General features: G+C 31.8%; 7 protein-coding genes across 17 annotated transcripts in view; 3 read left to right on the plus strand and 4 right to left on the minus strand.

Annotated features, from left to right (window-relative positions):
- Positions 1–16467: 16467 nt before the first annotated feature.
- Positions 16468–22950, plus strand: LOC129291084 (F-box protein At4g00755). 4 transcript variants are annotated; one of them, XR_008588635.1, is made up of 7 exons: positions 16482–16638; positions 17207–17397; positions 18846–19262; positions 19354–19493; positions 20911–21029; positions 22160–22542; positions 22697–22950. XR_008588635.1 is itself a non-coding variant. In XM_054928210.1 (6 exons), exons 2-6 carry the CDS (start codon positions 17271–17273, stop codon positions 22455–22457), a joined length of 1101 nt encoding a protein of 366 aa, XP_054784185.1. In that variant the 5' UTR covers positions 16468–16622; positions 17207–17270; the 3' UTR covers positions 22458–22687. The 4 variants fall into 4 exon arrangements, 3 of the variants coding, with proteins under 3 accessions (XP_054784185.1, XP_054784184.1, XP_054784186.1); XM_054928210.1 differs by lacking the exon at positions 22697–22950 and having other exon boundaries at positions 16468–16622; positions 22160–22687; XM_054928209.1 differs by lacking the exon at positions 22697–22950 and having other exon boundaries at positions 22160–22687.
- A 2427-nt stretch (positions 22951–25377) lies between these two features.
- Positions 25378–29355, minus strand: LOC129290272 (peroxisomal membrane protein 11C). 2 transcript variants are annotated; one of them, XM_054926996.1, is made up of 8 exons: positions 29136–29353; positions 27695–27904; positions 27241–27315; positions 27081–27155; positions 26895–26975; positions 26733–26807; positions 26441–26614; positions 25378–25614 (listed from the first exon to the last, which is right to left on the minus strand). In XM_054926996.1, exons 2-8 carry the CDS (start codon positions 27884–27886, stop codon positions 25579–25581), a joined length of 708 nt encoding a protein of 235 aa, XP_054782971.1. In that variant the 5' UTR covers positions 27887–27904; positions 29136–29353; the 3' UTR covers positions 25378–25578. The 2 variants fall into 2 exon arrangements, with proteins under 2 accessions (XP_054782971.1, XP_054782972.1); XM_054926997.1 differs by lacking the exon at positions 27081–27155 and having other exon boundaries at positions 29136–29355.
- A 5087-nt stretch (positions 29356–34442) lies between these two features.
- Positions 34443–37905, minus strand: LOC129291822 (U-box domain-containing protein 15). 6 transcript variants are annotated; one of them, XM_054929357.1, is made up of 4 exons: positions 37826–37905; positions 37390–37695; positions 37181–37251; positions 34443–36310 (listed from the first exon to the last, which is right to left on the minus strand). In XM_054929357.1, the coding sequence occupies exon 4, from the start codon at positions 36285–36287 to the stop codon at positions 34626–34628; it is 1662 nt and encodes a 553-aa protein (XP_054785332.1). In that variant the 5' UTR covers positions 36288–36310; positions 37181–37251; positions 37390–37695; positions 37826–37905; the 3' UTR covers positions 34443–34625. The 6 variants fall into 6 exon arrangements, with proteins under 6 accessions (XP_054785332.1, XP_054785333.1, XP_054785334.1 ...); XM_054929358.1 differs by adding an exon at positions 36875–36991 and having other exon boundaries at positions 37390–37887; XM_054929359.1 differs by having other exon boundaries at positions 37451–37886.
- Positions 37906–42453: 4548 nt separating this feature from the next.
- On the minus strand, positions 42454–47087 carry LOC129290825 (serine/arginine-rich splicing factor RS41-like). 2 transcript variants are annotated; one of them, XM_054927835.1, is made up of 6 exons: positions 46956–47087; positions 46694–46840; positions 45147–45259; positions 43452–43687; positions 42992–43252; positions 42454–42876 (listed from the first exon to the last, which is right to left on the minus strand). In XM_054927835.1, the coding sequence occupies exons 2-6, from the start codon at positions 46797–46799 to the stop codon at positions 42825–42827; spliced, it is 768 nt and encodes a 255-aa protein (XP_054783810.1). In that variant the 5' UTR covers positions 46800–46840; positions 46956–47087; the 3' UTR covers positions 42454–42824. The 2 variants fall into 2 exon arrangements, with proteins under 2 accessions (XP_054783810.1, XP_054783811.1); XM_054927836.1 differs by lacking the exon at positions 46956–47087 and adding an exon at positions 45435–45674 and having other exon boundaries at positions 46694–46834.
- A 4048-nt stretch (positions 47088–51135) lies between these two features.
- LOC129290888 (dehydration-responsive element-binding protein 2A-like) lies at positions 51136–52016 on the minus strand. Its single transcript, XM_054927955.1, has 2 exons — positions 51633–52016; positions 51136–51543 (listed from the first exon to the last, which is right to left on the minus strand). The coding sequence occupies exons 1-2, from the start codon at positions 52014–52016 to the stop codon at positions 51136–51138; spliced, it is 792 nt and encodes a 263-aa protein (XP_054783930.1).
- Positions 52017–68764: 16748 nt separating this feature from the next.
- On the plus strand, positions 68765–70932 carry LOC129290156 (RING-H2 finger protein ATL39-like). The gene is made up of 3 exons (XM_054926864.1): positions 68765–69236; positions 70188–70285; positions 70418–70932. Exons 1-3 carry the CDS (start codon positions 69075–69077, stop codon positions 70719–70721), a joined length of 564 nt encoding a protein of 187 aa, XP_054782839.1. The 5' UTR covers positions 68765–69074; the 3' UTR covers positions 70722–70932.
- Positions 70933–71578: 646 nt separating this feature from the next.
- LOC129290154 (pentatricopeptide repeat-containing protein At1g80550, mitochondrial-like) overlaps positions 71579–71603 on the plus strand; it is a 2664-nt gene continuing 2639 nt past the window's right edge. Inside the window, exon 1 of the mRNA XM_054926861.1 lies at positions 71579–71603. This exon is cut by the window's right edge and continues 1915 nt beyond it. The gene's annotated coding sequence lies outside the window, so the exon portion shown is untranslated.

Genomic DNA, 71603 nt, shown 5'->3' on the forward strand with positions numbered 1-71603 from the left:
TGGTTGCCTTCCGTTGCATGAAGGCTTAGCCTTGTCCCATCATATGTATTTATCCAACATGTCGCATGGTCGTTAAATTTATGGCAAGTTATGATAGTGAATGTGCCATTGTCACATGGTTGATTATATAATGGCAATGTGCATTGAATTGATATGTTGGGTAATTGTCACATGTTTGTGTGTATTGCAGTGATGCACTCTGTGATTTGAAATGAGAAATATGAAAATGAGATAAACTGTGAAATTATAACTTATGTCACATGTAATTAGATATTTTTAAGTAATTAACTCACTCTTATGTGTTTAATCTAATTGATATACAACTGTATAGGATAGGTGTATCTTAATTATTGAGTGGCTAGACTCACCCCTTTCTTTTAATAGTTTACAAGCTCTAACAGTGTGAAAAGAGAAAAAGCTATAGAGGATTAGGAATATGGGATTCTTACTATAAAGCTTCTTACATGGGTTTATTTTGTGTAATAGATAATATATTGCCAATTAGGGTACATTTTATTTACACTTGTACTATATTGTTGTTAAAGAATTTGAAATGTGTTTTAGGCCTTTGAATGTTATATGTAAGTTATTAAAGAGCTAATAGAGCCAAAATACTGGTACAAGTGTAGTAACTATTATCACATTATTGAATTTGATAATGATATGATTATGCAATGCTAAAACCTCCCTCATCTGTTATTGGTATTAAAGGAGTTGAGGAGTAAAAATTTGATACTGTAGTGTGGTGTGTTGTATAGGTAATCCTAAGTCCATTGAATATGATTTGGGTGTTATGAATGGCTTTTAGCACATGTTTAGGGTTTGGACACCCTTAAGTTGTTAAAATTATGAAAACAGTTTGAATATGTGTTTGGATATATAACTTCCTTTTGTGACTTAACTTGAAAGTAAAATCCATGTCATTAGCTCATTTATAAAAAGAGTTTTTCATATATACCTAAATTACCTTATTTGGACGTTAAATGGAGAAATAAGGCATGTCGAAAGTTACCCAAGGTTATTGTCAAATGACAACAGAGTTGTTGTCTGATGCATGCCATGGCGCATGGCACTTGAGCCACAACATGTGGCATAGAAAAGGGGGCAGCCGTGACACATTGCCTTATTTTTCATGACTTGTTATTTGTCAACCGTTTTTGAGTTTTTTCACTCTCATGCTTTCGAAACATTTTTTTACTTTGATTTAAGGTGTATTAAGTGATGTTTTAGTAAAATTAATTTATGAAAACTTGGAATTTCATTTTTATAAAATTCAAACTTGGTAATCTAAAAAGGAGCTTAACCTACGATTACCTTAGATTGCGTGATTAATTGTGTTAAGTAAGGAAAATATTTCACATGCATCACGGATATAAAGGTGATGATGGTGAAGAGCCATGCAAATATGAAAATAAAGTCAAGAAAAAGGCTGAAGCAGCCGCTAAGGATGATACCGGTGCTATATAGCATGCATCTCATAATCTTGCATCTTAACATGACCACTATCACCAATATCATGCTCTACTGCATCAGCATTAATGTATGCACATAGATATATCTCCCTCTCTCCGGAATGCTTGTTTTAATGTGGTAAATTTAGTTTTAATATGGTCAATAAGATAATATAGGAGGAAGGAGGTGGTGATAGGGATGATGGAGTGTAAGGAAAGGGAAAGGAGGTGCCGATAGGGCTGGGGATGCTCTAAACGCAATGGTTATGCAAGATCCAGTTAGATGATGGAGAGAGGACGAAGAGATAGGATGGAAGGAGGGAGAAGGTGGAAGAGAGAGGAATGCATGTGCATGGAAGATGCCTATGCTTCCGTGCAAAAGAATCCAATGGCCACCGCCTCTACCTTTGGCATTAGTGGTGGCAAAGTGAGACAATGATGAAGGTATGTATGAAGGAGAGAGAGGGAGAGAGAGATGAAAGGGGTATTTTTTTTAAATTATAAAAATTATGGGGACCCGCTATAAAAAATTAAAATATTTAAATGTGGGACCTATATAGTGATGAATTTTGGAGAGTTAACGTTAAGGGTACAGAGACAATGAATCTTTAAGGTTAAAAGACAAAATTGACTCTAAGTTAAGTTTAAGGTTATTTGTGCACTTTTGTGACCAATTCAAGGAAAAAATTGACCTTTAACCCTTCTATTTTACTTAAATTATAGGAATTTCTTTACTATTTTCAAAACATATAGTTTGGTACTTTATATTCTATCAATAATTTCAAAATATTTATTTTTTTACTTGTAATCATGTTGGAAAATTTACCATTCCTAATTTGCCCATATAATCAAATTGTATACTCTCTTTCCTCCAAATTTAATCAACTTTAAACAATTAACTATCATATGGCCCATGTAATGGATGGAGTGTGACCATATAATTAATAGTTTAAATAAATAATAAGATTTAAGTCATAACCAAAACTTATATTTGTCAAATTAAAATAATTGCAAAATTAAAGTTAATTTTATTCTTACATATTAATTTGATCAGTATTATTTGAATGAATTAAAAAATTAATTAAAATTATTACGTCAGTTATGTCAAAGGGTTTGATTAGTTAAATTAATTCTATTTACACATATTCATATATATATATATATATATATAGATATACACAAACACATAATTGAGAGATTTCATTTGTTTTATTAAAGTAATTATATTCTCATCTAAATATTTACATATAAAATGTTTATATTAAAGTTAAATATAATATTATATTTTTTATATATACTTGTGATGCATTGTATGGGATGTTATAATTTTATTATCTTTTCAAAAATATTTTTTAGGCATAAATAGTATATCACTACTGCCATGTGCGCATAGGAAATATAAAAGTAATTTTCAATAAAGTTAAAAAATTGATTTAAAAATATTGTATAAGTTAAAATTGATTATTAATGTAGTTAAAACTAATAAGCCACATTCACCAAAAAAATAAAAACCAGCAAGTCACAATAAAATAGTTTCAAATAATAGAACAAAATAAGAGCACAACATAAACGAAGTGAAAAGTAGAATTAAAATTATTATAATAACGTTTTTCTATTAACTTTAAAATAAAATAATTTGGGATGCCCATTATATTTTTATGTAGATTTTTTGAAATTATAATTATGATATGGTTAAGATGACTTAAATTTAAAGTAATCTTCAAAATAAATTTGAAATTGATGAGAAAATTTAATCTACCAAAAAAAGCCACGAAGAAAATCTAATCTCTGTAGTATGAGAAAATAATATGTACTTCACAAATACACGATCTGATCTCACTTGACCATTCTTGAAGTTCTTTGTCTATAGCAAGACTTAGACAACTATTGAATTGATTTGTTACCCATTTGCTACCACTTAATCATACCTCAAATGGACACCTATTTATTAATGAATTTGCTAAGAATATGAATATAGGCTTGATAAATCAAATATTATATTATTCACAATGCCTGTTAATAAGAACAAAGATGGATGCTTGTACTTAAAATAAGATGAACATGAATTAGGGACGATATACCTAGGTCATACCTTGAAAAAACTTTTCACTTCTAGTCTTATTCTTGCGAAGGTTAAGTGCCTTGATAATATGTAGAAAGAGAATAGCACATCACTTACACTTTAAAGAATACGAAAAAGCAATAAAAGAGGAATGATTTTGAAAACAAAGCATTAGTTTTTATTGTCTTACCAAATTACTATCATCAATGGGCACCCCAAACACAGTGATAAGGCTAGGTGAAGTGATAGGGAATTGGTGATACAGCCAGTGGTGTTGCTATTCTATGTTAAAATCTTATTATTGTTCATCATTATGGTTATCAATCTCTAGCTAGTTTGATATGAATGTGAAAGAAACTAAGGAGGGAGATTTGAATTTAAAAAGAAACAATTATCCCACATTTAGAGAGTATCAAGAAAAGGCTCTGCATAGCAAGAGAGTGTTCCATGACAATTAGTCAAAGAAATTACATGGAACATATTTGTTATAAAAAATTTTAATATAAATAAAAAGTTAGAAAGTTAAGATAATCTTTTCTATATAGATTTGTACTCATTTTGAACATTATATCTAGTTTTGTTAATAAGTATGAATTATTTATAATTATCCGTCTTCTTTTTATAAACTTGTTATTACCTATATTTAGTCTCAAGCTAATCTTTGAAGTTGGAATAATCTTGGGTAAGAGATTCGAGACTTTCTAACATTCATGTGCATTAAATTTTGATATATTTTGTAGCGGCCTTATGATAGTTTCTATAGACTAATCTTAAAGGACTAAACTTTTTAAGATTTTAGCCACCTCGGCCTTAGTCTTGTGTAAGCCTCTTCTAATTCTAAGTCCATATTTAAAAGCATTTGAAATTCAAATTAAGTATTTGAGTATTCTCTATCCAACCAACTAAATCAAAAAGTAATTTGGGCTACAAGAAGGAGTTGTTAAGATCTTTTGCAATAGTTCTAAAGTATATAGTAGAGTTTAGTATCTGTACATGATTTCCAGGTCATGGTTTTTCTCAGTGATAACATGCTATGTCCTAAAATGATAATAAATTTGCTTATGCATGCATGCTTCTCTTTCTCTATGATCCCCTCGAGGTTTTCAAGAATAACCTAGAACCTGCTATCCTATGCTTTTTATTGCTTGTATAGATTCCAAACAATTGCTTATCTTTAACAAATATGGTGGCTTGAAGTGGAGGGAGACAATGATTTCCAGTTTCCACTCAGGACATACAATGTGTTTTTTAAACTCTAACTTGAAAGGTTAGCGAAAAGGCTAAGTCACCAGGCCTATAACATAGAGTATGTCCATGGCTAGGACATAGAGCTGGTGAGGTAGAGGCTTATAACTTGTGATGGCCAACACACTATATCCCGTGCCATTGGATAATCTAAGAAATGGATTGACATAAACTGGGCACTTGAAGGAAAAGGTGGGCATAATAGACTCAGATTAAGTACAGGTGGTGGGGTTTAAGTAAAATAGTGTTATTAGAATTCCATAATGGAGCGATTTAACGATGCATGAAAACAAAGTGGAAGTGGTATATGTTTGTCTTTCCTATATCTTTGGTAAATCACTCACACTTTCTCATGTTAATTTTTTTTGTGAGTTGGTCCATCTGGATGCTCAAATACAAGTAGAGAAAATAGGTTTTTTGCAAGATTTTCATCTACCAAAATTCAACTCCAATGGATGGATTAACTATCAAAAAGGTTTCTTATGACACAAATACTTTCTCTGGCTTGTGCTTAAGATCAATAATTTGGTGGGTTGTTAATTTTTGTCAATAGCATGATATTCTTATGAATGACATCCATGTAAATTATGCTTGCAAAGACTTCACTTTATCAAAAGCTGTCAACAAACAGTTGATAAATTCTATTCTTTAAGATGTCTTTGATTTTCTCTCAATTTTTAACTTTCATAGGTTTAATGTGATTAAAAAAGATATGTTCTATTATATATGTTTGTAGTTTCTCTCTTTGGATATTCACCTCTATCTTCAGGCTATGATGTTTTCTTGTAAATATTACTTTTCTTAATACATATGCTTGACTTATTATAAAAAAAGATTAAATTTTAATCAACTAAAATTTAATTTTACTTTTCTACTTTGAGAATATTCTTGCTCAAGCCTTTCGTTTGTTATCTGCGACCAGAAGAACTCCCATGTAACTCAATCAGCCTCTAAAGATGATCAAGGAGTTTAAGTAAAGTTGGTAATTTAGGCAAGTTAGGCTTATTCAGGTCGTGTTCAATTCAAGCTAGGCTTAAAGTATCCTACCATATATAAAAGGCCCATATAGCTAAGCGCCTAAGCCTGGCCTTAACATCTTCAAGTTTCGTACTTAGGTTTTATTCAGATCGGCCCAAATACCTTGAAGCTTTTTAAAAATATTTTTTATTTTTTGAATCAATTTTAATTCTTAAATAATTCTGTTAAGCATGGCATATTAATTTGACTTTAAAAGAATAAAATAAAAAATAATAACTTATCAACTTTGTACTTAAGTAACTTTATTACTATTTTATTATATTATGTGTAATTTATTCATGAATATTTCATTTACTTGTGAATTAATATTTTAGTTATTTAAATATTGTTCTTATCATGGTCCTATATAAATATTTTAATTAAATTATATCATTTTAATTATAATCAAATTTATCTCAATTCAATCATAATTAAATCACTAATTTAAAATTATTTCCCCGATTAATTCAAAATTTTTAATAACTTTTGCATAAACTGTACTTTTTATTTTTAAGAACATGAAAAAAATAGTCATCATTATATTATATAAAATAAAATCATTTACTTATGATTAAAATATATTTTTTAGAATTATTTTTTTAACATTTTATATTGTGTAACCCCTACATACAAGGGATATTTACTAAATTTGGTGTGAATGATAATCAAATAATTATTCAAAAATATTATTTTATTTATTATATTTATTTAGTAGTAGAGTCAAGAAATCTTACATGCCTGAGTTTTTTAATAAAATATTTTTAATTTAATTTTTAATTTAAAATTAATTATCTTGTTTTATAAAAAAAATATAATATATATTATTTGATATTCAAATGATATATAGGACTCAAAATTTTTTTTAAAAATAATTAGGTCTTAAAATATAAAAAAATATTAAAATATATTTGAAATATTATTTTGAGATATTTTATTAATTAAAAATAATAAAAATATGAAAATGTAATTTTTTTAAAAAATAACCATAGTAATACTCTCAAATATATGATATTTTAGTATAAAATGATATAAAACTTAAATAATTAATTAATATTTATTATATTATATATATTTTTTACAAATATTTTTTTATTGGGTATTTAGGCCAGCCCCAAATCCAATCGGGCTTGGCCTGATTTTTTGGGCCTATTCGAACTGGGCTAAACATTAAAAATATTTTTTTTCATGTCTTAAATTTGTCGAGCAAGTTCAGGTTGGCTTATTAGGTTTGGCCCAAAGTACCTACTCTAATTTCAAGGTTATCTCCTATTTTTTTAATTTCTCCTGTATAAATTGCATGCCCTTGAATTCCTTGAATTTCGTCTGGATTTGAATTTCTTGTTATGATTCGCCCTAATAGAACCTCCTTTGTCAAATCATTTTTTCTCAAAACCTGTTGACAGATTTGCTTTATTTGAGTGCTCTTCCACACCTTACTTAGCCTGTAGAGTCTAATAATTCTAGTAGATGGATCTTGGTTTTTTTTTATTATAAGTTTATCGTATAGGTACTTTCAATTGTTTTTTTAACACTTGAGGGTCTTAAACTAGGGTTTTTCCTTGGCTAACTTCAACTTGCATAGGTGTTATGAAAAACTTTGAATTATGAAATGAAGCTTTGATTTAAAGGCATTGAAAGATGCAATTATTGGACATATTAGAGTCTATAGGCTGGTGAGGTGGATAAAACCATAATGCTAAAATAAATTGTTAATAGAACTGGATAAGATAAGTTGTTTAAGTTGGTTGTATGATAGTGGAGGTAACGAAAAATCTAATTCATATAAATTTCAAAGATAAATGCTAAATGTTAAGGTTGTGACTTGAGGAGGATATATAGTAAAATTTGAATGACAAGCTCTTTATGCTAGGGGGACCGAAGAAAGAGGATGAAAACACCATTGTAGCCTTTGATCATCTTTGAATTAAATTGGATTTAAATAAGTTGAAACTTTCATCTTGCTAATATCTAGAATCAAACCATGTTTTAGAGGAATACTATGTTTTCTATGTGGGAATTTTAGATGAAAAGGAAGCAGAGGCATTGTTTAAAAATATACTAGTTTTTATTTATGTGATTTGTGAGTATAGATTGTGGCTATGGAAGGATGCAGAAATATTGACAGTGTTAGGAAGCATGCTAATCTTTTAGGGGATTTACTAGTTTCAATAAAAATGGCAAGATTCTTCCCTTCCTTTAATTGGAAGAAAACGTTGAAAAAAATGATGCGTGTAAAATATTTTACTCTTTCTGCACATTTATGTTGCCAAATTCTTACTGACATGTCTAGACTTTATTTTTAAATTCTATATTTGATATCACTTTCTCTCATGTAAGCCAATTTGTGAAATTTGAAATGAGTTGCTTTAAAGACAATAGTTGTGAGCTTGATGGCACTTTTGTTGACCAATTTATAGATAGATTGGAGCTTGCCATTCACAAAATATAGAGTGACCAACCTATGTTAAGTGGTAGCTGTGACATAATGGAGTATGAATAAAGTAGAAAAAAGTCAGTGAATGAGATTAGAGCACAATATTAGTTTTTAATTCATCAATTTCATTAGAACTATATTAAAATCACCTACATGGAGAAATTGCAAGTCGTGTGTCACCTCCAAGTTGTCATGTTTTATCTATCTGGCCCAGGAAGTTAACATTGTGCTTCTTTTCTCCTTTTTGATGGGGGATTGTTTTAGTCTTTGTGTCACTAAATCCCTTGTTGTAAAATATTCTTTTTTGAATGAATATGATAAAAAAAGGATGGAAATGGCATTTGACCTTAGATTTTCTCCGCAAAGAGGCGCAAGCAAGCATGAGATATACTTTGAGATTTGAGATGTAAATTTAAAGATGCAAAGGTAGAGGTGCAAGATTTTGTTGGAATATTTTCAAAATGAAGAGAGGTCTTTTAAAAAAGTCATATCCTTATAAATTAAGAAATTTCTTTGAAAGTTTGTATAGTGAGTTAATATTCACTGAGATCATGACTCTTTAAATTTTAAAGATATTTTTGGAGGGTTATAAGACTAAAATGTGTGATTTGGTGAAAAGAAATGTATCTCAAGAAAAACCTACATATTAAAAGGAGTTTTCTTTTCATGAAAAGTTATTATAAATGACTCTTGCTTAATATTAATTATTAAACTATGTTGACCAATATAAGGTTATGGTTCATTAAACCAACATAAGGTGATGAACCAACATAGCCATATAAGGTTGTTTATGAACCAATATAGGGTTATGACTTTTAAGTAAATAGTTTTATTGCTAAAAACTTAAAAGGTATCATTTTAAGACAACACTTCATTACCTATATATATACATCACTCATCACCACTCATTTCTCAGATTAAAGATCCAAATTGTCACTTTATAAAAATCATTGTTTTCTGGGTTTGGGTTTTGGTCTTTTGGCAATGCAATTCACATATTCAAGTGTTTTTATTGTATCTTAAAGGAAATTAATCATCAACCTAATTTGCACTTATAGGTTGGAACAGGTGGGGGCAAAATAAGCCCAAAAGAAAGTGTTACATGCTTTAAAGACATAGTTCCTGCTAATAGATTATATGGTCGAGTTTGTATTTTACTATCCATAGCGTAATTTCATTGAACCTTGTAAAGTAGACAGGGCTACCATTTTAGTGATGCAGTTTTGTTTAGATATCCATGTGGTATGTGATAAATTATAGATATTCACTTGAGAATCTCTTTGGCTACCTTATAAATTTGAAATGCATCCTTGCTATATGTAAAATATCATATAGGTAATAAATAGTGATTCCCACACCACTTTAGTTAGCCGAGTGGAAAGAGAAACTGCATATATCTTATCAAACACTGATTCTGAAGATCATTAGAAAAACCCCTTTGCAATGTATTGTCGATTATTGTATGTACCCGTGGAAATTATCACTATATATAATAATGGTGATATGATGAGTGGAGGGATAGAATTACAACCGGAAATCTAGTTGGATTCATAGACAACAACAATGTTGCCGTTACTGATATACTAATAGCAATACCATGTAAATACATTTTCATCCACCAAACCTTTTCTTTCAATTGATAAAGACCCTATAGGCTTTGTGTGTTGATTAAAGAATTAGATGACACTAACATTTTAATTTAATTCAATTACAACTCAAACTTTAAGATATAACTTAGTATTACTTAATTTCTATTGTTAATTTTTCTGGTAGACCTTTCTGGTAATAACACTGATTCTAAAAAAAAAGGTATTGGTTGAAGGGTTGAATGCAGTTATTGGCTCTATTGTTGTTAGTTTTATTTCTTTTTTGGTTTTGTTTAAGTTGTAGGATAAATTTTTATGCTTTTTGTTTAATTTTTTTTTGCTTTACACGTTGTATCCAAGTTTATTCACTTTTAGATATTAGTCTGTAATTATTTTTTTAATATTAATAAAAGGCCTACTTTTTACTCAAAAAGGAAAAATGAAAATTAAGGATCGTATAAGACTATTAATTATGATTATGAATTTTGAATTATTAAAATTTCAATAATGAACCATGGTCTCTACTTGGAATTAAAAACATGAGTTTAAAATTTAAAAAAGATACTACTGAAGTTACTATTATGGGTTGAGACAATTATTAATATCAGTTAGGAAAATCATGATCTACTCTTAGGAATGTGATTAGCAATAATCTTACTTAAAAAAAAATATTAGAATGAGAGATGAGATACGAATATCTCAGTAACTAAAGAAAAATTTTAATCTACATAAGCATACTATAATACAATATATTTTGATAAGAAGGTGCATACTCAAAGTATCATATACCAAAACTAATTTCAAAAGTAGAATTTTCAACACTCAAAGTAATTCAAATACTTAAAAGGATTTTCATAAATATATTCACATTTCAATAATAATCATAAGTACAATAATCAATCCTAGCCAAACACTTCCTTTCCATAACTCAAAGGTTATGGTTTAGAGGTCATTACAGTTTATTGAGGAATCATAAAGTTGTATCCACTTTCGTGGTGTAGCCAATAATCATAGTTCTTCCCAACTATAGGAACAAGGATTTTAGGATCTAGCAATTACTACATGATAATAAAAATTTGTAGATATTTGTCAATTGGCAACTCATATCCAAATCCAACATAGTTGTTCAAAATACAATACAATATATACCATTTGTAGTCAAAATCAATTATTTATCAAAAGGGTAAAGACTCATTAATAATCATGCGGTAAGGGATGAGATATTTTTCAAACATACATTCTATTTTTTTAGTAGGATGTAATAACCAACTCATCATTATAAACATGTCGATGTATCTAAACATACTTGTTCAAATATATTTTCTAAAACGCTTTCTAAATCCATATAATTTCATCCAAATTTACACTTTTCAAATATTAAACTGTAATTGAAGGAACAATATAATTTCATTTTTTTTTCAAAGTACCAACATCAATATATGTTTTAAAATATCAGTTTTCAAATGTGTATAATGCATACATATTGTAAAATCATACTTAATTAATGTTTGTGTGGTTTAACACCATAAATATGGTTTGTATAATGGATAATTATTTATAAAAATTTTCACAAACATTTAAAAACTACATATGTATGCATATGTCACTATAAGAATTAAATTCTAGTTAGTTCAACCCTTCAAGTTAGAAGGATAAAAAAGCTAGCTAGAATTGTTTAAACAACCTAAGCAAACACCACACCACACCATTATCCAAAAGCAAAAGCTCATATACTCATAATTCTAATCCAAAGCCTGCAAAGCTCACATAATAATATTCATATCATAATCACATTTCGGCCTCAAATAAGAACTAGAGAATGTATGAACATGACATCTACAATTGTCACTCCTCATTCTTCCAAGGTAGCAAAAATATCAAAATTACCAATCATAGTTAAATAGTCAACAATTCCATCAAGTTCAAGCATTCAAACCAATTTCTCAATTTATCGTCAAATAAGCCTTTTTTTGAGTAAGAATATCGAGCTCAAAACAATAAACCAACCCAATTTCAAATCTAATGAAATTTTAGCCATAATATCATTTTTATCTAGAGTTTCTAACTAAATCAATTTCTTAGTTATATGACATCATATTTGTTCCAACCAAAAATCCCTTGAAACTTCAAATATAAATTATAGAAGAATAAAAAATTCACAAAACTTTCAATCCAATGAAAAATTCTTGTTTCAAGATGCTTAGCTAAGTTACCCATAACTAAAATATAAAGTTCCAACCTAGAATTTGTTTTCAAAATTGAAACCCTTTTTTATATAGCTTGAGGTTTGAGCAAAAGGGACACATTCTAATTTTCTACCATTTAAATTGACATTAGAAGCAATAGAAACCTCCATTCAACTTCCCAAAGCATAAATTAATAACCAAACAATTCAATTATATTGTATTTCCAATCTTAAGTTTGTTTTCAAGAGGAAAGAGAAAAGCCAATTGATGAATCTTCAAGAAAATATGACTAGATTAAATAAAAAGTCTTACCTCAATGGTTGGGAGTGATCAGATGCTTCAAAACAAGCCTAAAGTGCCAAAAATTTGAGCCCTAGCAAAGCTCTAACACTTCTCATCCAAAACTTTAGTGTTTGAAATGTCATGGTGTGGATCTTTAAAATGTAACATTTCTCACGAAATTTTTTCACTGCTTATTTCCATGAGAAATACCCTCACTTTTTTTTAAAAAATTTTAAAAATTCATAATTTATTTCACATACTTTCAAAAATTATGAATTATAATTGTTTGAAAAGGTTATGATGTCTACTTTCCAATACAAAAAGAAACAATAAAAAAATGTTATCATTTGTCCTTGGAAAATTAATAATTTCCAAGACTGCCTATAAAAGGCCAAATATGATAACGAAAATTATCGTTAATCCATCCACATTAGAATTTTTCTTAGTTAATCATATTTACAGAATCATCAATATTCTAAAACAAGTTTTAATTATTTGGGGTGTTACATGAGCAACACCATGTTTCATGTTGCTTATTTTCGTTCTGGTTTGGCACATAATTGGTGCCATTTTACTCTTCATGGTTAGCCATTCAACGAGCAGCAAATTGAATGATTCATTGGAGGGAATCATAGTTGACTGATTCCAGTAACTATTCTTCGCGGATTAGCAATAGAAATGTTTTGTTAAGTGCTTTATTAATACGCGTCTGCTGCTTCTACCATACTGTAAAGCCTCATTGAGACGATGTTTAGTAAGAAAACACACCAGCCGCCACCGTAGAAACATTCGAAAGAATTGGGTTTGAGGCAATTTGTTTAATTCGTGAACTGCTAAAACTGATCCCAACGTTCACATGAATATTTTTTGTTTTTTTTTAATACAAAGCCATAGTGAAATTGTGTGGGGAAAATAAATTGATGTCAGAACAAATAATGCTTTTACACCATGAAAATTGTGAAGTCTAAATTATGTTCAAAATATGATAAGTCAACTGATGTGCACGTCTATGACCGAATTAAACATGAATTTCCAGCTTATATAAAAGCTGGTGCTAGCAACGAGTTCAAATGGCACCAAGAGCTCGAGTATTCAAAGGGGAGAATATTGTTTGTTGGTCCTGAAAAAAAAAAGGTAGAATATTGTGTAAAAGCCACTCAATGAACATAATTTCTCTACAACCCTGATAAATTTTGATATTTTTTTGTAAGCTCAAAAGCTTCGAATACAATTTTTTTCATGAGTAAAAAGATCAAATTCTCCTTAATGAATGAGAATATATATGCTCAAAAAAATCAATAACAAATAGTTCATAAATAACAAGAAAAGTTCATTTATTTACAATAAAAACTCTATTTATTTACACGAGTCTTCACATTTGAAAAAATTTATAAGTTAATCAAATAAAATTAATAACAAAAAATTTGAAAACAACAAGTCTAATTGTTTATAACAAAAAATGTATTTATTCACAAGAGTCCACATGACTTTACACTTGAAAAAATTTACCAGTTAATTCAATAAAATTAACCACAAAGGTCCGTAAATAATAAAAAAAAATCCAATTACTAGCAATAAAAAGTTTATTTATTTACAAGAATCCATGTTGGTCTGCACTTATACTTTAAAAAATTTACAAGTTAATCAAAAATAATTAACAAGAGAAGGTTTATAAAATAACAAGAAAAGTATAATTATTTACAATAAAAAGTTTGTTTAATCACAAGAGTTCTCATGAGTTTACACTTGTATTTCAAGTGGAAAAAAAATTTACATATTAATTGAAGAAAATTAATAATAGAAGGTTCAAAAATAACAAGAAAAATTCAACTATTTACAACAAGAGTATTTGTTTAATGAGACCATGTTGGTTGGATCATTTTAGCAAGGAAAATAATTACACTTCAAGCTTTTGGGTCTGCAAAGGAATATCAAAATCTATTTGACCAGTACAAAAATTATGTTACTTGGATGGCCTTTAGATGAAATTCTCTCGCTGGTTAAAAAAAAAAAAAAAAACAAAGAGAGATTCTCCCTTTTCAAACTCTCCTCTCCTTCTCTCCGAAGTTATCCCTCTTTGTTTATTTACTTTTGCCGTTCTGCTATCATGATTTCCATGAAAAGTTTGTTTAGTCCCTAGAAATTCCTGCATTTTTTTATCATGGTCGCGGAATATTTCTTTACAATAGGCAATAGCATCTTCATACAACTTGAACTAAACTTTTTGCTGCTGCTATCTGCATAAAATGTGGATGACACAAAAGTAAATTTTAAAGGTCTGTTTATTTTCTGTCTTTAAAAATTATTTTTATTTTTAAAAATAAAAATAGGAACAACTTCAAGTTGTTTTCATTTTATTTTTTTATTTTTAAAATATACTATATTTGATTATTTAAAATTACAGTTACCTTAATTAATTTTTATCATCAATCACCATCATTAACTACCTATAATCATTATTATCAGTCTATTTTTTAATTCTAAGACTGTTTTTTAATTGATGTAACTAAACAAATTTTCATTTCATTTTGTTTTAAGAATAATTTTGAAACCTGTATTATCAAATAGTTTTTTTTTTTAAATGAGAATAGGAACTAAAGATGCCATAACTCTGTTAATCATCATTTGTGCCGCATCATATTAGTTATAAATGATGGTTTCTCATTAAGGGTAGAAAGTAATATTTTAAAATTGAAATTTGAATGGAGTTACAATTCTAGATATTAATTTTTCGTTTATTCCCTGAAGACTTATTAATTGATGATACTCTATATGCCAAGATCCTAGTATTTTTTAATATAATATGACAGTTAAATAATTTATTTTTTAAAAAATAAATATTATAAAATTACTTCATTATACTAAAAATAAAGAACTGTTAAACATGATCTTTTGATAAAATGAATTAAAACTCCATCATATAGATTAAATTTATTAAATAAAATATTAAAAATATATCATCTTTAAAGTATGTTTGGTTGGATGAGACAGGGGAGGTCTCTTATTTGATTTGTAAAATTTGAAAGGAAGGGAAGGGAAGCCAAAATGTCTATCCCCTCCTCTTTCCTCATTTTGAGCTCCTTTAAATTGAGGTTTTTTTGGATGGGTGTTAAATTTTTATAATTATTTTGCCCTCCTCCAATTTTTTATATTTTATATATGTCCTTAGCAAACTAATAAAAAAAAATCTCCTGCCACCTCCTTCACATTCACAATCCTGATGATTTTTTTATTTCTTTTCATTTTTTGATATCTCTCTTATACTTTTTTTAATTTTTCTATTACTATTAATTTTCATAATGTTCCTTATCGAATTCTTGTCTAATTTATTTGTTCATGGTTTCTACACATATAAACTAAATCGCACGCACATTCTATCATCACTTTTATATTGTATATATCTTTTTATTTTTACTTAATTTTTATTAAAACCAATAATAATTGCTGCGAAATATAAAATAAACATTACAATTGATGGGATTGACATGCTTTTTATGACGTGTGATTCTTTGACATGGAAAATAATTGTATTGTCAATGACCAACATATATAATAGGAAGACTCTCACTTATGGCCCTTAAAATATGAAAATTTGCACCGTCGATTTAATAGACTTTGAAAGCGCACTGTAGGCTTGAGAACTTTTTTTGTTAATTTTGTTGTGAATTTTCCTTTATCTTAATAAAATATTCATGCATGCACAATTCGACGTCTATAAATTTTAATGTTTATGAATACATAATATATCTAATTAACATTAACTTAAAGTAAATTGTTTCAATAAAAGTATGTTATTTATTACGGACACTGTGACACAAATGTTGCATGTCTATATATGTTCATTTGGAATTGATGGACATTATATTGTGTATTCATAGACATTGTATTATTTATTATTTACTTATTTGTACATTTTTTTTGAGTTAAATCATGTTTATCAGATGTGTCGTGCATTCATGAATATAATATTAAAAATTTTAAATATTGTATTGTACATATATAGATATATTCTTTTAGATAAGGGCAATTACATATTTTTATTTGTAATAAAATTTATAAGAAAGACTCTCGAGCAGTCGAGCCTACCGTGCGCTTTTAGATTCTATCGGACCAGTAATGCAAACTTTTTATGTTTTAGACGCTTTAAGTGAGATTCTCCCAAGATCATATTCACTATTTTTTAATTTTATAATAATAGTTTGCAAATATTAAAAACAAGCCTGGCTTACCAGGGCTGTCTTCTTTTTCTTCCACTCATACGCCATCTCTCTCTCCCTCCTCCTTCCTCCCGTCACCAGCAATCCTCTCTGTCCCTCAATTTCATGTCTTCCTTTTAGGGTTTCTTTTTCGGACGTGCAGGTATACACCGACGACGGTGAGCATTGCCGTACTTCACTCTCTTTTTCACTCTCGAATTTCAATTGAAGGCCCCTTTTGATCTGCGTTCCATTTTTTGTTCTTGTTTCGAATTTTCATTTTTTCTGGTTATCGAATGAATTCGGATTATCACTAAGGTCTAGGATTTGCCTTCAAAGTACGTGAAATTTATGACCAATTGCTTAATTTTTTTTCAAGTGTAAATGATTGAATTTCTCTGTTCATTTAATATTTCGCTTCGTTTCTTTTCTCTAAGCGAATTGATTCTTCGTATTCTGGGGAGCCATTTTTCTGATATTTCTCATACCTCGATTGTTAGCCTGGGTTGTTGTAGACTTGAAATTAAATTACCCACTGCTGTCTTATACGTGTCAACAAATAAAAGGACTAAAATTATGCTGTTTGGGAGAGGATAAGTATTTTATGTGCGTTAATTTTGATATCTTTCATGGCTGAAATCCAATATAACAACTAGTAAACACAAACTGTCTAATTGTAAAAATTTTAAAAATCATTTTCTGTTCCACTTCGGAGTGAACTGTGCTAATTGTGGAAATTTTGTTCAGGTGCCAGTCCAGGTTCTCAGGTTTGTATAAGAACTTGTTATTTCTTATACACTACCGCCATAATATGGGTTCTTCTGTGGATTTCATCTATTGGCTTGATCCTGACATGTCGCACAAGATTCTCATGTGTCTGGATGATCCGTCTGACCTTGTCCGAGTTAGTTGTGTCTCGCGGTCTTGGCGACACTATGGTGAGCTATGCCAGTTGCTTTTACATTTAATTTTGGCTGAAATCTCATTTTTATGAGTACATCAGCTTTAGTCTATGCATTTTACATTATGTTTGTCATCTGATAAATCAACCCTACTAAGATTATGCTTCGCATTCTTTTTCTGTTTCATGTATTTTAGGAAATTTTAACCTCAGTATGCTAATGATTTTCACATGCAACTTTGTAAGAAGATTAAAGCATTCATGATCACACCCGTACCACATTTGTATGCCTTCTGATAGAATTATTACAATGGAAGTTGTTCTGTTTCCTAACTTATTAGTATATGTGCTTTCTATTTGTATGCGTACCTTGCAATGAAGTTTATGGCATACATGACCAAACTTCAATTTTTCCCCATTAATTTATTTGCTCATTGATGTAAATTGTGTGTTGAATATTGTCTTAGACAAGAGTGTGTGCTTGTCAAACATTCTTGATGGTGTATTGTTTATATTGGTGATCTGAACAATCATTTATAGAATAAGATAAGACAGATAACACAATCTCATTAGGGACTCGGTGATAAGAGAGGGTTTTTATATTGTCAAAATCATTTTAACTACAAAAAATTGTATAAATTTGAAAAGTTATTAATAATATCAGCTTTCTATTAAAATATTAGTCTTTCTTTAGTGTTTATGCATTTGAAATGGAAATGGTGAACAGCCTAACTTGCAATGCTTATCAAGTATAAGTACACATTTTAGTGAGAGCTTAGTAGAACCTACTCTCTGTGCCAGCTAACACTGTTCGAATTATTTATGACATGGAGAGCATGTATCAGAATTATGAGTTTATATTATGTGCATGCATTATTAAGGACAAAGGGTAGGCCCCATCTTATGTTGAGACTACAAAATAAGAATTGCATGTATTTACGTCTAATACACAGTAAAATTAATTAGATGGATAGATTAGACATTCCGCTAAATGAACTAATAAGACATAATATCTTGTGGACCAAGTTAAGACATTCAACTTTGGAGAAAAATCATATAAAGTACCAAATGGAACCTAAAGGTTGTGTGTTTCCATGGCTTTAATATGTATTTTCTTTTTGTTAATTTTCATTGGTTGGGCATAATGATAGCATTTGAGGACAAATCTGTGTCTCTTCCTTACCATGGGATATCATAATTTATTGCCTTTTATGTGGTGCAATTTTCAATGGGCTCCGTGTCAGTTATTCTGGTACGTGCATCAGGATTCTGAATGCTGGTGTTGTTTGTTTATACTTTCTTGATTTTGTATTTGGTCTGTCTTGGAGGACATCTTGTTGCCCTTGTCCATTCGTATGCTACTGTCACCCAGATAAAATTCCTTTTTCTCTAAAATGAAAAGTCAGTCATTTCATAAAAATTCTGTGGAAACTAAAATTCACTAACATGTTATTTCTACTGATTTTCTAGTACACTGATTTGCAGTGATTAGAAATGGTCTTTGCAAACAGCTATGCTTGAGAATGTTTCCTCAATTATCTAGAGCCTCATATGTCGTTGAACTGAATAAAAATGGAGCAAAGGAACCTGAAGTTGGATCTAGCTATTCTATGGAATGGCAAGCTCTGGAAAAGGACCATAGAGTCTATGCTTATTTAGCTAGAGCCTGCACATCATTTGCTATTGTGGATTGCATTGGAGAGACAATTGGTGCTTCCAGCACTGATAATTTTCCAGAGGAAAGCATTGATAATACATTAGAGGCAAGGGACAATATCGGTGGGAGAGCTTCGTACTGGTCCAGTAAAGGGCAAAAAAATCCTGATGTACCTGAGACACTAACATACAAGCTGGACTGCTCAATTTGTGTTGTTACGGAAATTAGTGTTCATCCTTTCCAAGGTACTGTTTTGAAGCTTCACAAACTTCGTGCTAGCTTCATTTGATTTTCTTTTTTAAGCTTTTTACTAATGATATTGTTTTTCATGTTCAGCTTTTTTTCAGCCAGGGCTTCCTATATACTCAGCAAAATCTGTTCGAATCAAAATGGGTCATCCTAATCCTTCTTTAGATGTTTCTGCTGATGAAAAGTATGTATGGACTTACATTTCTCCGGAGTTTCCAATGGCTCAGGTATGGAATTTTCTTCTCAAACATTATCTATTTCCCATGCTTTTCTTCTTCTTCCTCTGAATGCTTCATTTGTTTCATAGGATATGATACTTGATTTTAAATACAATTTATACTTTGCTTGCGAAGCTTTCCTTTTTCTGGTCACTTTTTGTGTTTCATGATTGTGTAATGGAGGCTGTCCTGAATAATAAAATTTTCTCATTTTAATAGCCTGTTAACTCCCAGCTTTTAACTCTCCTTTTTCCATTAGGCGATGCTTTTGACTGAAGAGGCCGGGGGAATGATAAATGAGTCAGTAAATATGATACATGTTGCATATAATTCAGCTAAGTCAGTGCATACCATGTAAGATATGACTACAGCAATAGCTGTAATGAACTGAGAGCTATCCTTATGGCAGATGCTTTAAGGAAGGCCAGATGAGCCTTACTTATGTGGCTGGAAATCTGTTGGATTATAGCTATAGTATGCTATTTTGGCGATTCATTTATATGAATGCATTATTACTCTTGATTTGGGCTTTCTGTGGTTTAGCAAGGATATATTATACAAAAATGAGGATGTTGGATAAAGCTTTCATTTTCGAATTTTTCTTGAAGATGATTGGTGACTGAATCAAACAGAAGGCATTTAATACCAAGTGGAGAATCTTTGAATCAAGATTATTGTAGTTGTGTATATTACAACCAGTGCGAATAAATTGATAAGATAAACATCTATTTTGTGGACACTGGACAGTATCTCAGGTTGTGAAGGAGAAAGCATATAACACTACGCTCATCTTTCTTATTCCTTTTTCTTTTTGGTAAATGAGAAAATTGAATACTTTTAAGTGCATCTGTCTCTGACAATCACATAGGTAGTCCTATGCCCATCCTTGTAGGATTTAAGATAATTGGTAGGTTGTTTGGAAATTTACTGTTTCAGGTCTTGGCAAACCACCCACCCCAGGGGTACTAATGTCATATTTGAGTCCTTTAAATTTTTGGCCCATGTGATAGGTCTATGTCAGAGAGAATTAGTGACTGTGTTTTGACTTTTGAGCACAAAATACAAAGGCCATTGGCACGCCTCTTGTCAAACTTGATTCAGGTTTATGAGCAATCCTACATAGGAAGCACAGACACTGACATGGACACTACTAGGTAACACGACAAAATCTAAAGTGTCTACATGTAATGTAAAGCGCTGCATGATAATGTGTTGTGTATGATACAAGTGTTTGTGAAGTGCCTGTACTTTATAATGCTGGAGTATGGTAGAATAAACTTGTGCCTGAATTGGAAATTTCTCTATCTTGATTTAGTTGAGAGAAATCTTATGTGGTAGAATAATTAACTTCATTTTCTTACAAATCTTTGCTTGAACTTCCCTTTGTAACATCATTCATTTCTGAGAAGAATTTCTTTGAGTGCAGGAAAACCAGTTACAGAAGTTCAAGCTTCCAGAACCAGTGCTTTGTATTGGTGGTATCTTGCAGATTGAGCTTTTGGGAAGGATTCAGAGACAAGAAATGGACAACTTATTCTACATTTGGTGTGTTCCATCCGTATTCATTTTTTCATTGATAGAGTTGCAGTAATAGTTTTTCATTCGATTTTATTTCTCCTTCTTGTAAAAGTAATGTGGCACATCATGAACTCTAATCTCTAAAATACTAGCTGGAGTTAGTTAGAAGTGTGGTACAAATACAATACCTCATCCCTTTGAGGCTCTTTGTTTTCCTTGTTGGGGGGCAGGTTTTTTCTGTGTATGTTGTTATATACTCTTCTTAAAGTAAATGAAAGCACTTTCAGCTGGTAGCTTTTGTTCTTTCCTCATTGGGTTGGTGCCATATATGTAACGATCATCTTGGTCAACGTCCATCAACATATGCCTTATGTTCCCTTATGTTCTGTGGGGTCTGCATGGTGCCATTTTATTTATATGCATATCAAAGGAAGCTTGAATTTTTCTCTTGCTACTTTTGCTGACACTTTTGTTTTGGTTTCATTTCATGCCTGTTTTCCTAGGCTTGTCGTTGTGTCATGTTGAGAAATGGTAAACTTTGTAGAAAAATCACAAACTACTTTGGAAATTTATGTTCATCAATTTTTTGGGGATGTAAAATTGTAAATGGGTCAGGTTTAGTCTAAGGATTGCCTTGCCTTCCTGTTCCACACTCACGTAGATTGAAAACTTTATTATGAAGACTGGGATCTGAATAATTTTTGAATTTCCATTTAATCTGAATTTTATTTTATTTTATTTTATGTGAGTCAGTTTATGTTAAGGATTGCTTTGTTGCCAGACCTAATTCTGTATTGAGTGAAAACAATTCACCCAGACCTGGACCACATAACATTTATACCTAATCTAATCTGAATCCAAAAAAAGTATGATTTTGCTCTTATTAGAGGATCATGTGTTTCATTTTAGTATTAGAATAAGCTTATTGGCAGAATGGTGATACTCTAGCAGCATAACTGGAATTCATGAGCTTTCTTGTAGTTTTTGTCCTTTCCCAGTTCCATTTTGCATAGGTTTGTGCATAAATTGTGATAGTTGTCCTTAGTTAGCCTGAGATTCAACCTTTAAATTATTGAAGCGTCCATTAGTGTACCATTATGATTGTATTGCAGATGGCATTTCAGAATCCCCTAATTTGAAGAAAATTGTGATTGCAGTGTCTCTCATGTTAAAGTTGTGGGCCGCCCATTGTCACCTGCATTTACTGTTGAAATTCGCGAACCATCTTCTGGGGCATTTGTGCTCAAGTGTGATCAGCTTGCTAAGTGTCCCGCTCAACCAGCTTTTTCTATTGAGTCTCGTGCAATATCCCCTGACGACTATATTCAGAGGCGACTTAGAGATGTTCGACAGATTGTGACAATGTTGCGGGAAAATGTAGTAGAGGTTGTCGAAGAAGATGATTGGGATGAGGATGATGAAGTTGAAGACTTTGAAGAAGCATATGCCCTTTGATCTTTTGTTATGCCTACTAAGTGCTTTTGTAATTCCCTCCCAAAACAATAAAGAAAAGGAGAACATGGTGATGGTATCTCTCCAGGTATGGTTTGGTTGCACACTGAAATCGTTAGCCGTTTTGTCTTTTGTGTAGCCTTTAATTAAATGCTTCCCGTTGAAATTGAAGTTTAGTTTATTTTTCGTGGTTTAATTTCTGAATTAATTTAGGCATATACTTTTCTGGTTGATATTTGCAGAACAATCTGTCTAATTATCAATGGGGGTCAAAAACGTATTTTGCATTTCGCAGATGGAGACCAAAATTACTTGGGACTTTCTCAGTTAGGTAAAAATGAATTTAAAGAAAACGTCCAAATTAGCTGTGACCCATACTATAACACAATGCACTGATTATATAATATATCCATATTTCTTTCATAAGCTTAATGCCCGTTTGGTGTCAAGGAGGATACGGATATTTTTAACTCCAAAATTGCTGTTTTAGCTTTTATTTTTCATATTCTGTATGCCAAATGGCTGTGAAGATTTGTTTAACTAGTCGCCTATGAATATTTTTCCTTCCATTCTCAACATTTAGTAGTCAATATAGGGTTTTCTGGAAATAGATACAAAATAACAGAATAAGGTTTCAAATGACTTTGACAATGATGTTTTGGCCGTGGTTTAAATATTTTAGGGCTTTCTAAAGGCCGTCAAAGAATTTTCTGCATTGTTTCTTGGCATGCATTGGTTTGTTTCTAGATGACAAGGGCATTTTGTCGCTTATTTCGAATTGTCTAACAATTGTGTTGCACTTCTGACATTGCTAAATGTAATTTTTATCTTAAGAAGCAGCTGGTTATGGTAATGCAATTTTTTTTTCAGTTGTAGTTTGGATTCTACCAAGGAAAAAAAAAAAGCATTTGTGGGCCAACTTGGTTCATTGAATTAGTTCGGCCCAGTATGATTTCAAAAATTAGATAGTATTTTACCATAGTAATGTGCATTTTTTATTTGAATGAATTAAACATTTTATACAAAAAGGAAAGTGCAAGGGAGTTGTAACTGTTTATTGGAGGTCTTGAGTTTGAATTTTGAAAGTTGTAATAACTTTTTGGTGGGAGGTTTTTTGCCTGTAAAGTTCTTTACCTGACTCGATTTAAATTAGGGCTTCGGTTTTGAACATCAGATAGTTTAATAGAAAACAAAAACGGAAAGCGTATTCAAGAACAAATTGACTAATCCTTACACGACGAAGAATCGGAGTTGCTTTTGTTTATAATCATTGACATGTAATGCATGTTAAAATCAATCATGGATTGAAAAACATGATTTGTAAAATAATTTATGATTTTTGAATAAATTTTTTGAAATGTATAATTAAAAAGTTGAATTGAAAAATGGGTAATAGTAACATATGAGATAATTGTTTTTGAATTTACAACAGATTCTAGTAAGGGTATTTGGATTTTTTAAGAAAATTTTAATTTTGAGTTTATAATTAATTTTGATAAATAATATTGATGTTTAGATATATTTTTATATGATCATACTTTTATTGATCTTTATCTTTTTTATTATATTTAAATCCAAACATATTCTAAATATTTATGTACATGTCAAATTTCATAAATTATTATTATGTTTTAGTACTTGTCTGTATTTTATCCATGATCAATTATGAAGTCAAAATTATGATTTTATAAAAATATATTTAAATATTCTTGTTACATGTGAAAATCAAGTAGGAGTTTAAAAATCTTGTTTTCCTAAATTTATCTGAACATTTATTATACGTGTTAAAATTAATTATGAAACATTAATTATGAACTCCTCAAATGATATTCAAATTTCTTGAAGGATTGGTCTTATGAATTTCAATTATGGGAGAACTTTTGGTTAATTAAAAGAAATAATCATGAATCCAAAAACGTATTTGTAATGTAGTTTATAGTATGTTTTGGATAAAATAAAAAAGTATAATTTAAAAGAGGGTAATAATGGTTTACTTTGAGATGCGCTGTCATTTTGAACTAATAACTGATTTTAGCATGTCTAAAAATATTTGGATATTTTTTTAAAAAAAATAAAGTTTTGGGTTCTTGATTAATGTGAATAATGGATGTTTGGGTATTTTTCAAAAAAAAATATAATTTTAAATTTATAATTGATTTTGATATGCAACATCATGTTTAAATATAATTTCAAAAATCATAATTTTACCTGATTTTTAATTTAATTTTCATTTCTCCTTGAAACCAATCTTATAAATTAATTGTACACTACACTACATAACATATTCAAGATCAATCAAATTAATCAATTTTTTCTATAGCCCCTACAGTTATGCAAAAAAGTATTCAAAAACCATATAGACCTTATTTTATAAATTATAATTTTGGCTTCATAATTAATTTTAACATTTATAGATATATTTGAATATTTTAAAAAAAACTCATAACTTTGGATTTCAAAACATGTAATAGGAATTTTTTAATACATTTTCAATAAACAATGATTTTGTCTTTTTAAAATTGATTATGAAGAGCATCCAAATAGGGACTAAAATTCCTGTCAATGCGCACAAGTTCTCGTGTCCGCCATGCCCTATCTCAACACCCCCAATCCAACAACCCAAACAAATCCACACTATCTTCCCATATCAAAATATTTCTACTCAACTTGAACCTCATCCTGCCACCTTCAGCCTGGCGACCAGATGGCCATGCTTTCTCTTATCAGTAAGGCTCTGACCTCACAAGCAAAAATAAGGGTTCTTCCATTAGACTATCCATGCTCATCAATTACGACATAGTCCTATTGGTCATTCTATCACACACCATATTTCTAATATCAACAGTATCCAATAGGCGTTCACTCATGTTTGATCAAATCCTTCGTTGCTAATTTGTTTGTCGCTAAGCTTCCACCAAACAAATTAAGAGCCAAGCAGACATCATTTCTATTTATAAGGAAATGCAAACCATGGCAATATAGGCATTCTCTGTGATGGCATTTTAAAGACTCCTTACTAGTCAGCATATTGCTCAAAGTTCGCATGAACAAACATTTAGTGACAAATGTGAATAATTATTTAATCATATCGAAGCACGATAAGAGGGAGTCTGCTCTTCCATCTTCACGAGGTTTTGGACTTGACAGGGGAAGGAAGCAACTGCATTTGGGCAAAACATGAATGAATCCTTGTCAGTAAGGAGTGAAAAAATCTCAGCATAAATTGCAATAAAAGACAAATACGGTGTGATCCCTCAAACAGTCTAAAGGGCATACAAATTTCTCTAGAAGTTTCAAGTGAACTAGAATGTCCTAAACGCAAGTGTTCATTGCAACTCAAAAAAGACCAACAATGTGATTTGATGGCTATATCTGAAATAGCTCTAAATTGTCAGATCTGCAATTCAAATATTATGCTTCATAACAACTTACGCAACCAGCGGTATGAATCAATGACTGTATGGGCTATGAATTGCTCAATTCAAGCCAATATGATAGAATAGAATGAGTTTGCAATTCAGAAATATATGTAAATGACAATTTGGCGTGACAGACTGACAGTGCTACATTCTTGTTAAGTATTGCCTACGCCTCTCATAAAGAAAGAGAGATATTATCTGAGATTATTTCAAGAATTAAGTACTTCCAATTTAGATAGCCAATGAACTAATAAATATGACTTATGTTTAAGCATTTTTTCTGAGTATTTTACACATATAAAGATATACTTGTCATGTTTCATAATTCAAGCTATTTTTCACTTGTTATCGAACCTTCCAATTTGATGTTTCACGGAAATATGATATCCAAATTCATGATTTGATGACCGTGATTTTACCCTTGTTTTCTCACTTGTGCTGCTGTGCGTGTCTACGCATAGATAGCGTGGTTGACATGCATTTTAAAGGACCTCAGATTTCTCAAATGAAAACAGAAGCACAAAGGGAAGCAAAAAAAAAAAAAAAAAAAATCATACTGGTATGCACCTGGTAGCAAGATATCAGCGATGAAACAAATCCGAATCCCCCAGTCACACGAGGAGTGACTTTCTTAGGCGCCAATTGAAGCAGCCCAACTGCTACCACTATATCCATTCCAGCTTTGATAAGTGCTAGAGTTCTCTCATTTGACTTTTTTAATTTAGCCCGGTAATCCTCATTCTGCATCAACAGAGTTCTAATTTAATACGACAAAGGACAGAAAAGGAAGACATTGATAAATATGGTAAACATAAAACAGAAACTTTGGAGAGCCCATAAACAGAGTGCCAAAACATACTTTATATTTGTTACTGTCCTTGAGTTCTTTCTCTAACTTCTTCGTTGATGCTGAGAGTCTTCCAAGCTCGCCAAGCTGATACATTGAGCAGTAATTATGTCATGTAAAGGACTAAGAGGGAATTATTGATGTGAACAATTAAGCCACACAAAAGTCACGTACCTCAACTAAGGTGGTACACACTGAGGAGCCCAGCCAACAGAAAAGAGATATCCGTCCAATTAGTTCAGTATGTTCTTTTTTCTGTAGTTGGAAAACAAAAATCATATATGCTGCTGGATGATATTCTCATGTTGATAATACAGAGAAAAAAACAATTCAATGCCTGGAAAAAGTTGAGCTTCCCACCTTGTAAATGCCAGATCTACCAAGCCACACAAATTGATCGAGGAACAAGAAAGTTGACAATAATGCATTTTTGGACTAAAAAGTGCCATCAAACAAGTTATCAGGAACAATAAAGCAAAAAAAGAATTAAAAAGGTGGAATATTCTTAGAAAATTGATACCTTTCCCAACAAAACTAGAGATAGCGGAGTTCCCTGTGGGGCAGGACTTATCAGAGCATGCAGGTCATTGACAAACTGCACATTGCAGGGTGAAACATATGAAATAATTAGGTAATAATTAACTGATTTTCTCCATCTTTAACCATGCAAAAATTCCCTTTAAACGTTACAAAGGGATAAAATAATAAAATATTGTGAGATTCTTTTCGATAGCCTTTTCCAGTTTTGTCCTAGAGCAACTAAACAATATAGTTAATGAAATATGGATAAATCAATTAATCAATGAGGATGTGTGGGGAAAAAGATGATTCAAGGGGAAGAAGTTCGCTAAAATAAATAGCAGGTAGCATATTACCCAAGCAGGAGGAAAAAGAAATAAATATATGATTAAAAAAAGCAACAAATCATCAGATGAATTCCAAACTTCCGCAAATTTAAAATCACAAAACAAAACCTTGAATAGACGGAAAACTTTCCGTGCCAAGCTCGTTTGTTTGTCCACATTCTGGGCAGTACCGGGTTCCCCATTACTCAAAAATTTGGAACCATATTGTATAGCTCTGCATATCTTGTCCCTAGCTTCAGCCTTGTTCAAATATAAAACAATAAGAGCAAGCTCTGCCCTGGTGGCATCCAGTGTACTCATCTTTTACAATTTTAGGAGCTGTAGAGCAAAATCAAAATAACAGTTCATTTCCGCTAAATCAGGAAAAGGAGGGGGATGGAAATCTAAGGGTGCTATCCTCCGCATCAATTAAGCAGGAGGGCTAAGAAGTTTACATATGCAGAAATCCATTTTACTTGACAAAGAATGAAAACATAGTTTCTTTCAATGAAAAGGTACCACGAATCAATTTGGGAACTCAACTACTAGACAAGAATATGAATATACACATATTTTGAAAAGGAAAATAACAAACTATCTTTCAACGATGTAAATTCTGTACCCTGACAGACATTCTGGGATTGACAATTAAGAAATCCTATAAAACCTCCACCTACATCAAGAAACCATAATAAGCATGGGGAAAAAAATCAGCATACATTATATCCTTTCAAGTTCCGCCATATCATGTCTGCCTCTTGCAATTTTGTATTTTTGGCATCTGACAACTTACATCCCTCCAAAACATAGGAACCATGACGAATAGCCTTAGAATTCAAATTAATACCAAAAAATTTTTTCTTTCATTTAGTTTCTCCATCCATCTTCATTCAAAGACTCAAATATTAGACAAATAAACAAGAACAAGAACGGCAAAAATAGGCTCGTTGCGTATCACTGCTGAACCAGCCCTCAATTCAACTGTTGAATTTGTCGAAAGATGATTCTTGTTCAGGATCAACTAAGATATCTCTGTGGTGAGACAAAAATATTCATCCAGTTAAACCCAACGTTGATGGAAAATCACTTAATCATGAACAAATGCTTTTAGAGTCCATTTATCCCAGCTTTGTGTTAGTGAAGTTGTCATCAATTAAACCAATCATTCAATGAGAGGACTCCTTTACTCTCACTAACCCTATGAATCATGAGCTTAGAAATTTCAATTTCCCACTTCCTTTCCATTAATTTCCTGAAAACTAAGTATCCTATGAATGATATACACGAAGACACAAACCTCGGGAAAATGAACACCTAACACCACAAATCCAATAAAGCAACCTAAGAAAATTTCAAGAACCTACTTCCACACCCTCAATTCAGAGTTCGATTAACACACGAAATCAGAAATTGGGAAACAGAGTACCATAGGTTGCCATTTTTAGACCTCAAACTGCAAACGTAAAGAATCAAACAACTAGGGATGGCGAATTCCCGATCCTACTTACTGAATCAAACAACGCACGTAGGGAAGATGTGTGTGCGTGTGAGAGAGAGAAAGAGAGAGTACCGATAGAAGTGCCCGCTAAAACAGCCTCGACAATCACAATCGCACTGTGGATGTTTCAGCGAGAGCCTTAGCCTTTGGGTTTCTCCCTCCCAACTCTCAAGTCTCAAACGTCAGCTTTTCGTGTCTTGTTTGTTGCTTCTCTCTGTAATCAATCAGGCTGTGATAACTGATAAGGGCTTGTTTGCCCCTCTCCTTTTCTTGCAGACAAGCAAAATATATTTTCAAATGTTCGACAATGGCATGGAATTTGATTTTATCTGTTCAGTCAAACATTTAGATTAAGACTTTGCTGCAACGCCGTCTAACGTTCACATATTCTTGAGGCTATTGCATATATAATTCGTGTTATAGAATCAAATAAAAAAATAACATTTTTTAAAATTTTAAAAATAATTTTTTTAATATTTAATTGATATATAATTTATAAAATTGTGCTTTTAAAATTATAACACCTTACTTTTTGCAAATATTAGATTTAAAATGCTAGAAATTAGATGAACGAGAAAGACAAATGCAAGCTATAATTACGATAAAAGAAATAAATAGACCAAACTTGAAGATGGGAGAAAGCAAAGCAATGTGAATGAGTCATAGTCATGATAGTGAGAGACAAGTGTGAGGCAAAAGACATCCACAATACTCGATGAAATAAAGCATGTTAGCAAAGAAACAAAGCTATAAAAATTTTTGTAGATTGTGTTTGATCCATTTTAAATAAATGATTATGTGTTTTTGTGTTACTGATATGTGATATTACATCATTGATATTCGTTTGTATATCAATGATAAACAGGTTTATGTTTGATTATCCAGTTATGTTGATCTGTAAAAGTATATCAATGATATATCATTTATATATTATTGATATACTATCATAAATCAAAAACACAAAAACAACATAATCATTTGTCCAAAATATCTCAAACTAGGTTTGTAAAATTTTAGGCACCTTAACTTATCATAGAAAATTAAATACTTAAGATAATGAAAGAAAAAATCATAAACAATAACAGAATAATATATATTTTCTGTTAGTAATTCAAACAAATTTCATGATCAATAATAACAAATAATAGATTATGAATAAATGATTGATTGATTCAATGAGAATAGTACCTAGATAAATGAAGATCATGAAAATTTGATGATAGACAATGCTATTCAACTTCCATAAAATAGAATATAAGATAACTTCAATTTAAATCTTGAAATATGCAATGTATAATGCCAAATTTGATGATAGACTTTATTCTTTAATGTCAAATCTTACCTTCATAATATATCTGGGAAAAAATAGAGAGGGGGGAGGAGAAAAGTATTAGCATGTGAGACTTTCTTCCTCTATGATGAAAGAACAATTATGAACACACAATTCAATTAGTTAAAGATTAATTAAAGGAGATATATTGTGTTTTAATAATATATTTATTTTGAGAATATAAAAAATTACATCTAATTAATGTTTATAAACAAATCATATTTTACAATATTTAAAAATTTCATATATAATTCACGGGAACTGTATTTTTTAAAGCACTTGAGCTAATTGACTTCAAATTTTCTAATATAAAAAATAAAGAATGATGATGAGGCATCATTGCATGTGAAAATCAAGTATTGATTTGAATATTCTCAATTTCTTATATATGAAAGTATTTTTAAAATTTATTGAACTTTTATAATTTCAAATTAAATATATATAAGGAAAATAATCTTGCTACTGACGATATATATATATAAATAGTATATTTTGTTAAAATTTGAATAATAATATCATGTGAATTATTAATATTAGGCATATAAAATGTAGAATAACATTCCCAAATAAAATAGTTTTATCAGAAAAGGATAAATTGGTGCATAGCGTCAGTGTGTTGTGACTTGGGAGAATGGTGACCCAATTGGTCACTAAAAAGCAGAACACGAAGATCATTCCAGCACAAAATGGAGGGCTCGGATACCACATGTTAGGGTCACATTTTGGCGCGCCCAATAAATAAAAATGTTTGGTTGCAAACGCGACATGAAAAACCTTTTCTCATAAATCAAGCACATCCACACATTACGAAGCATGATTAGCTGTAATCCACATTAATTAATGCAAAAAAAAGTATATATTTAGTCTTATTCAATGCACGAGTTTTCTCTCACTTTTTTCGATTTTTTTTTATAAATCGCTTTAAACTCACTCATCAAAATAATAAAATTATTTTAAAAATAAATTATTTTTTAATTTTATTCCTACATTTAAAAAAAGTGATTTGATGTGTGGGAAGCAAAGTTGCCCAACTTGTGAATTTAAATAAATTTATTATGAAAATATAAACTCAGATTATAAACTCATAAGAATTTTATTTATTAATGAATAATTAATTAAAAGTATATAATTAAATAATTAAAATATAAAATATGATTATAATTTAATTTAAATACATTGTAAATATAGATGATTGAAAGTAAATTAATTTACATTGATAGATTATAATACTCAACAGCCAACATAAATTTTAAAATAGGACAACTTAAGATTTACTTAAAATTTTTTTTATTTCATTATTTTAAAAGTTGATATTTTGTTGAACATATTATGAGAATAAAAAGAATTGATGAAGAAAAAAGTGTTTTTTGCATTTTTCTATGTTCTTCAAAACAATAATATTAAAATACCTAAAATATATTTTTATTTTTCTGTTCTCCATAATAATATTTAATTTTTTATTCTTTAAAATACCTTCTAAAAACAAGTTATCATATATATATATATATATATATATTAAGAACATAAAACTGTTTCAGAACATGTTGCTAAATAAACCCTTATTATTTTGTATTTCTTGTTTTCTTTTGTTATTAATACTAGTAATTGATTTTTAAATTTTATTTTTTTTTAAATTAGCTCCTACTGCTTTTATAAAGTGAGTTCTATATATTATATTCCTAACTCACTAAAGTCAATTCAAAATTGATGAGTTTATTAAATTTAATTAAATTTGTATTTAGTTCAAATTTTTAAATGAATTAACATATTTTTATAAGTTAAAAATATAAAAATAAAGGTTAAGATATAAAAATATTCCCTAAGTTTTCAGTTAAACACGCCTCATATCTCATATTTTAAGTATTCTTTAGAACAATTTCGCTCCAACATTTTTCATTTAAGTACGATGTCGCCCTGCTGTTACACTCTAATTGATTTGACTGTTATCATTGAAATCTTGACCATTTTTTGCCATCTGGACTGCCACCTCATGTTTTTTTTTTTTTGTTTTTTCCTTGGCCCAAATCGTCCCCTTCTCCATTACTCTTTCCCTCTCTCTCTTCCCTCTCCGCCATTACTGGCCATCGAACCTGATCAGATCCCGCCACAAACATGCATCAATTTCTCTTGCATATATTAGATTTGGGACACTATATTGCTCTTTAATCAAACTTGAAAATCACAAAATAAGCATATTGTTGGCATCGATTCCGTATAGCCCTAAAGAAGCAGAAGATGCATTTGAAACAAAGAGACTTTCTCCCTCTTTGGCCTTCCACTTATCGGTGATTCAGCTCAAGCTCAATGGGATTGTTCATATTTCAAAGAAGACTAGATTCTCGTTTCTTCTTCTTCATCATCATTGATGAAGACCATTCTTCCTAGTTGATTACAAGTTAGGAGCAAGAGATCTAAAATGAGATCATCAGCATCGATCATCAAGCGTGAACAAGAACCGGAGTGATGCTTACCGAATCAAATTAAAACAAACATATTCATCCAAAAACATCAGATTACAAAAACACATACAGCCTTACAACAATTTCTCAATATGGAAATCCACGCTCAAGAATTTCTTTTCCAGAAAATGGAAAAATATTTCCTCTTGCCTGTACATAACTCTAATGACTAGTTCATTCACTTTCCTACAATAACAAGGATATCATAATTGAAGCAAGAAGAAAAAGTGCGTGAGCTCAAAAGCCACCTAACTAGGAAATAGATGGAGATGAGAAGCTCAAGCTAATGGCGACGTGGTACAAGCGAGCTAGACGACGCACTTGGGCAACTGGACTTTGGAGTGGAGGTAAGATTTGAAACAAGCAAGCTGGACGCACCTTAACCCAGAAGATGCAATTGATCGAAGCTTCGAAGACCTAGAAGACCCAGACAAAATCCCTCTCTTTCTTCCCTCCTGCAAACCCATCACCATTAAAACCTCGGCTCGACCATCGCAGAGACGAAATCCCTCGTGTTGAGTTTCTTTCACAGATTGTTTCTTTCACAGATTCTCTTTCAGTCAAGCGTTCTTTCATATTGATCTCGACCTTGGCTCAGCACATCATCTCTGCCATACTGACTATTCATTGGTGAAGCTCGCATCGACCTCAGCTGCCACGGCTACCACACCTTCCTCATCGCCATCGCCGTCACTGAAGATTGAAAGCGATGAAGACTGAAGAGGAAGAAGATAATCAACCCACGTATTAGTTTTCCATTTTTTCTAATTTCTAAAACATTTGCTAAGTGGTTGCCAACACAATAAATCACTGTCAACTAACGGTCAAAGTCTAGATCTGTTGATCCAGTGACACATTGTACCTAAATAAAAAACATTGGGGCGAAATTGTTCTAAAGAATATTTTAGAATATAAGGTGAGCCTGATTAAAATTTTGGAAGGTAGTTTCATACTTTAATTTCAAAAACAATAAATTCAAAGGTCAACTCTTGAATTTTTGAATTTTTGAAATGTAAGCGAATAAACATGATTTTATAAATTAAAAACATAAAAATAATAAACTTAAAAAGTTAATTTAAGAGTTTGATAATAATGATAAAAAAATTTACTTGAAAATTAAAATATTACACTGCTATTCAAAATTTACTAAAAAATACTTTTTAAGAGAAAGTAACTAATATAAAATACCAAAACAACATTTTAGAATGTGATTTATATGGAGGAAGTATATGAGAATGTTGTGGATATAATGATATATCATATGAGTGGGTTTATAATAATTCCTTGTTATAAAAAAAAAAGCCCCAAAAACTTGTGGGGAGAAATTTGAGTTTTGTTCCATCTAATTTGGCACGCCCGCCCCTCTATCTTTAACCTTGAAAAAACGTACGCATAATCTGATAATTGAAATCTTTATTTATTATTTATATAGGAGTACTACTGTACTGGTTGACTAGCCAACATTCAATGAACTTTGCCATTTCTACTGTATTTGTATTCTCGGATCGCAAATTTTGTATTCATATTTATTATTTGTACTGCATGTTTTAGTTGTATATCCCACTCAGCGCACTATGTTCCCAAAGTCGGTAATAGTTAAAGATATTTTTCCATACTTAATGCTTTTTAGATATAGCCATTAGTCCAACATATTACATATTTAAGCAAACTTGACCATTCCAGACCAGTTTGTTTCATATAGACAATGAAACAAACATGAATTGGATAAGACAAAAGAACAAGAGCAAGAGCAGATAAGAACAAACATGATCTCTATCTCCTGCTAAACAAGCTTCTCAATTTCCCTCTTTCCAATCTCTCAAGTAGCTTCTTGGCTCCCGGAATCTCCATCTCGGCGAGCTTCTTCAGATACCCGATTGCTCCGTAGGAGATCATCAGTTTCCTACACTTCTGACTCGAAGAAAGCGATCCCAGGCATGCCACAGCATATTTCTTTGCAGAATTTTGAGGATTTGGATCGAGCAGCTGAACAAGATTAGGCACACTCTTGTCATTCCTCTTCACCTCTCTTTGATTCTGAGACAGCATCATCAAGCTCGAAATTGCTTGCGCTGCGACGTCCCTAGCACTATTAGACTTGGACTCCAGCATTTTCACCAGCAGGGGCACGCACCCAGCCTCCCCAATCATCTTCTTCATCTCTCCTGAGCTGCAAATTTTACAGACCGTAGAAGCAGCCGCCTGTTGTGCCCCCACGGACCCGCATTTCAAGACGTGAGCCAAGCGGGGAAGCAGGCCCATAGAAACTAGAGACTGCTCGGACACGGATCCTACTAAGTTCCTCAGGGCTCCCATTGAAGATTCTTGCGGAAGAGGAACATCCAGATACGCTAGAAGGCTTCCTATTCCATTTTCTGATATCACCAGCCTCCTTAGATTCTCGTTGCTGCAAGTGAGATTCTGTAGGCACTCAGCCGCGTACTCTTTGGAATTCAACAACATTCCACAGTTCAGGAGACTGATCATTACCTTGACAATCCCTTCCTCAGCCAGAACCTGTCGAACCTCCGGGACGGAGGATATGTTCTTCAAAGCACAAGCACAAGCAGCCTGTGACACAGAATCCCCAGTCTGGCAGAGATCAATGAGCGGACGAACCCCGCCATGTCCAACAATGGCACGAGCAGTTTCTGATGACATGGAGAGCCTCTGGAAGGTTACGGTAGCCTTCTCTTTCCCGACGGCACTTCCTGATTCGATGAGCCTTATCAGAGGTGGAATGACTCCTTCAGAGGCCAGCCAATTCTCGCAGCTTCCCGATTCCGCAAGGCTGCATATAATGGTAACAGTTTTCTCTCTTGTCCTCGGAGAAGTAGCGGTGAGCAATTGAACCAAGGCAGCTATGTTGCTGCGAGTTAAAACAGCCAAAACACTCTTCTCGTCTTCCTTCATCACGTCATGCAGTTTCTCTATAGCCCTGTGCTTCGACTCCAAGTGACCGATCTGCAGGCGAGCCAGTAGCTCCCTGATATTATTGCTCGAAACATCAGCTTCTGATATGGCTAATGGCAGGGTGGCCTCCCCGAGAACTCCAGTTTTGATCAGCAGGCTGCAATCTTTCAAGTGTAGATCGAGTTTTCCCGACAAGGCGTCGAGATCGCTCTGCATCTTGAGCTTGCCTTCGTACTTGTCCTTCATGCAAAGCTCGGCCAAATGAACGGCATCTCTAAGTATTGATGATACGGCCTGCAATTGCTCCTTGCAGAGAGCGTTCTTGGAGAAGCATGGGTGGCTGGATAAGTCTGATAAACGACATGGGATCTGTTCGAGTTTTGATACGATCATCTTCCACCTTCCCGGGAAATTCCTCACCTCCTTGGCCTTGGCAAGAGCTAGAGGGACCAGCTCTTGTGCTTCAAACAACCATTCTTCGGTTGAACGACCCTCATCATGATTAGTATCTTCAACCACCATGGTTGTTGTTAGAGAAGAAGGAACTGCCAGAGGAACACAAGACAGATGAAGTTATCAAAATTAGTTCTGGCATGGAAAAAGTTAGATGGAATGGAAGTAGGGGAGCCGTTACAATCAGAAAATTCGTGAATTATAGATAAAAGATACCAAAAAAAAAAAAAAACAAGAAAGACTACATCAAACAGCTTCGAGAATCTTAAAGTGTGTGAGATCATCACACGAAGCTTGTTTACTCAAAACAAAGACTCGACCAACCAACCCGTTGTACCTGAGATGTCCCACGAGACTTTTCTATTGCTTTAACAAGTGATCATTCAATGCCCCCCTCAAAATCACAACCATAATAATAATAATAATAATAATAAATAAAAGGCTAACTTAATTGAAGGATTTGGTAATGAAAATGAAAAACCAAAAAAAAAAAAAAGGAAAAACGAAGGAAATCGCTTTTAGCAGCAAAAATGCCGTCCAACGCAGAAGCCGTCGGTGGATATTTCAACTCAAATTCCAAAAAAACCCTTGAAATGTTAGGCACCAAGACGTCCAGCGAGAGGGTATGACGGTAAAGTGGGACAAAAATCACTAACTTTACTTTTCAACCATGAAGAAGCAGTTTGGTGGAGAAGGAGAGTGTATGACATGAAAGCAGTGAGAGCTTTTATCAGTTTGATTGTGATATGACCCACAACGGATTCCAATAGAGGCTGCGCAAAGTAAAGCTCTTCTTAGTTGTTTTGTGATAAGTAAAGACAGGGAGAGAGGCTTTACTTTCAAGGGAAGATACATGTCTCTTTCTACGGTTGTGTATTAAATTTCTCATAAGGATCATCACAAGAAAAATACATTTTGAAAAAAATAAATAATCTAAATAATAATCTGTTTCTTTGTGGTACCTCGAAATCAATTTGACTTCTTCAACGTTCAGATCATGCCACGGCACTCTACTTCTCCTCCTTCTTCTATACTGCTTCCATGAGACCCAGAAAAGAAAGAGGAGAATCAGAGACCCCATTAGCTACCGGAGTGCGGAGATATAGTGTGTGTTAGTTCAGAAAAACATTTAAAAAAACAGAGAAAAGGAAGGAAAAGAATGGAACTTTACTTTTTGAAGTAGGAGATCCAAGGTGCAAGAAAGGAAGCTAATAGATAAAGAAACAAACAACCTCAAAGACACTAGCCTTAAAGCTTAAAAATCCATTGTGGCTTTATCGTCAAGCTTTGCACCAGTATCTCTGTAACTCTCTCCCACACAATACTCTAAAATTTCTCAATGCTTCCAAAACCAGCAATCACGAAACTGTGTCGTTTAATTCATGCTTGCACGAGACAACAACCACTCTGAATCAGACGCGCCCAAGAAACGCTTTCTGTTTACTGATTGAGAAACAGACACGAATCACTCGTATGTCTACATAAAAAAGCACAGAAGAATCCTCAACCAAGAGTTATGTGATTGAGCTTGAAACGAGAGAAAAATAATGCAGCTAAAGAAATTTCAAGCTTCGCTAAACGACACGAGAGCGTAGAATCGCTCTTACATTCAAAAATCAAACTTCGCCACTCTCTCTCTCTCTCTCAAATGGAAGAAAATGTCAGCCTCGTTGCGTCCAGATGCTCTCTGTAAAAGGCGTTATGTTAGCTTTTGTAAGCTTAAAGGTCGAACAGTTTTATTGATCGGACGGTCGAGATTGCGGGTGGAAGGACAATCCGACCGTTGGGAATGGGTAAAATTTTGAATTTGCTAAGGATATAGGAAGCAATCGAGATGATGACGCAGCTGAATCTCCCACGTGTAATACGAGGACAGGACCTTACTTTGCAACGTGTAGGCAATGGTGGGAGAAAATCACACGTGCGAAGGAGACAGTATGGGAAGATGTGAGTCGGTATTAGAAATTACATATTTAACCCTGGTCATGGTGCTGAAAATACGAAGATGCCATAAATTCAAACGTTGACGTTGTTTAATGAATGAAGACGGTCAGAGACAGATGGAGTTCAGTTTGAAATTCGACCTATCTTTGTCGAATCTGCGGTAAAAAGCAGCCTTTCTTAATCAGAGCAATAAATAATACAATAACTTAAAAACCTCTTATACCTGTACGTATACATATACTCTCTCTCTCTCTCTTTTTTAAATATAAAAAAATTTTAATTAAATTTTATTTCTTAATAAAATAATTATTTACTTTTCAACTAATTTTATTTTTTTTATATTTATTTCTATTAAACACCCTACAATAAATATAAAGTCATTATCAATAAAGATATTTTTTAAAAAAATATAATAATTACACCTTAAAATATTAAAAGTACCTTATATTTTTAAACATTTAACTTTTTAAAAATATTTTAATAGAGGGTATATGTTTTTTTTTAAATACTCAGATCTTATATATAATTTTGGTCCCGTTTCCGGTAAACCTATCGCTGTTTTTTCTTAATTATATTGATGAAAAATATTTTATCAATAAATTTTTTGGATGAGTTTTTCAATGCTCCTCTTTGTCTTGTTCAATCTTCTTTTCGTGTTTCTTTAATAAATTTGCAAAATTTTTTGGATGAGTTTTTCAATGCTCCTCTTTGTCTTGTTCAATCTTCTTTTTGTGTTTCTTTAATAAATTTGCAAATATTTGTATCATATTGTTCTTTGTTTGTTTGTTTTTTTGTGCCATGTTTTTTGGTAGTTCATACCAATTTGAGTTCAGGTCAAGAAAATAATACTCCCTCCGTCCTTATAAATAAAATATTTTTAATTAAATTTTACATATTAATAAAAGTTTATTATTTAGTTAAAATCACATAAAAATATAATAATTTTTTAATTTTACCTTTAATAATATCATAATTAATATTATAACAGTAGTAGGAAAAACATACATTCAATGATCTATTTTATTTTTTAAGAGAATGGTAAAATTGTTTGATTATTAAAAAAATTATTATCACCCCTCATATTTAAAAATAAAATAAACTTTTAAAAAATAGTTTATACATAGGGACGGAGGAAGTATTAACTTGTGAGTATTTCACGGCCCCCATTCACTTTTTCGCCAAATGTTATATTAGGTATTTGAAGGTTGCTTTCAAAAGGATATAGAATAATTGGGCAAGTCAAGCATATTATGTGAAATTCGATAAATGAATATTACATTACAGCCATCTGTAAAAAAAAAAAAATTTGTATATATGTTGATATATTAATATTGATAATGAGATGTCAAAATTTAACTAATAAAAAAAAAATCAAGACACACGAGATTGAGTGTAACCTCAAAAAATCTGATGTGGCCCAAAAATTGGAGACGGAAACTACGGCAGAGATTTGTGTTGGATGAGAGAATATCTGAATTGAAGGTTTGGGAGTGAGGGCAAGTCAAGTTGAAAACATGTTTTAAAATTTAGAGAGACACATGAAATAACAACTCAGAACACTATGATTGTCTCTGGAATTCAAATTTTGAATGAGGAAGGATATTGGAAAATTAACGTAATTCCACAAAAAGGTCTCATGGTTACGGAAGGATCAGCAATTTTTTTTTTTTGGCCCAATAGCAAATGGTTAAAATAATAAATCATTGCACCAATCAGTTTAAATAAACTTCATTCTTTGCCCTCTCTTTGATTTATGATTTACTTACCCAAACCTTTCACCCCTAATTTCACTTCCACTAATCTTCAAAAAATCATTCTACGCTTATGGGGACGTTCTTTATTCTTACATGTCTTGTCTTATTATTTTATTTGGCATTAAAACTTGAGAGTCAAAAATAAAGAAATGAAATTGAAGTTATATCTCAAAGTTTACGAAAACCATTTACGGGGACGCATGCGTTGCTTGAATCTCCGCATAAAAAGGTTTTTAGATATTACATACTAGAATTTGAGAATTATCAAGAAAGTGAAGCGTGCAATTAGAAAGGTTTTCCCTCGTGTAAAAAAAAAAATATGTCTTTTCTTCTGTATAAGAATAAAAAGTATATATCATTTATTATAATGCTATCATCCTCACAATTTTTTTGAATGCTATTCTAATTTGGAAAAAACACGTTTCAACAAAACGACAGTTCATACAAAAATTACTTGTGAGGACGAATAGAAATTAAACAAAAGATAGTGACAAATGATTTTGTTTTTGTTTTTATTGATGATACGTTGATTGATGATTATTTTCTCTTGCTGTCATTTTTATTTTTAAATTAAAGAATAAAAGCAATATTTTTTGGATTAGTAAATTTGTAAATTATAAATACGAAGTAGTGTTTTTGTTGTATTTTCTTGTTATTTTTAATTCAACGAACAGCCCCTTGACTGAGAAAATGGAAGAGCAGCTTTGCGTACCCGGTACGGGATGCCGTTCCTTGTCGCCGTCGGAGCTTGGAAGCCAATCTTTGCATTTCTAATTAGCTTTTATATTTAAAATATTGAAGTGTCATCCAATTCATTTAATTAGCTCGGCTTAATTGTGTGTTTGATAAGAAAATATCATTTCTAATTAACTTTTTAAAATTTAACATGTTGAAGTGTCAACTGATACACTCAATTTTATCGGATCAAATCCATGCAACACATGGGATTTGAGTTTAGTTTTCATTTGTTGGTATTCATATTTGTTGAGAGATTAATCTCACAGTTCCTGTGGGAATTTTTTGAGCAAACCCAAAATATATATATATATATATATATATTCATTTGTTTCGTGTTTTTTGGTGTAAAAAGGGATTAAACATAACAACAAGCACTAGGCCCGAAAGTCATAGTATTCATTTGTTTCATTAATCTCATGCCTGACTCTCTGAAATAATATTATTCAAATTCGTGTGTTAAAAAAATTACATAAAAAATATCATTATACATTAAGTTTATATTTTACATCTTGTAACTGTGTCCTTGCATGATCGAAAATGTGAATAAAATCTAAATCTATTCACTCCAACTAAAATATTATTTTCGATAATTATTAAATCATCAAGGCTTTTAAATAATGCATCGTTAGAATTGTAAATCCCTTCATATTATGTTAACAATAAAAACAAAATTACTTTTCTTAATGCAATATTATATTGCTTAGTGCTAACAAGAAGCTAGGCCAGTTTAAATGTTCAATTGTTCGGCCCCAAACATCATGGTTTAATTTGGCATGTACAGATAAGAAAACATAATTTACTCAAATCTTTAGCTCTACATGGTTTGAGCCACAAATTGACTTGTACCACATGTCCATGGATCATGTTCAGAAATCTGAATTTTTTATATAACTGAGCCAAAAATCAGTTTTTGTCCTTTAATATTTTTTATTCACACTTGATAAATATCATAAACTAAATCATACTATTACATCAAACTGCCCCAATTATGCATCCAGTTTTATCCTTCAATTGAAAATTTTAAACAGTATAGTAAATGTGATCTAACAAGACAAATTTTATAGATTTAAGTTTAAATTCATATTTTTAAAATTCTTTGTTTAAATAATATAAAAAATTTAAAAGATAAATGAGAGATGAACTGAGTTTCAAAATACAAGCAAAAGATTAAAAATGACAAACTTGCTTCTTTTTTTCAATCAATAAAAACTAAGAACAAGCGATGAAAATTAAAAAAGACATCAATAGTAAAAATATAACAACCATGAGCGAATTAAGTAGTTAACATTTCCAATAACTAAAGCCTAAAAACAATTAAAATTACAAAAAAATTATAATAAAACATAAATTTGAATCCAAAAACTTTTATACATTACAAATCCTTCCAAAATCTAATCACATCCTAAACGTTTTCATTAAATTTTTTATCCATCACGAAGTTGGAGTGGCCAAAAAGGGTCCACAAGTAGCAAACCCCAATGCGCATGCTTCACTTGTATTTAATCGGAGGCACAAATGTCAAGAGCCATGAGAACCATAAATAGAAAAATCAAAATTTAAATATTCACTAATAACTGAATTGAACCAAACCCTAGATTTCAAGTGGCAAACTACAAATTGGAGAGCATAAACCATGGCATGCAAACTCAAAATCAGCAACATAGAGCTGGCTTCCAAGTTCCATCGAGCAAAATAATAGTAGTAAATACAATCCAAGGTGAAACTTCAGTATATCTTATAAAATAATTCATCTTAAGTGGTGTGTAAGAGAGATAGGGAAAACAATAACGCGCCTCGCGTTTGCACATGAAAATTCTTGAGATGGTCCACCATTCTCAAGCTATCTCCTCATAATCATAAAGCACTTCGTAATGTCTAAACACCAAATTAAAAACTAGCCAGGTCACTACACAATCTCGAAGGCTAAACCATTAGCAATAGAGATCGCAACTTTGCTGTGGCTTGAAGTAAATAAATCAAATACAAAAATCCCCATAAAACATCAAGAGAAACATAACATATAATACCTTTTGACATTTAGGATTTTAATTAGAACGATTTTATAAGAATACATACACTCAACAAACAAGCAAAGTTTTCTGTTGGCAAGCGATGCAGGGGGAAGTCTACAACCAAACTGAAAATCGGTCTAACATATTCCAAGACAATTCTATTCAACTTCTCCTGGGGATCGGGACTGACGGCGGGGTGGTGGTGATCGGCTGCAGACAAAATCACAAAGACAAATAAAATGGAATGAATATAAGAACACAGAAAAATCAAAAGGGCTATATTGTGGACATGCAGTCAACAAGTGGCGTCCTAACCAAAACAAACCTGTCATATCTTCCATTTAATGGGCTTTCATTCCGTTCATACTTAGGGCTTCCCCTTGGTTCTGGTCTGGAAGTCGGATTTGATCCATGGCCATAGTCTGGGCTACCCCTACCTCTATGATAAGGGCTAAGTGATCTACCACGACCATATCTCCCATCAGGGGATATGTCACGGCCTCTTCTATCAGGACTGTATCCATTTCTTCTATCATCATCATCTCTTATTGCATACTCCACTGTTATAACCCGATCTAACAACTTACTGAAAATAAAATATAGGCAAAACAGTCAATATATATATATATATATATATACACACACAACATTACAAGATTTAAAGAAATTTACATCCATTAGCAAGTTCATCACCCTACCATTACCTCTGCACCTTTAAAGGGGAAAGACACCAAGGAAAATAAAGAAATAAATAAATATGGCAACTAAGGGAAGGAAATTACAACCTCAAGTTAGTTGCCTCCAATGCTCTAGTGGCATCCTCCAGGGATTCATACTGAACAAAAGCAAAATTCCTTCTTATCCTGATATTCAATATTTTTCCATAGGGATCAAAGTGCCTCTCTAGATCCCTTGTCCTCGTGTGAACAGGATCAAAATTTATGACAAACAATGTCTTTGATGGTCTCATATTAGTAGAAGATCTTCTTGAATCACCTGACCTTCTGCTATCACGTTCTTGCTGCAGCTCATTATATAGTGACAGCATTAATATTTGAATGAGGAGATTACCCAGAAGTTTCTTGCATCCCATGTCTAAATAAAATACCCCTGCTGGTTAAAGTGATGGAGATATACAGGAATTACAAGCACAACTTCCTTTCAAGGAACATGAAAGCATCAATAAACAAGGGCATGAGCGCCAAAAAAATGCAAAAACATTCTGAACTCATCCCAATGCATACACGATCATCAAGATAAAAAGTTGCATAGTTCTTTATAAAATGAAGTGCACAGTTGCAATATGAACTCTTGAAGCCATAAGGTATCGGCAAGTGGCAACATCAAACTGTGATGCAAGTTGTTAAATTAAATTAGTTAAAATAAATCAAAAAATTCAAAGTGAACATAAAAGGACAGGTTAAATAACATGTGCTCCTGCAAAAAGTTTATTTCAAAACCTAACCTGTCATAACTCAATAGTCCAAAATCCAAATGCATCAAGCATACACTATATAAAGAACTTATTATAATCATCGATGTGTAAGTATGTAAATCAAGACGATGAAGACATATACCAAATACAAAGTGACAGACAACTATGGCTTGACTGTTTTATTTAAGCTTCTATAAAAAGCTCTAAATTCCAAAGCCATAGTTCAGCTTCTAGAGCATAAACCAGAAAACTTGGCAAAGAAATTTATCTCCTCTTTTACGGAAATATGATTAGTGCAGAGCTCCGAGTTACTGGGCTATTTTGGGGGCATCTCAGAATGATGATAAAAAATGGAAGTATGAACGTTTGAAATTAATCCACCACCAACTAAACAATTAAAAGAATGGGAGGAAAGGATGAGAAGTTAAGAGATCTAGAACAGAGGGATAGCAGAAAAAAAATAAAGATAAAACAGAAGAGATAGAGAGAACAGAAAAGGGGAAGGGTAACGGAGAAGTACAAAAAGGAATCGAAGAGGAAATGAAATGAAGGACTTACCTGATCTGCCATAGCACTGTGACAGAGAGAGGAATAGAGGATAGATGTAAATAAGGAGGAGACCTTGAGACGTGAGAGCAGAATTGGCTTCTTTGATGGGCTGTGTTGAAGGGATCCATTGGAATGAAGTGATAAAAACCCTCAAATATGAAGGCACCTCACTAAGATGGGGCATTCAAATTTCCCACATGGGAGCAAACGCAAACATGCACCATTGCCCATGGTACAGTTGGTTGCGCCATGCCTGTACCAAAGAAAATTTGCACTGCCAAAACTGTGGCATTGGACCATGCGCCCCGCCACCAGTAATTATGAAACTTAATTTACATAAGCATACCCAAAGTGATATATCACGGGAGTTTCATGTGTCAGGCTTTCATCACAAGTACAAGATTCAACATCATCACGCATGAACTTGATTATGTACAACATGATATTTAATTATAATCATATCCATGTTCGAGAAACTATTTTGCAAATTACATACCTTGGTCCACTCGACACGTATTCGGCGCCCCTTTCTACCAAACTCTGTTCTATCAAGTCTTCTAATTGCATACTCAGCATCACGTTCATCTTCCATGTAAACAAAAGCAAACCCTACAAAACAAGAATGTTAAAAGAAAACAGTGCAAAACATTTCAGCTCAGTTGAAACATTGGAAGAGCCCCTTTCATGAATATGTTTTGGAGAGGCAGGCAGCATCAACTAATCTAATTTGAGACATAAAGCAACTTAAAACAGAAACGAAAACTGTCAAGAAGTACCACAACACCTGCCATTGTGGTGAAACCATCAAGTTTCTATGTTGAAACATGTCGGAAATTGAACATTGAGCAAAAGTCATGAGGAATGAAAAAGCAATGAATGCTGAGGGAATGCAGAGTGGCAGGGCTAGGGCGGATCAGATTATTTCTTCTGGGAAAATACAAGAGGAGGAAGCTTGGGCACATTCTAGAAAAGAAATGCAGAGAAGCACATCCATCCAAGAAGAGCATGGACATTCCAAGTAATCCTGCGTCAAAGAAATTGTTGAGTATGGGGGGCTTATATTTTCAGGAAATCTTGCTTCTTTAAAGAAACATATTGTACATCCATTAAAAAGTAATCAGTCAAAGAATGTCTCGGCCCTTTCAAGTATCGTCTGGGGACTGAAGCCATCTTTTAACAGTTCTTGGATGTTAAAGTCTGGAACATCATGGCAAGAAAAATGTGAAGTTTCTAACACAAGGCACAATACAATGCAACCTCATATAGCCTGCAGCTTAAACCACAAAACTTACAGCTGAAAAATATTGAGATTTCATAATGTTCATGTCTTTTGAAAAATGTGTGAACAAATTTCATAAAGGTGAGTAATTAGTGTTCAGCAGTTTCATAATCATGTACGATTATTTTTTATTTCTTTTTCAATTCGTTTCCAGACTAATATCTGAAAGGGTCGAAGCATCCTTTGTAGGATAATTACCCTCAATGGTTGTACATACATCCTTCTGCTTTTCCCAAACAACATTAATACCCCACTGTGTCTCAACACAATCAGACACTACCATCATGAGTTTCATGATCAAAACAATGCCACAGTAACACCTTCAGTCAAGATGCCAGTCATCAATCTGTTTATCTGCTTAGGACTTATCTCGGAATTAAACAATCCGTGTACAGTCTATTCACTACAGTAATACATTGTAAAGGACAGAAAGCTCAGAAAATTAAGTAAAACTAAGCAGGCTTACAATCATCACTTGGCAGGAGATGATTACAGATTACAATATCACAGAAAAATTATCTATGAATGAAATGATTACAGGAAGCCAGCTTGAGAAAGTCCAATCTTTTGAACGCTGACCACCCAAGGTTTTTTGATCATAATGCAAATACCACATTGCAAAATAAATGAGTAATGAAGCAATTGACTATCTGCTAACTAACAATAAGGCAGAACTTCAAGCCCTGGACCGAAGCTGAATCTAAAGAGAAATTAGGAAAAAAGAAAAATGAAAACCAGTACAGCCAAGATGAAGAACAGCATACCAGACTTCAAGTCCACTCTGTCAACTTTCCCATATCTTCTGAAGAGTCTCTCAACATCAGACTGGCGCGCATCAAAATCCAGGTTTCCACAAAAGACAGGCCTCATCTCTAGCAGCAATTTGAAAGCTTAGAATAACCTTCTGCAGCCTAAAATGCAACATTGATTTGAAAATTAAACAAAAGCCAAGGTGAAATTCGACGGATAATGGAAGAGCCAACGCAGATCCGTGGCTTCAGGAAAGAGATAGTGAAGGATACATGCCTCTTTGAGGCCTTCACGCATGAAACCCTAGGCGCGAGAGGAGAAATTGCAAAATGGAAACACGAACAAAGGAAACCGAAGGAGCCTTGGGAAATTAAGTATTATCGAGGGTGTTGACTAACAATAAGCACGTGGCTACAGGGTACCCACTGATAAGGCAAAGGAAAAAATTTATACGCTTAGCCAGTGAATATTTCCTTCACTTAAAAATATAAAATATTTTTAATTAAATTTTATTTTTTAATAAAATAATTATATATTTTTTAATTAATCTTATCTTTTTATATATATTTATATTAAATATTTATAATAAATATAAATTAATTATTAATAGAGATATTTTTTAAAAAAAGCATAATTACACGTCAAAAAACTAAAAATATCTTACATATTTTAATATTTAACTTCGGAAAAAAAATATCTTATATTTTTTAATAAAAAAATATATTTATTTCTAATTAAATTAAAAATATATTTTATATATTATTTATTTTATAATAAAATTTTATATTAATTTTATTATCATATTGAGATTCATTTGTTATGAATTAATTGAATATAAATATATTAAGCATATAAAAGTAAGTACACAAGGTTTATCCTATAGGAAATTAGTTAAGTTCCATGAACATTATTACCACGCTAGTTTTAGGTTGGATATTTAAAAAATATTTTTTAGGTTGAATATTTAAAAATATAAGTTTTTTATGAGTAGGTATTTTTTGTTTTTTAAGTGTAACACATAACAAGGTTTTTTTTATTAGTATCCCTGATAAATAAGCTATTCAATCATTCATCTTTAAGTGACACACCCTCTTAAATAAAGATAAATGTATAAAGATGATATTAATTTAAAAATAATTATCTAACTTATTGAGGATGATTCAAACGGATGGAATATAATATTTTATTAATGTTATAGAAGATTTATACGCAGATAAATTTTTAGATGGATCTGATGCATCACGTCTTCCTTGGTTTATCCAATAAAATCATGCAAATACAATCAAATAAAATATTATGTATCTTTATTTTTAATAATTTTATTTTTATAATAGAATATCTATTTAATTTATTGCATTTTTTCTTTGTATTGTCATTATTGTTAGAATTAATTTATATTTAATGACATTTGAATGTAATGTTTTTATTAGATGGACTATAGATAATGTGCTAGGTCCATTTAAAAATTTCTCTTATATGTCATTCTATCAATTTAAGGCTTATGTAAATATTTTTAGATAATCAGATATTTTATAAAAAGAGATTTATTTGTAAATATTTTATAAAAATCAGAAATTAATTTTTATTTGGTTACAATAAAAAAATTATTAGTTAGTTATTTTTAAATTTTATATCTTCTTTTATTTTTGTTTTATAAAAATAATTTATTATTTAATTATTTTAAAATTTTACAATATATTCACATATCTCACCTTTTTTAAAATATTCTCTCTTATTTATGGTATTAAATTATTTTGAATAGCTTCTTAAAATAATTAGAAACTTGCTTTTTTCCTATTATGATTATTTTCAAAAGTTTGAACAAATATCATAAAAACTTAAGAAAAGTATTTTTTTTTAAAAAGTAATTTTAACATAAAATAAGTTAAAATAAACAGGTTCTTAATATAAAATATAAATATTAGGTGAAATGATACCCAACAAGTGAGAACTAAATCACTCTAACCAAAATAGAACTAAATCACCAGTGACCAGTATATCAATTACAAAATCTCAAAAAAAAAAAAAAAAAAAAACAAGCAAACAAGCCAACCTTAATTCCTTAACTAGCGTGAGATACCGTGCGACGCACGAGGCAAAATGACACTGCATTCACAATGGAATTCGTGTACACGTTGACTCACTATTATTAATAAAGACTGAGAAAATAACGTAAAAAATGCATTATCGTTTCATGCTAATATGATATTCTCCAATACTTTGTGGTATGCTTTCTTGCATGCCAATATTTTGTTTTTTTATCTCTATTTATTGAATATGTCACGTGGTCATAGCTTTTAGGTTAGTGATTATGGAGCTATGAGCAGTGTGAATATAAAGTGAACTTCTTGTTAACTCCTAACTGCAAAAGAAATGAAATTTGCAAAGTCTAGTTTGTATGAGAAGTTTTTAGAGACTCTTGATAGGGGATGATACCTGCCCATTTGGTCAGGCCCATTTATTATTGTGCCTGAGAACTAAATGACCGATATATCAATCACAAAATTCCAAAATCTGAGGAAAAAAACCTTTAATACTTAATAATTATATATTTTCAAAATGTCAAATCACATAATTGTAAAAAAAAATACCAATCTTCTTCATAATAATTTTTCCTGAGAAAATCAACTTTATTAGTTGCCAAAAAAATACACTGGCATTAATAGTCAAAGCAAAAAAAAAAATTAAAAACCTGAGTACAACCTAACACATAAATTAAAAAAAAATACAAAAATGACATGACAATACAAGGAAGATTAAAAAAAACATAGAAGCAAAGTTGGCCAATCGAGTTTTTTTACAGCAATCACTTCAGACAATGAAAACAAAATTTCTAGCAACATAGCAAGTAAAATATCAAACAAAGAAGACATAATTTTAAAAAGCCATTCCAATAAACACATCTTTTTAGAGCTCTTCCTTGCCAGCCAATTTGCAGTTTCATTATCTTGGCAGCCACCAAGGAAAAATGCATGCCCTTGGCCCGAGTCTTTGACAACTAGAATATTCTGTAAAACATCAAAACATTGCCAATCATAATCAAAGGATTATGATTTGACATTGATATGTAAATTTTTTGCAATTGGTCTTCCAGCATTCAACATGAAAAATTAGAATAAGATGTTTAGATAATGCTTGTAAACACAAAAATTTCACGCTGTTTTTAAATTTGCCATTGATGCATAAAAAATTTTGCAATTGACGTTCTAATTTTTAACATGGAATATTAATGTTGCAAAGATTGGACACCCCTCTTCCACCATTTATTACTAGCAAAGTAACAAACTTTGTAAGTGATAGTCTATGACCTAGATGACGCTAATACTATTTGTTAATAATGAAAAGCAACTACTCAAGAATAGAGGGAGAGTAGAAATGAATAATATTAATAGAAAAACATCATATCTTTAACTTAATCTCAAAACTCAAGTTTTTGACTATTTATTATATATTAATTATTAATTTTAACTTAATTTATTTTGTTTAAGACTTTTTACATTAGCTTAAATCCGTCCATTCAAGATATTAATTTTGTTGAGTAGGTTGGATTATTATTAGTTTTAAAAATTTTAGAGTATAGAAACAAAGTTTTAAATCACATAACTTTTTCTTTTACTATTTTTCATCTCATTTCATCCTACACATTAAGACAGCACTAAAAAATCAGGATGAATGGAGCATGGTATCCTAAGCATGCAAGAGAATTGTATCATGTGTATATGACATAACTATACTTGGAGTGAAGTAATGAAACATAACATTGTTGAAACGTCTAAGTTGAGAATACGGGATGAGGGATGCTGGGGATTGATTCACTGCTCAATTATGCAACGCTCCCTTCTTCCTCCGTCTTCATTATTATAGCCGCAGCCATCTCCAGTATGTATCTCTATACAATTCTGTACAGTCAAATCACAACAATAATACATGAACACCAATTAAACCCTTTTCGATCTCACAATATTTTACACTCATACGCATCATACAAAAGCTGGGGAAAGCTTGGTCTTTCGTCTGATTCCAAACCTTTAATTGTAGATCTTGTCACAATATTGTTAAAAGTTTGCTCAAGTGTTGTTTGTTTTAATTGAAGTTTATATATATGTTCACGGATATATACACTATCCCAGTAACAACTGAAGAGATGCAATAATAAACGAAACTTTGCTTTAAATAGTAATTAAAATCAGCTTAGATGTCATGTCTAAAACACGAGAAGCAACTCTTCCTTTTTTCTATGTTCAAACGCATGCTTATAAGATACAGAGCTCTTTGACCTCCACGCACATCCTTCGTCAATTAAGATGCTCTTTAACCATGGAATTCAACTGTTAGAGAGAGATAGACACAGTGGTGGGTTTCATTAGTTAAATTAATGAAACTAACCACTGCATCTATTTGTTTCTAATTACATGAACTGCATGGTCAGAGAGCATCCGAATTAATTTTATGACCGTCACTTGCCGCCAATATTATTATTATTATATGGAGATCCAAAAGCACTGTTATCTGGAGGCCCGCTGAAAGTTGGAGGCACGAGAACCGAAGAAGACACCTTAAACCTCTTGCTCCTCGATCCTTCATCCTGTTCATCGCTTCCATTAATTAAACTGCTCCCATACATATTATGGTTACCATGATCCGGACTATCCACCCACCCCAACAGCTGCTCCAGATTACGCCCTAATTGCTCGCCGTCGGCATCTGAACCTTCCGAGTGCCGGAACCCAACCCACTCGGGGCTGCAATCCGATAAGGTCGAGCTCTCCCAGGAACTAAATGCACCAGGTTGATTCCCCACGGGCGGCACTATTATGCTAGGTTGCACCACTTTCTCCACCATATCACAAGGGATTTGGCCGAACTGATAGTGTCCGTAGTTAGAAGCAGTCCTCCTGTGGAATATGCTGGCGAGGGTGAAATGGTCCGTTACCCTGCTCTTGGATGCCTTACTACTGCTGCGCCGCCATCGCTCGCCCTGGCCATTATGCTCTGAAGATTCTTGCTCAGTTTGGCTTTCAAAGAAGCAAAACTCAGTCCACTTTGCTTCGATAGGTCCTCGTTTGAGGCGGCTGAGACGAAGTTGGTTCTGGCGTTGTCGCCACGAAGGGCCCGGGCCGCCTCGTCATAGGCTTGGGCCGCCTCCTCTGGGGTGTCGTAGGTCCCCAGCCAGAGCCGAACGTGCTGAGAAGAGTCCTTGATCTCGGCGACCCATCGTCCCGACGGCCTCTGGCGAACCCCTATGAAGCGTTTGAGCATCGTGGCCTTGTTGCTGTTATTGGATGACGAAGGACCCGAAGTTGCAGAAGCAGATTTGTCAGTTCCAGCTCCTGCCATGATCAGAGAGATTCAGAATAAGGTTTCGGTGTGGGTTTATTTCAGTGCTGTTTGGCTAGCGTGTGAGAGAGAGAGAGAGAGGGAGAGAGAGAGAGAGAGAGAGAGAGAGAGAGAAGGAACAATATTGTGTGTTTGCTTACGAATGGCGCAAGTACTGATACAGACCTTGTGCTATAAATACGGACTCAGTTTAGATGAGCACCGTGGTGCTCAGCACTAAAACACTGCCGTTTGACACTGTTTTTTTTTTCTTTTGCTTTTTTAAACCACAAATTTATTATAATAATAAATAATTATTATAAAATTATTATTTTAATATTTAATAAATTAATAAATGTTAAAATGTTAAAATTAAACCTGAATAGTTTAAATAAAAATTTTGGTTTTAATATTGAAAACTGTACTAACAAATAAAAAATGATCTGAACCATTTAAAATAAGAGTAGGGTCTGGTAAAATGAGCCAGTTTCTCACACTATAGTAAATTAATATTTGAATTTTTATTAAAAAAATACTTATATTTAATACTTGATTATGCCTTGAATGATATCATCTCTCGTAAATAAACAATTGTGCAAAATCAATAAAATAAAAAAAATATTTATATTTACAGTTTTAATTTTTTTAATACAGTTCTAAACTATTCATATCAAAATTTATATATAAACTGTTCAAGTTAAATTTTAATGAGTTAATCTGTTTATATTTAATTTTGACATCTTAATATTTATTAGTTTATTAAATATTAAAATAATAATTTTATAATATTTATATATTATTGTTATAATAAATTTGTGGTTTAAAATAGTAAAAAAAAAAAAACACTGCCAAACGGCAGTGTTTTGGTGTTTTGGTGTTGAGCACCACCATGGCGCTCATCCTAAGATGAGCACCGAAGCTGATTCCCTATAAATACACACGCTGACACAAGCAAGCAAGTAGCAAAGTGACGGGCGTTTGGCTGCAAGTACCCATATTCATTAACATTCTAGTTATTATAAATACTGTCACAGTTATCTTAAAATTTATTACGTCCGCCCTAACGTGGTCTTTTTCTTACAAATTTTAATTTTACACTCCACGGTGCGGTGTATATGAGACACGGTCCTCAAATTAATACGATGGAGATGATTTTTTTTTTTTTTTCTTTTTTTATTGGAGATGCCCCCCACTCCCCAACCCGGGTTATCAAGTGAGAGTATATTATCAGTCTGCTTCATATTGTTTACTTCTATTTTGTTGGCGACGGACGACATTACAGACTTGGCACACCTTGGCTTTTGAAAGATATGCATGAATTTGGCTGGCTAGGCCATGTAATTTAAAAACCTCTACCTGTAAAACTTGGATTTTTTATACATATATGATCGATCTAAAACGGACGGCTCATAATTTTTCAAATAAGAAATATCAACATGATATATACATGATCCAAATCCTTCGAAGAACTTTGATCGGGACCGACATATATCTTTAGTTAAATTGGTAGCTATTGTGCCAGGTGCGGCGTCTGATGATGCTGTATGTGCATGTAAGTGAATATATAAAGGCTAGCTAGCTAGTGGTTATACTGCATATAAAAAAGTAATAACTATCATTACGTTGCGTGTACGTATTAACTATAGCAACTGAAGGTTGAAGTTGTTAACCGTATACAGTGCGTGTGAAGGCTTAGATATTTATCAAACCGGCTCCCAGATAATGCGATAAAAGTAATATGCTAAAATCCAAAGTGAGCCCGGTTCATGACAAGTTGCCATGATATGATCCAAATCACACAAATTAATTAAAATAATGAATTGATTGTCCAAGGAAAACAATTACAATTAGTGATTGCCACTTATCATCATCAAATCAACAACCACGCACGCACGCTCCCTGATTTCTCGAGTGAATACCTAGTGGTGACGGCCTGCGTATGAGTGTGTGCAAGTTGTAACTCTGAACCTCTCTCTTATAATTGAAACATGTAGATTCTTAACGTTCGTCATATACTAGCAGGCACTATTTTAAAACTTTGCTTCTCAGTCGGACAAATCAGCTGATTACCATTATTCTAAATATCTTGCACGAATGGTCCCAAAAAACAGACATATATACTGCATAATCCATACCAATCAAATAATTACCCGCAGTGCAAATATATCGAGAAGCTCCACTTATATGGAGATGAAATTTATCGTCCCTTACAACTAATAGTCTCTTCTCTTATGAAAATTGTAGCGTGGCTTCTGTTGGTTGCATGAAGTTTGAGAGACAGTCACATTATATTGACGCGCCCGATTAATGAAAATTGCAGTTCATTAGAGTATTATATATATGTATGTATGTATGTATATTAAGCTGATGATCCCATACTAAATCATGCACGGCAGCGTCACTTTTGCCGTTTAGTTCTTTTAATTTCAGTTATTCTGGATTGACATGTATAATAAACCGTCCGCTAATTTTGCTGTCAGTTTAAATTCATGGAAACTTTGTACGATCAAATGAATGTTGAAAATGGAGGACGGACGGTTACAGTAGTAAAGAGTAATATTGTGTAATGGTGATGACGAAATTAAATGAGGGGGTATTGAATTAAAAATGAGGTATATGTGTGTGTGCATGCATGTTGTTAATTGTGATTTCAATATTCATTATTTGGAGCCACCAAAGAAAACGGTGGGAGGAAGCCGAGCCGATGATTGGGTGAGGCCGTGATGAGAGTCGGAATAATAAACGTGGAAGTTACAGAAAGGAGGCGACAGAAGAAGGACCTCGATCGGCTTCAGGTGACGGCCGGTCTCCTTGCAGCGTTAAAGAAGGAGCGACGCGCTCGCTGGCGGAATGATTGGTGGGCCCCACCCCATTCCGTACCTTGTCCTTTGCTCTGTCTCCGTCCTCCCATGATGGACTATGGAGCATTATTTTTAAATTACTTGAAGATGGTTATTTCGTTCTTAACCCAAACGACGGCACATGCCTGCCAATCCTCTCCCCTTGAGATGCTCCCGATCTTTCTGTCGTTTTTTGACGAGAAGCACATGCTAGTCTGACCAATTACAACTCAAATTACGAGGAGGCTTTTTGGTAAAAATTAGAGTTTAATATAATTAATTCGTTCAAAGCCCGTCCTTTTTATAATATTCGGGGAAGGATTTTAACACTGCCTGGTTCGGTTCCGGAGAGGATTTAAACGACTATATGAGTATACTCCTCTCCTATATTTAAGGTGTTTGTTTTGCATGCTTTATATGAATATGTTTAATAAGACATACTAGTGAGTGTTTTGAGTTTTGACCGTATAATAATTGGAATTATGGGGACATGTTTTTATTCAACTGGAATTTAATTGAATCAGCCTGGTATTTCATTTTCATGGCACATATATAGGATAGGCGTGCATTGAATTTGGAGAAAATTGAAATTCTGAAATGTGCGTTTGTATCATAATCACCAGAGCTGAAATTAGGCTAGGTATGAGGCCAGAGCGAGCGAGCCAATAACCTCGTGATAATGAATTGTCTAATTTAAGGAGGTTCATTTTGAAATATTAAAATAAATCACAGGCATATTAGTTGGAAGAAAATGAAGGGATTTTAATAATCCTTTAATTTGTCGGCATTGATTGGAAGGGAATTAATGGAGAGAAATTAATTTAAAATATTGTATTATTATTTTACCCTTATGAAGTTTAAATGAATTTTTCTCCCCTTTTTTATTTTATTAGTAATTAAATATGTATGTATGCATGATAACTAATGCTTTTTAATGACAAAAGAGAGATAAGAAATTATTGATGCAAGCATGGAAGGTGGTTTGATGAACGTTGCAACATTGGCAATGTTGGGTGATCCAGAGCAGGGGTTATGGTTGTGTGATTGTGTTGAGAAGAGAATAAGACAATACCGCTTAACCTTCACTATGCATAAACAGTAGAAGGTCTTTCAAAGACACTCTTCCAGTACCCTAGAGGCACTAATTACAAAATGAACAAAGAATACATTAATACACAGCAATAGTATTTAACTCCCTCCTTTACTTTTGACCTCCCTCTTCTTTGTTGCCAAAACTTTAAATTCTGGTGATGTCTGATCTTCTTTGATGGAGTGACAGTGACTCCAAGATTGTCTCCTAAGCTCCAAAATCTCGAGTGATGACGTGGTTTAGTAAGGCAATCTGCAATTTGCAGATTAGATGGAACATACTAAATTGAGAGAGTCTTTGATAGAACTTGATCTCTCACAAAATGGGTTTCTATTTTAATGTGATTGGTTCTAGCATGATGGACTTGATTTGAGGCCACAGTCGCAGCGTTTGTATTATCACACCATATTATTGGACCATGCTTGATTTTGAACTTCAACTTAGATAGTAGTGATTAGATCCAACTTACTTTGGCCACGTTATTAGCAAAAGACCTATGGCCTTGTTTGGTACGCACGCTTGAGTTTGGAGGAATTGGCATTGGCACTAGGATTGAGAGTGGCAATGAGGCTTTAAAATTATGTTGTCATGGAGTAATAATTACAGGGGATACTTTTCTTTATTTTATTTTACAATTAAACATAAATTATGGAAAGACCATAATACCTTGTATAATTAATAAAAAAAATTGTAACTTTAAAAGCCCATCTTCTCTGTTGCGTGCATTGAACCCATCCCTCCCTTCCCCTCGCTCACTCTCGCTCTCTACCCGCCTATCACAATCACTCTCTGCTCCAAAGATGAAGGCTTGCGATGTCGTATGTGTGATAATGGAGATCAACTAATGGAGATGAGCGCTTAAGATGAGATCAATAGAGGAAATGGAGAAGAGCGCTTCGCTCTGCTATAATGATCAATAGAAGAATTGCCATCGATAGAGGAGAAGCAAGGTGGATGGTCGGAGGTCATCGACAGTGGAAAAGGAAGGTGGAGCACTGGAGGTTGTTGATGGTGGAAAAGGAAGGTGTCACGCTGGGGTTCTTTGAGGGAGGAGAAAATCTGGGCATTTTTATAAGGGCATTTCAATCAAGAAAATTTTAATCCCAGTATTTGACTATTCCTACTTAAGTGGGACTGAGCAAGCCTAAAGTTGTTGAATGCTTCATGCCAAACATGTCAAAAGTGATATTACCAAAACCCAATCCTAATCCTAATCCCAGCCCCCTAATACCACTTTCCCAAAAGGGTTTATATACTCAAATTCAATGCTAGACCTAGCTACCACTTTCTATTTCTTAGAGGGCTAGCTAAAGTGAGAGTCCCCTAGAAAAACACAATAACCTCCTATTGAGTGCTTGTCGTTAAGACAAGAGGCCTAATATGCATTTGAAAAAGTAATTATATCTAAAATACTAGAAGGTTTGATGTGAATCCCATAGTTTATAGTCCCTTTCAAATATCTAAGATCTCTCCTTATTACCCATACTAAATTGACAAAAACACAATAATTAGATGTTGGATTTGACAAAATTTGACTCAATTTGCCTATATTAGAGCTTATCATGATTGGTATTGCATAAATATTGTAAAGCACCTACTACACATCTGTATTTATATGAATCATAAAGTAGTTAAATAGAGTGCATTGATAGGGATTTATGAGCAAGCATAGGTGTTTCATAAGGTGATGCAAGACTCATCTCAAATCCTTTCAATAAATTAAAAATGTATTTCCCTTAGCTAAGATATGGTCTTAACTTATCTCTATGAACTTTTATTCCCAAGAAGTAACGCACAAGACCTAAATATTTGGACAGAACATATTATGTAGCTTTTCAGTGAAAACTTTCAAGCTCTAAAGGTCACTCTTCATTATAAGGATATCATTCACATAAATTAGAACAAGTAAGATTTGAGTTTTATTAGTGTATATGAACAAGGAAGTATCTTTTTTGGAGTTTGTAAAACCCAAACTCATTAATGTATTTTGAAGTGTATCAAATCAAGCTTGTGAAACTTGTTTTAAGCCATATAAGGCCTTTGAAAGCTTGTAAACAAAGTGAGGTCTCAAAGGATCCATAAATCCTTCATTGTTCCATGTAAACAAGCTTAGTCAAAGTTCTATTAAGAAAGGTATTATTTATATTGACTAAGGTTGTCACTACCCTAGGAAAATAATATTAAGTTACACTAGTGTAGTGATAGTGTGAACCTAAGTCAATCTCTATAAGGAGGCTTAGTTGGACAAGTTAGAGTGAAGTGTGTTACAAGTTAAAAGATGATTTGGACACATTTGAGTTTTAAACTAAATAAGCTAATAAACCTTATTCTAAGGTGAATAAAGTAGATATGTGAAAACCTATTAGAAGTAGGAACTCCTATATGGAATTGGTTACCTATTCTTATTTGATTACAATTTAGCTAGTTTAGTTTCTTTTCTCTTCTATTTAGTTTTAGTGACTTAATTATATTAACTAAGACTTAATTAATACCTTGACTAGCCGCAATCTAAGATTATGGTCTTCGAATGAGCTAAAGTAAAGCTAGCATTAAGTCTGACTAAAGTGTTACAAACATGAGTCAATTAGGTCAAGCATACATTAATGGAATCAACATGCTCGAGATTATAATACATGAAGATATTTACATTCATTCAAGTTGACAAGATTATGATTAGTAAGAAAATATGTTAAACTCATCAAGCTAACCAAAATTATGAATCATACTTGAAGAGGCCGAATCTATATGCTTGAGTAAGTAAAACTCTAGTTGCAACAATCATCTCTCATTCACATGTATCATCACTTGAAATTACAAAATTAAAGAGTCCTACAAATTTATAATTCTAGAGAGAGAAAAGTAGAGAGAAGAAATTCAAATCCAACTAGAAAGTAATACAAATTCAAAGTTTCCTTCTCCACATAGTAGTTCATTCAAGAATCTAGCCTTACATCTTTAAATGATAAATAAGATGAAGCTCCAAGATTAGGGTCTTCTTCACCATGATTTCACCTATCGAAAGCTTAGTTTGATCTTAACGAAAGTTAGTTTATAGAAAGGAAGATGAAAAGAAGAGAATGAGATTATTTTTGTAGAATTTGGATAGTTAGATTGAGAGATATGGAGGAGAGAGAGTGGGAGTATAGAAAAAGAAGTAATTGAAGATAAAAATCTAAAAGTGTGGGTGAATGACCTGAAAAATAATCATAAGCCTCTTTAAATGTGTTTTAGATGAAAATAATAAGGGTTACCTACTAAACAAGTTGCTACAAAACTCAAAACAAGTCATTAGGTTAAATAAAGTTAAGGGTAGTATAGGTTGCAAGTCAACTTGGGTGATAATTCCAATGTTGCTTTTCCAATCCCATATGTACATGGATGTGATAAGCTCTTATGTTCCCTTAATTTCCTTAGAATTAACTTCTAATGCCATTCAACTTTAGGTATGAAATTTACTTTCCAGCTTCTCAAACACATTACAATTATCTTAAGATTTGACAAGTCAATTTGATCTCTTGTGTGCATGTGTATGGTAAACCTCTTGTGTGTTTCATTAGCCTTAATAAATCACATTATTTTGAAGCCCATTCAAGTCTGAAATCACATGCTCAATAGCTCCCTCATGTGCCAAACCAAATCTTGAACTAAAGCCTTCTTCATGCAAAGTGTCACCTAAGACAACAACATGAAATTTGACTAAATTATTTTTCACATGTGATAATTATGAAAATATTCAAACCCTAATACCTTTTTGCATATATTTTCAAAATTCATTCAAGACTTCACAAACACACATGAGAAAAATAAGGTGGCTATGTATGCATGCATGCAAATTAGGCAAACTAGCCAAATTAACAAGTCACCCAAAATGTTGACTTTTTAACTCTAGGTCCAAATATGACTTTTAAGACCAAATATTTCAACCCTAATAGACTTAATACTAATGCACACATCAAATTATAAATTTACCCTTGAATTTCCAATAAAGTGCTAAATGATCAAAATACTCCTAATATGCACACTTTCTCACTAGGGTTTAAAACCCTAATTTAACACCAAGAATGCACATTCTAAGATTTTTTTACCATAAAATGTGGTTCTAAATGTTTAAGAAAAGTATGTAACAAATATGAACTATCATATATCAATCTGATTGATTTCCCATTTAAAACAAACAACCAAAGACAAGACAATTTTAATAGTTAAGACCATTATAATTGGACTAGAAGTTTCATAAAAATCAATACCTACCATGAAACCCTTTAGCCACCAGTCTTGCCTTTCTTTTAGCAAGAGCACTACTAGAAAAATCCAATTTAATAAGGGACAAATCCTTCGTTAAATATCATTTTTTCCTCACTAAAATGCATTTAGTGAGGGATTGTGGCTCTCGCTTAATTTATCACAAGAAAAAGGCTTGCTAAATTTAACGAGGAATCTCATATCCCTTACTAAACATGCTCAAATACTAATCATTTCAGCGAGGGATATAGCTCAACACTAATTACTTCCTTGCTAAATTTAGCGAGTTGCTTTTTTGCAGCAAATTTAGTGAGGGTCACAACCTCTCACTAAAATGCATTTAGCAAGGAAAAAATGGTATCTAGTTAGGGATTCATCCCTCACTAATGTTTTGATATTTTTTTTTAAAAAAAAATCTTTCGTTAATTTAATTTAACAAATCTCTTACCAATTTGCAAATTTTGAACATTTTAGTTCTTACATAGCCACACAACTAACCATCCATTCAATTTTCTAATCACAATCCACAATCACATTAATTAACATAACAAAAATTCAATATTACATCAATTATAGTTATAAAATTAAAACTAGTTTTAGCAAAAAAATTTGAGCAAAATATAAAGTACACAAAAAAGTTTGAGTATTGCCTAGAGGAATATGAGCTATTAACATTTTGTTGTAGAGTTGAAACTCTTTCACCCAAAGTTTGAATAGCCTTGAATATGTCTTGTATAGAATGTCTCATGTTTGACATCCTTTGATCTAATGCTTGGCTCATCCTTTAATGAGACTAATGCCTTATTTAGTTTAGGGTTTATAGCTTCAAGGTTCTTGCCTTACCATTCTGAAAGTTTAGTCAAAGTAATTTAATACATTTTTAAGTAGTACGGCTATATGCAAGCATAAGAATAACCCAATTATACTAAAAGCATGTGTGAAAGTCACATACCTCAATTTGGGGCACATAACAAGTTTCCTCAATTATAATCCAATTCTATGCCTGTGGTGTACCTTGAAATGAAATGCATTTTTTTGATCATCATGAGAATAAAAAGAACCCCCTTTTTCCAATAGAAAATGTCAAGTAACAAAAAAATAAGCCAAAATGCTCTAAAAGAAGTAGGCATGTGTGTGTGTGTGTGTGTATTATTTTATGAGCAAAACCAACACACTAAAATTTATTATTTTACTGAAAAGAAACTAAATATCAAAGATGTACAAATTTATATTCAAACAGTTAAGAAATATCATACTTTGGCATATGACCTTCATGATCTTTTATTTGCATCAAGACCTAACTTCTTGTAGATCCAAGCTAGCACCAACTTCTCAAGAAAATTGGATTCTCTTTTATAGAAGACTAGATATTTCAGTCACTCATCATATTTATAACTCTAACATGCAATTAGGAACTACTTGTGTTATAAAAAATCACAATCAGTGCATATTAATCCCACCAATAACATAAAGACATTATAGCTTGAGCTAGACATGTGAAGCCCATCTCAACAATATGTCGGTGTTTTCTTTCTATTCTACCATTCTGTGGAGAGGTGTGAGGATAAGAATACCTAAAAATAATCCCACTATAATCAAGCAATGGCTTAAAAGGCCTAAACTCTCCTCCCCAATCACTTTAGATGATTTTGGCCTTTTTATCAAATTGATTTTCGACCATTTTCTTAAAGTGAGTAAAGGCATAAAGAGCTTTAGTTTTCTATTTTAAAGGATATGCACAAGTATAATGACTAAAATCATCTAAAAAAACTAATATAATATATGTGTCCACCAGTAGAAGCAATAAGGGATGGTCCCCAAAGATCAGTATGTATGAGTTCAGGAGGCTTTATGGCACAAGAGGAAGATAAAAGAAAAGGGCAGCTTATAAGATTTCCCCAATTGACATGAGTTACAAAAATGTAAATTTTCATTAGATTGAATAGAAACATTACAATCTTTAAACACTTGGTGCAAAACTTTACTATTAGGATGACCGAATTTTCTATGCCATGAATCCAAAACAAAAATAAAGGCCATAGACTGACATTTTTTTATCTAATTTAAGCTGACATTTTGCAAAAATGAAATTAGCAACAACAAAAGAACTGACAGAACTAGCAAGCAATACTTCATTATCAATCTTGTAAAGCCCTTATGCCTATACTCTATGTAAAAGCACTTCATCCATTCCCTTGTCCTTCACAAAATGCTTTTGTGAGTGAACTTTAGTATAGATATTCTTATTATCATTAGCCAGTTGTAAGGACTAATTAGATTCTTGGTTATCTTTAGCACAACAAGAAAATCAGCTATCAAGTAATTTAGAATTAGAGTCGTATAATGGATCAAAATTCCTAGTCTTAGTTACATTCAAAGCTTTTCCATCACCAATAATAAGAGAATCAATACCTAAGGGGTTACCATTACCATCTAAGGAAACATTTTTAGCATTGCCAATCATATGATTAGTAGTACTGTTGTCTAGATACCATGTCGGATCAATGACACTTATTGACTTAGCTATGTATGTAGAATGTAAAGAAGTCTCATGTTAAGAGCGAGAAGGCCTCATATAATCTATGTTATAGATAGTAATAGTGAATTATAGAGTCATAAGCTCCAAGTTCAACATAAAAATTATAGTCAACCCTTATAATTGTTAGTTGGGTTGTCGATTTCAATTTGCCGAGCACGCGCCATTTTTACCCCTGGCCTAGCTCCAATTAAGTTATTCACTCACTAAAACTTAAAACAATTCATGGTTATTATTATTATAAAAAAAATCATGGTTGGATGTGCCAAATGTCCACATCAGAAGAGTGAGAAGTTAATGAAAGATATAATTTTCCTAAGGAGGTAGGAGTTAAGGGGGTTCATGTGTTCTAGTGCCATTATTTGAATTTACACTCAAGCATATGCAAAGTAAAAAATACATCAATTATTGAGCGCTCCCATTTTCCTAAATCAATCTTTTATGTTATATTATATTATACTCCCTCCATCCTAAATTATAAAATATTTTGAGATAAAATTTTACAGACTAATAAAATTTATTAAATACACTTTATAACATTATTTTTTTGAGACAAAAATATAAACTTTAAAAAATCACATTAATTTAATATTTCATTAATGAAAGAGTATTGAAGAGAGAGAACGTGTGTGAAGAGTAATATTAAAAAAGTGTTATTAATGAAACATTATTTTTATCAAAATATCTTATATTTTGGAATGCTGAATCTTCTCTAAAAGTATCTTGTAATTTAGTAGGGAGTATTATATAAAGCTACCCCCTTCTTTATTATATTCCATTCCCTCGCAGGCATGCTTGTTGCCTTAAATATAATTATGTCATTCTACAAGATTCATCATCCTCAAAAATAATCTAAATCCAACATTTTAGCGTCCAATCTAGGAAAATATTAACAGTTCCCAACCTCAAGAGTAAGGCAAACATTGCAATTTGCATTTGGTGCTTATCGCAAGTGATAAGCATCTCGTGCTTACCAGGGCCAGGAGCAATTATCGTCTTCTGTATAATAAATATAATATTAAAAAGATTAAAATTTAATTTAAATGGATGGCAGGATCAATTTAACTTGAAATGGAGGATTAGGATTGCTCTTCTAGCCTTGATGAGCATTCGATGCTTATCAAATGTAGACTTGTGAACATTGACTATAATAATCAAGCAACTATTTAATGGACCCTATCAATAAGATTTATTGGGCATGACTTCAGTTCTGTTATTCATATTTAAAAATATCTTATAATTTTAAATAGAGCCTGGGAGTGCGATACATGATTCCTTATAAATGCAAATCTTAGCTACTCGAGATCAAACTAAAATATCATCTTGTTCACAAAAAGATGAAGGAAGAAATTTTTTTGCAGATGCTCATAAATAATCTTGACTCCATCATTACTCACATTCTTATACTCTGTGGGCACCCTCCAGCTATTACTTCAGCCATCGATGAATGACCACTGGATCTCCCTGTTAAGCTCCAATCGTAAAAATAAATAATCATTAAAAGTATATATATTTTACATTTAAATTATTGCTATTAAATTTATCTATATCAATAGATTATCATACTCAATACAAAAATTTTTAAAATAAGGGAACTGATTTTTGGTATTTCTTATTTTTTATTAATATTAATATTTTTTTAGTTTTATTTTTCTTTGAATTGGGTCCTGTCACTTTTATAAATTAAGTTCTACACTGTATATATCTAACTCATTCAAACCAGTAAAAAATCAATGACGTTTAACCCAATTTGCATCTTGTTTGATTTTATAAACGAGTTTATATAATTTTGTAAGTTAGAAACTTAAAAATGATAAATGAACTCAAAGAGTCAACTTATAAATTGAGTTTATATCTGAATTTGTGGGTGAATTAATATGATTTTGTGAGCTTAACATATAAAATTAATAAATTCAAATAGTCAATTTGAGAGTTTATCGACAATGAATGATCCCTTTATCATGTGTAAGAATTATTTTGGGTGGCAAGTTTTCTAGCAAATAAGTTTTAAAAAGAAGACTCGTGGAAATAAAATAAAAACTCGTATAATTATATTTATAAACTAAATAAGCTCTAATCTCAAAATTGTATTATTCCAAGTTTACAAAAAATATACTTATCAGTCCAATTAGACATTTAAAATGTAAAATATTCTTATCAACATTCAAGTCAACACAAGAACTATATCGGATGCAATCTTGTGATCTAATTACCCAGCATCCTGTGATCATTTCAATTCAAATTCCTGGTGTGCTTCGAATCATTTTATGTTTCCTATGTTGTCTGATTTTGAGTTTCTTTTGTCGCTTCAACCAACAATAAATGGCAATGACAATAACAGGTTTCAATTACTGGAAACAATGGAAGCAACTTGTTGCGTCCTATTCCTCCCTTAAATTATCCTATTTATTTCACTTCCCCGGCACGGAATATATCACTTGTTAGTTGGAACTTGGAAGAAATTTCTTTTCTTTTATTTTTTTTAACCATTTTGTCCACATAATTAAGACAGAATGCTAATTAGATGCCAAAAGTTAAATTCAATGATAATCAGTTCTCAAATATTTTTTTAAAAAATAAATTACAAATATTCATTTAAATAACTGTAAATTTACAAGTTTTATTGTTTATCAATGAGAAAGTTTCAAATATAATTCTTAATGTATAAATGAAATTCTTATTACAATCGTGTGTATATAGATATTTCCCACTTATTTATTAAAAAATTTTATGAATAAATTAATTATCATTAACTCAATTTCAACACTTAACCGTCATAGTTATAAATTACATGATTGCAGAAAATTTGGATAAATTTTTAATTGCGTTCATAGCGAATTGCAAATACACACCTTTTCTTTTCTTTCTTTTTTTTAATAACCAAAATTTTAATATGTACTCAGTTCACGCCCCACAGGGAAAAATAGAAAAGACAGAAAATAAAAGGAAGAAAAAAGTTGATGGATGCAATTTTTTTATATTATATTTAGCTGAACAAGAAAAGAAGAATAAGAAAAAAAGTTGTTAATTTTATATAAAAAATAATACCCTTATTATTTATAAAAATATTTATATATTGTTAAATTTAATATTTTGACATGTTATATGTATGATAATTTTTATCATATATTATTGATTGAATAAGAATATATTTACAAACTATTTTATCCAATATTGATAACAAATTATTTTATCTAATTTATAATTTTATTTATTAAATTCTTAAATATATAATAATTTTAAAATTTTAAAACTACAACCAAAGATAAGGAAATTAATTAAAAAATTTAGAATTAACATTTTTTTAATAAATTTAAAAATTAAATATATTACTTATTTAACAAAAGTTCATCATCAAAATTTTACTGCACTACAAATATAAAATTTAGAAATTGGTGGATAAATTTAAAAATAATTTTTTTTTCAAAATCTTATCATATTTGGAGAGAAAAATTGGAGGAAAAAACATGTGGGTCTTATATATTATTTTCTTCTCACTTTTCTCTTCCCTCAATTTTCTCTCTGTAGCCAAGTAAAGAAAAATATTTTTTCTTCCTCACTTTTCTCTTTTGCCAGGCATGGGCTAAGTGTGAGATTTAAAACTTGTTAGGATCAGGTCATATTTCAAAATTTAAAAAATGTTTATAGATTATATATCAACAAAATCCTCATATTGATAATAAAATTTAGTCATATAATTTTATAAATTATGAGTTAAATTTTTATTAACTGAGTTAAGATTTATAGAATTTCCATTTTGTTGTTTGTTCCTGCGTGATATTGCAGTAGGCGATTTTATCGTTTAAATAAATGATAAGGCGCATCGGCGAAATATTTTGAGAAAAGTTCCAGAAGGGGCATGATTGTGTTCAGCAAAAACTTATTCAGACATAAAGAAAAAGCCGGAGGCATCAAATTAAAGACGACAGAAAGAGAACATTATTAATTTTGATTAAATCTCAGATTAGATTCTTCTTAATGGAATGACTACTTTAACTAACCTCGAAGTTTTCCCCTCGTTCACCAATACGGATTTACTCTTCACACTCCTCCTATTTTAAATTATAAAATATTTTTAAATAAAATCTCATTTATTAATAAATCTTATTTAATACACATAATCATTTTATCTTTTTAAAATAAAAATAAAATTTTTTTAAAATGTCTCTCATTTAATATATTAAAAAAAGTGATATAAATTAATTATAAAGAGAAAAATGATTAATTTGAAATTGGTACATTTAATAAAATTTTAATATATCCAAAATGTCTTATATTTTAGGACATAAAAATTCTTTTAAAAGTGCCTTATAATTTGGGATGGAGGAAGTATTATTTATTTTATTTTATTTAATAAGTTATTTTTATGAAAAAAAAATCAGGTGAGCTAGGTTTTAGGGAGCATTAGGATTGTATATGTCTCCTGATTTAAATAGCATTTATAATACTTTCTCTATTTTAAATTATAAGATACTTTTAGAAAAAAATCTCATATACCAACAAATTTCATTAAATACACATAACAACTTTATCTTTTCAAAATAAAAATATAAACTTTTTAAAATACCCATCATTTAATACATTGAAAAAAGAAGGAATGTAAATTAATTATAAAGAGAGAAAGGATAATATTAAAATTGGTATATTTAATAAAACCTTAATCTGAACAAAGTGTCTTATATTTTGAGACAAAAAAACTTCTTTAAAAGTGTCTTATAATTTGAGACAGAAGGAGTAGTATTCAAAAATTTCTTATCAATAAAGTTTTCACATTGATAATGAAATTTAATTCCATAATTTTGCAAATTATAAGTTAAATCCTTCCCTAACTTTTGTTAGTTATTTTTTTTATAATGATTAAACATTTCATAATATAAACTGTTTTTAATATAAAAAATGGTTAAGATAAAGATTTAATTTCGAAGTTTCCACATATCTTATATCGTTAAATTTATTGTGTGAAAATTTTGAGGTAAATTTATACATTAACATTATAAAAATAATTTATTAATAAATTATTCTAATATTATCTTTCACTGTTTTACTCTTTAAATATTTTTCTCTTCCCTCCTCTATTATATATATTGTTTTTTAAAATTATATTTCTTTAAAATTAATGTTATAAATAAACCGTATTTAATTCATTTCATTGGCATTTAAATTTTTAAAAAAGTGTAATCAAACAAGGTGGGGAGAGCACTGAATTTTCTTTTAAAAAAGTACTAAAATATTGTAGACGTGTGCTTGAAAAATATCAAAATTGGATACAAACTATATCGAGTATGACTGCTGAAAAAATAATTAAAAATTTTAATTACTGGGCCATAATTTTTTTCAATATAAAATTTATTTCAAGGTTAAAAAAATCAATCTTGTACTCATCCAAAAGGAGGCAAGCACGGGGGTGAGAGGACAGGGCTGTCACTTGCTAGATTCTGTACCTTAAAAATGTCCAGAAAGGAATCTCCCCTTCCCTGATCCGCTAATTCAGGCCTCGTTTGGCTGTTGTTTTTATTTTTTATTTTTAAAAGCTGTTTCATACAACAATTTTAAAAATTGTTTTTGAGAACAAATAAAAAAAAACTTGATTAGTAATAGTAATCAAAAAACTATTTTATAAATATATGAGATGGGTGATTCTTTTTTATCAGGATAACAATACAATGTTTATCATTAACGAGAACAATTCTCATTTTGTGTTTTTCACTTTTTCTCTGTAAAAAAAAAGGAACAAAAACGGTTAAAAATTATTTTAATTTTCTTGTACTTAAAAAAAAATTTAAAACTGTTTTTAAAACAAAAATTAAAAAATCATTAATCAAACAAGATTTTTTGTTTTAAAAATATTAAAATAAAAAAATAATTTTTAAGAATAGTAAACAAACAGGCTTTTATATTTTTAATTTTTTTTCTCTTTTTACTGTTGACATATTTTGCCGCCAAAAGATCACAGCCGCCCTCAACCGTCGATATGGTGGGCCCACCTACCTTCCTATGGGAAATGGGTCCCGCGACTACGATCCTAATCAAGCAAGGAAGCAAGAAAAAATTGATGGAGGCAAGACTTCTTCCACAACCATCCATACCATTATTAACTTTGAGTCAGACCGAAGCGACTCCGATTCCATCTCGAGTTTTTATTCTCTCTTTTCGATTCGTCTCCCTCGCATCAGGAATCGCCATTTCTGGGTGATTTCTCTGATGTGTGTCTCTGTTATTCATTTCTCTCTTTCTCTCCAACTTCTTGTTGGGGGTTCTGGGTTCGCTCCACTTCCGTCTTTTCACTGTGAACTATGAAATGGGTTTCTAGTTTTGGCTTCTTGTTCTGTTCGTGTTTTGGTTTCTGATTTTGTGAAGTGGGGGAATTGGAGATGTTGGGCTCAAACACCAATTTGGTGACCACGGTGATTGGATTTGGTATGAGCGCGACTTTTATTGTGTTTGTCTGTTCAAGAATAATCTGTGGAAGGTTGCGAGGGTCCTCGGAATCTCATAATATGTTTGAATTTGAGCCTAGGATGGATATAGAACGGGTAATTATAACTTCGCCTTTTGCTTGTGAAATTGACTGATTCATGCACTTTTAGTTTTTGTTAAATTGTGTATGGCTATGATTCCTCCATAATGAGCTGATCCTATGATTTACCCCATTGCTATTCTTCAAGTTAGCTTCCAACCTTGATGCAAATGAGAATTGAGACTAGCTGCCAACTTTCTATTGTTTTTTAACTTCTGATTCTGATGCAATTAGGCAAATGTTGCATTCCTTTTTCCTAATAGTAACTACACAATTTCCCTAGAGTAAACATATAGATTTAATCCTGTTTGTCCCTTCGGTAGACCGAATAGTATATATTTATTCTATTTTCAATGACTAATTCATCAACGAGTTCAAACTTTAGTGACTAATTCATAAGAAAAATTTTTGGCCAAAAATAAAAAATTCATATGAAAAGATACTTCAAATTCAACGACTATGTGGCTGGGTTGATTTGAAAAAGAACGAATACCGCTTAAATAAATTCCTGAGTTGAGCCTTGTGGATAGAAAAAATAAGGTTGGGAAAGCTTGCGTAGACCAACTTGGCTTGGTGGTTGTCAAAAGAGGAAAAATTCAAGGATTAGAGTGCAAATAAATGTATTTTCAGCACCAGCTTGTGTGTTTTAATCCTGGCCAAAACTAAACCTGTGATGGATAATAGAATGAAGCTTCTACGATATTTCATCAGACGTTGAAATGGCAATGTGTACTTCGTATTCAATTATACATTCTGCCTATTAATTCATATGTCTTTCTATGATGGATTTGTATGTCCTAATCTTCTGCTTATCAATATCAATGCCTTATGTTTTTGCTGTATCATGGACTTTTGAAAGGGGTAATAAACAGTATCCACACACACACGCCACCCCCTTTTCGTGAACAAGAATGTGTCTCTTTGGTTTGGGTGCTTGGAGTTTTAATTTCTCACTGTTTTTTGATAGCCAGAACATCATGTTAACCATCCAGAACCTGCTCTTGTTACTGCAATTCCCACCATGAAGTTCAACCAAGAGGCTTTCAGTTCTATTGAAGATACACAGTTAAGTTTAACCTCTCATTTGCAGGTCACAGAGAACCTCCTTGTCTATATGTATATAAACTGAGAATAAGTTCATCAAGCGGTAGGAACCAATGAAATTGATGAATAAATGGTCCACTTTTGCCTTTGCAGGTGTGTGATTTGTTTGGCAGAGTACAAAGAAAGAGAGGTATTGCGCATCATGCCAAAATGTGGTCATAGCTTCCATCTTTCCTGCATTGATATATGGTTGAGGAAACAATCCACCTGCCCAGTATGCCGTCTTCCATTGCAGAATTCTTCTGAAACAAAGCATGTGAGACCGGTAACGTTTAGCTTAGGGCAAAGCGAGGCTCAGACTTCTGAAAGTAGGGACAGTGAGAGGAATGCTGAGCCTGTGCCAGGGAATGCCTTGCCCTTACAGTCAGACACTGCAGAAGCAGAAACAAGGCAATGATGTGAGAGAGCCAAGCAAGGGCTCATTGTGCTCAGAACAGAGTAGGTATACTTTTCATTATCCACATGGGAGTGGATTCTTCTGTTTTCTGGGATTCAAATTCTTTGTCTATAAGATGGGATTGAGATTGAATTGGGGATGTAAAAGCAGGTCATATGTCTGTTGAGATCTCTGCAACTTACATGCACATAATATGACTCCTTTAGAAGCAGTTGTTGCTGGCCTGGGTTCTTGCTGAACTGATAGTGAATTTAAGGGTATGTTTGTTTGCATGTTTGGATTGAGGAGAATAAGATTAAGAGATGGAAAGAAATGTATAAATCAAATCTTCCCATCCCTTCCTCCTCTTGGTCTCCTGAATACAAACATATTGGAGTCTCTATTTGATGTGTTCCTAGTGGGAGGTCTTCTGAAAATGGACTTTTGAATTGGATCCCAATTAATAAAATGAAGCAATCAACCCTATAGCGAGCCATTTATAGGTTTGGTTTTTGGAAGCCAAAATTTCAGATATTCTACGTTTAGACAATAGGTTACAAGTTAGTCATTGTCTGGTTGGCTATTCTTTTGGGGTTACAAAAGGGAGGTTATAAACTACAAAGTGAGTGAATGTGATGGCGTGGTTGATAAGGAAATCTGTAAATGTGCTGACGCCTATCCCTTTCAATTCACGAATGGACCATTCAGATTGAAAGTTAATAAAGGTTTGTCATACAAGGGGATGACTATAGTGATTTAAAGCAACTAACAACAAAAATGGTTCTGAAATCAAAATGACCAAAAGATGTTTGTGGAGCGGAAAGTGATAATGAAGTCCGGAGAGCGCTCTGATTTTTTATTTTTTGGGTTCACCAACCAGAAAGCATAATAATGATTGTGATA

The sequence above is a fragment of the Prosopis cineraria genome, unplaced genomic scaffold, assembly GCF_029017545.1.
Source record: "Prosopis cineraria cultivar Desert tree isolate PC_DT_omini unplaced genomic scaffold, ASM2901754v1 PC13, whole genome shotgun sequence".
NCBI classification, from domain to species: domain Eukaryota; kingdom Viridiplantae; phylum Streptophyta; class Magnoliopsida; order Fabales; family Fabaceae; genus Prosopis; species Prosopis cineraria.

Bases quoted from the DNA above. Each gene is read 5' to 3' on its own strand.
- LOC129291084 (XM_054928210.1), top strand. From the start codon at position 17,271: ATGGGTTCTTCTGTGGATTTCATCTATTGGCTTGATCCTGACATGTCG. The intron at 19,263-19,353 runs GTACTGTTTTGA...TTTCATGTTCAG, and splicing joins TAGTGTTCATCCTTTCCAAG to CTTTTTTTCAGCCAGGGCTT. The intron at 19,494-20,910 runs GTATGGAATTTT...CTTTGAGTGCAG, and splicing joins CGGAGTTTCCAATGGCTCAG to GAAAACCAGTTACAGAAGTT.
- LOC129290272 (XM_054926996.1), bottom strand. From the start codon at position 27,886: ATGAGTACACTGGATGCCACCAGGGCAGAGCTTGCTCTTATTGTTTTA. The intron at 27,156-27,240 runs GTATCAATTTTC...GGCACTTTTTAG, and splicing joins CTCTAGTTTTGTTGGGAAAG to TCCAAAAATGCATTATTGTC. The intron at 26,615-26,732 runs GTATGTTTTGGC...CTGTTGATGCAG, and splicing joins AGGACAGTAACAAATATAAA to AATGAGGATTACCGGGCTAA.
- LOC129291822 (XM_054929357.1), bottom strand. From the start codon at position 36,287: ATGGTGGTTGAAGATACTAATCATGATGAGGGTCGTTCAACCGAAGAA.
- LOC129290825 (XM_054927835.1), bottom strand. From the start codon at position 46,799: ATGAGGCCTGTCTTTTGTGGAAACCTGGATTTTGATGCGCGCCAGTCT. The intron at 43,688-45,146 runs GTATGTAATTTG...AATGAGCTGCAG, and splicing joins TACGTGTCGAGTGGACCAAG to CAAGAACGTGATAGCAGAAG. The intron at 43,253-43,451 runs GTTGTAATTTCC...TTTTATTTTCAG, and splicing joins TTGGAGGCAACTAACTTGAG to TAAGTTGTTAGATCGGGTTA.
- LOC129290888 (XM_054927955.1), bottom strand. From the start codon at position 52,016: ATGGCAGGAGCTGGAACTGACAAATCTGCTTCTGCAACTTCGGGTCCT. The intron at 51,544-51,632 runs GTAAGGCATCCA...GGACACTATCAG, and splicing joins GCGATGGCGGCGCAGCAGTA to TTCGGCCAAATCCCTTGTGA.
- LOC129290156 (XM_054926864.1), top strand. From the start codon at position 69,075: ATGTTGGGCTCAAACACCAATTTGGTGACCACGGTGATTGGATTTGGT. The intron at 69,237-70,187 runs GTAATTATAACT...GTTTTTTGATAG, and splicing joins CTAGGATGGATATAGAACGG to CCAGAACATCATGTTAACCA. The intron at 70,286-70,417 runs GTTAAGTTTAAC...TTGCCTTTGCAG, and splicing joins AGTTCTATTGAAGATACACA to GTGTGTGATTTGTTTGGCAG.